Source organism: Mesocricetus auratus, unplaced genomic scaffold (assembly GCF_017639785.1).
Source record: "Mesocricetus auratus isolate SY011 unplaced genomic scaffold, BCM_Maur_2.0 Super-Scaffold_100003, whole genome shotgun sequence".
Taxonomy (NCBI): domain Eukaryota; kingdom Metazoa; phylum Chordata; class Mammalia; order Rodentia; family Cricetidae; genus Mesocricetus; species Mesocricetus auratus.
This window is the reverse complement of record NW_024429188.1, coordinates 120,085,551-120,154,622: the sequence shown is the minus strand read 5'-3', so window position 1 is coordinate 120,154,622 and position 69,072 is coordinate 120,085,551. Positions and strand designations below refer to the sequence as shown.

Here is a 69,072-nt window from a genome sequence, read left to right as displayed (position 1 = left end):
CTAACCCTAACCCTAACCCTAACCCCAACCCTAACCCTAACCCTAACCCTAACCCTAACCCTAACCCTAACCCTAACCCTAACCCTAACCCTAACCCTAACCCTAACCCTAACCCTAACCCTAACCCTAACCCTAACCCTAACCCTAACCCTAACCCCCTAACCCTAACCCTGACCCTGACCCTGACCCTGACCCTGACCCTGACCCTGACCCTGACCCTGACCCTGACCCTGACCCTGACCCTAACCCTAACCCCTGAACCCTAACCCCTATATGCTAAACCCTTACCCCTATACCCTAAACCCTATACCCTAACCCCCAACTCTCTAACTGTAACCCCAACCCTAACCAACTTTATGTTTATTTACCTACCTCTGGGATCATATCTCTTCTTCAATCCTGCGATCTTCAAAGAGGTCACTGTTGAGGAAGGTTTCAGGGCATTCTACTTTTCTTGAAACCTTTCTTCCTGGTTGTGTCTCCTTTTTACACACCTCAAATCTGATATTTTCCTCCTTCACTCTTGCATGTGTTCTATTAAGAAAAATATAATCAAATTACTAAACTCAATAAATATCAAATGCACATGCAGCAGCCCAAGCTCCTTTTTTTCTTGATTTTATTTGGGGTGTCCGGTGGAACAAGTTCTACAATGGCTGCTTTTACACTAGCATTGACAGTTTTGGGGAAGACATCACAGATGAACATAGGAACTCAGTGTTACTTCATCAAATGTACCTGAGCAGAGGACAGGGAAGGGAAGGGCATGAGGAGGAGGAGGAGAAGGCAGAGGTCAAGGGGCCAGATAGGGAGAGGACACAAGGAAACTTAGGAGGAAATGACAGAAGGAAGTAGCGGAAAGAGGAGGCAGGGGGAAAGGAGACGGGAGGAGTGAATAATTAATGCCAGTTACAGGTGCGGGGGGCAGCAGTAATTTGAGAATAGGATAAGGCAAATTATTCAAAAAACATACCAGCTTCAAATGCCAGTTAGCCAGCACATTAAGAGTTGCATGGCAAAGCCAACTTCATCTTCCAAATTAGTTTAATGCTACAAACTTACAAAAAAGAGTACTGCAGAACCCCTGAGGAACAAGAACAGCCTAGGTGTGGGTGAAGGACCTTAAGCCCCCTTTACCCCTGGTTGCCCCTGTGGTAAAGTACACATGGTCTTGGTTCAGCCCAGAGTGCTCACCATACCAGGAAGGGCAAGTTACAAAAAGCTGACTCCTTACCCATCTGACCACAGGGACCCTGCCGGGTCAGCCTACGAGCAAAAAAGTGTAGCCAAGGCCTTTCTCACATACCCAGATAGGTGGCAGGCATCAGCCCCTCTCCTCACTAACTGCTGAGGTCTTGTCTTCAGTGAAGACTCTCCCTGTCACTCCATCAGCATTCCAGTGTGGAAAGATAAAAAACCTGCCATGGAGCTCCTGTGACAAAAGACATCAGAGGTGCAGTGAAAGCTTGGTCCTTAAATATCCCCCTCTCCAACAACAGTGACCAAGAAAACAAGCAATGCTCTCAGACACCCCCTACCTACAATGGGAACAGCAGATGTGGTGGCTCATCACACCAGCCCTTGACTTGGCATTTCATCTCCCTGGCTCTTGCGGACATCAGGGCCACAAGAGTTTAGTACTCAGAATAAACTAACAAAGATGCAAAAAAGATGGCAGCATAAATATATACCATGTTGCTCTTTTCTTAAATGTCAATGACAATTTGAATAGAATACAATATTATACTGCCATGATGTTTCTAAGCTTATTTTAGCAATAGTGAGCTGCCTTAGAAGGAAAAAGTCTGTGGTGTATAATGCTGACAACGTGACCTTGAAAGGGCTAAAAGAAAACCCACAAACATATATGTTACACATTTTAAGCCATAATCACATTTTACACACACACACACACACTAGACATGTTTTTTACAAATAAATCTATGTTAACAATATATGGCATCTCAAGATAATTCCATTAGGAAGCAATACTTCAGGATGAGCGCCAAATGAATCAAAACTGTATCATGGCCGGGCAGTGGTGATGCACGCCTTTATTCCCAGCACTAGGGAGGCAGAGGCAGGTGGATCTATGTGAGTTCGAGACCACCATAGTATACAAGAACTAGATCCAGGACAGCATCCAAAGACACAGAGAAACCATGTCTCAAAAAGCAAAAAAAAAAAAAACAAAAAAACAAAAAAAAACAAAAAACTGCATCATGAAGAAGCAGGATATTGAAAACTATACATATCCATAGTACAACAAGCTATGTTTTTAAATATACAGTTGATTACTGATTATTCTATATTATTATATCTCTAACAGACACATGTAAAATGTAAACAATTCTTTGGATAGACGCATGAAGTATTTTCTTACTTTCTTAAGCATGTTAATATTAACATTGTTGAAACATGTCAACAAAGGAGCACACATCAGGGGCACATCATCTACCCTTGGTATTGAACTCATGAGGATGAAACATGAGACATAGGAGTTCAAAGGTAGCCATGACAAAGTACTGACATCCAAGCCAGGATGGATAACAAACAATGACGTCTGAAGGGAATTTGTGGAAACATAAAAAAAAACAGGAACAAGAAGCCATCAACCTTTCACAGACCTTTATATGAAAAGTATAACACTACCTAATAGTTAACAATGATCCACTTAGATAATAGTAAACACATTCTATACATTTCAGTAAAAAAATTGCCTATCACCAAGTGAAAGCACAACAGAAGATGAACAGAGTCAAAGCAGGAATATCTAAACCAGCAGATAAACTGAAGGAATACATGAACTAGCAAATAAACTTCAGTATGTGGATTTGCCACATATACAGGACATTTTAATACCTCATACAAAACTTTCAAAATCTGAAACTACAATGCTGTGATCTCTGCCATCATACTTGAATGAAATAGATGAAACAGATTCTTTTCATTGAAACCAAGGTCTAAAATATTGAGAGGGATAAAGACAGGGTCAAGCAGTTAAGACAAATCCCTTCCCAGAATCAAGGTGAGTTTTTTAACAACATTCTGTAATTTCTGTTAGAAATAAATACATGAAGACTAACGGATTTACCATTCTAAGAACATGCACATATCTAAAGACACACTGACATAACCAAATAAAAATTAACAAAAATCATTAAACATTTCCAATCCTATAACCCAGATGTTGAGGCTGATAAAAGCTTACCTACAGTTTTTCTGTATCATGATCTGCTTCATATAACAAAAAGCGAGCATGTAGGTCTGAAGTCAGAGAAATCAATACTTCCCAGTTGGTGGGATAATTTGAGATGATTAAGGAAATGATGCCCTGCTGGAGGTAATATGTCACTGGGGGTTTGGTTTTATAATTGACATCTGCATACCATTTCCAGTTCCCACTGTCTGGTTCATTCTGCAGGTTGAGGATGTGAGATCTTAGCATCCTGCTATATCTGCCATATCTGACACCTGTTGCCTTGCTGTTTTCATGGTGATCCTGTATGACTCTGGAACCAAGAGTCAGATTAAATTCTTTCATGAGGTGATGTAGACATTATGCTATATCACAACAGAAGAGGCACAAATAAACATCCATAAAGTTCTATATCTGAATTAGTGATTTCCTGTCATTGAAGAGGAAATCTAAAAGGGTTACTTGTTAAGAGAAGCTTTTTCTTTGAGAGAAGCCTTCCCGCCAGCCTGGTTCTAGAGCCGCATCAGTCCCAAATAAACACACAGGAGGCTATATTAATTATGAAGCTGTTGGCCTTGTTTGTTTCTTACTAGCCAACTCTGACTTAAGTAACTACCCCATAATTGTTAATCTAAGTATTTCTCTTACCGGAGAATAGTTCCGGGCTTCCTACCCCATGGCGGTACATCTTGACTCTCCGTGTTCCTCCTTCCCAGAGTCCTCCTGGACTCCTAGTCCCACCTATCTAGATTCCTATTGGCTCAACAGTGCTTTATTGACATAATCACAGGACTTCCTCCACAGTTACTTTATCATTTAAATTTGTAGGATTTTTTCCATATGAGTTTAAAGTGCAAACAAAATAAAGACAGGCATTAAACTGCTTAAACAGATAGTTGACACTGTGAAACTATTTTCTCTGGAATGCTCGTGTACCTAAAACGTGTTGGCTAAAGATCTTACAAAATCGTTTATAGCCAGACTTTCTTCTGTACAAGTTTTTTCGGATTCTCAAAGACTATTGTGATAAGAACAGGCTTTAACACAATGATTGAACACTAAAAGTTTTACTCTTGAATACCACCACAAAGTGTAAAACCTTACCACACTGACTACATTTATAGTTTCTCTGCAGTATGATTTTTTTCTCATAATTTCAAAGACTACAATGGTGTACAAAGGCTTTACCACATTACTTTCATAGAATTCCTCTCCATTACGTGTTCTTTTATACATTAAGAGAATACTGTGATGTGAAAGGCTTTACCACTTTGACTACATTAATAGGGTTTCTGTCCTGTATGTGTTACTTTATGTGTTTGGAGATTACTGTCCTGCGTAAAGCCTTTAGCACATTGATTACATTCATAGTGGTTTTCACCAGTAAGGGTAATGTTAAGAATTTGGATATAACTCTGTTGTAAAAAGGCTTTCCCACATTCATTCCATTCATAAGTTTTCTCTACATTATGGATTCTTTCATGCCTTTTAAGATGATTATGATAGCCGGGAGGTGGTGACGCACACCTTTAATCCCAGCACTCGGGAGGCAGAGGCAGGAGGATCTCTGTGAGTTCGAGGCCGGGCTGGACCGATAGCCTCCAAAACAATACAGAGAAACCCTGTCTGTAAAAACCAAAAGAAAAAAAAAGAATATTATGATATACATAGACTTTAACACCTCAAGAATATTCAGGTTTCTCTCCAGTATGACAATTTGGTCTAATTATAAAGAAGAATCAGATCTTAAGGTTTTATCACTGTTTACACTCATGCTGTTCCCCTTCATTAAGGTTGGTTTGGACCTTTGAATATACCTGTGATGGTTCACATTTATTGCATCTTTTTTTTAGGACTTAAATTTTATTAAAAAAAATCAATGGAATTTATCTTGTATTAAATAAAACATTTCAACAATTCCCAAAGTAGCCTTAAAAATTCTTCTGCCACTTTGTATTGCATGTTTATAACAAATGAAAATGAAGAGTTGATGATTAGAAAATCAAAACATTGACTAACTCTGAAAAATTCTAATAATAATCTTTGTTATAATATATCTAAGCTGGGCGGTGGTGGCGCACGCCTTTAATCCCAGCACTCGGGAGACAGAGGCAGGCGGATCTCTGTGAGTTCAAGGCTGGGCTGGACCAATACCCTCCAAAACAATACAGAGAAACCCTGTCTCATAAAAACCAAAAAAAAAATATATATATATATATATATATAATACTCATATAGCATCTTTTGTATATATGAGATTTTTTCACATGTTTGAAGAGAACAGAAAAAACTCATATATTTTACTATAGTGAGTCATACTACATTTGTAAAATGAACCAGGACAAAAGTATATACATATTCCTAGTACGATTGGATTTTTCTGAAATGTGAGTTTGTTGATATATTGCCAATGAAGCTGGAAAAGCAATTACTTATAACTTGCATCACATTCAACAAATCTATTCAAAGTGGGTGCTGCTACATATCTTCTAATTGTTCTGAGAGAGAGAGAGCAGGCTATGCTGCTTTTTTAGATATCCCTATGTTCTTATGGCTTGTATCAAGAGTGACATATGATATACTTAATAAAGGAAGAGTAACAAATAAAAGGTGTCCACATTACATTTACACCATTTAACTTTCTATTCCTCGTAGACATATGGTATAGATAATAAGGTTTCTCCACAACAGCCACCCTTGTCTCTTGACTCCTCCTCTCACTAAAATTAGCAAAGTCACAAGTATGTGAATAACACAAGCTTTACTATGAACTATTTGCTTATTAGAGGATTTTGGACATGTATTTTTGACTTATTCAATGAGCATACCTTATGTAACATGAGTGTTATGAAACTAAATGGATTGGCAGGTACACAACATAGCTATCATGAGGCTATGGTTAAAATGGTAGTATCTATTAAGGCATGGTTTCCTTGTCTGTTCTCTTAAATTTATGCCTTGTGAACACAATTCACCTACTTGACACTGAGGTATATAGTTTTTTGAGAATTTAATAATCATCAATGCACTTTAATTATACTTACTTTATTTAAAACTTCCAGACACCTTGAAATTTGTTCTGAGGCATATTTGTATTAGCTTGTACATTAAAATTACCTTCTGTGTAGCATAAAATATAGTACCAGAAAATATATGATATATTATTGGAAATTGTGCAACATTTAAGTTATTACTTTCAGTGAACCTTAGAAACATGCCTGATTCATTCACATCATCATTGCTCAGTTTCAACTGTAATTACAGAAGAGCATCAATAACCAAGAGACAGTTGCCCCCTTATTTTAAAATGTGAAGGAAAATTCATAGTCTTACCTATAGCAGTGAGGTTCCTATAGTCTCCACCATCACATCTTTATGGAGATTCTTCTGGGAAGGATCCAGCAAAGCCCACTCTTCCTGAATGAAGTCAAAATGAACATCAACACAGTTCACTGTGTTCTAAAATATACCATAAATGTATGAAAAGAAAGTTATACTGACAACACAGCTAATGTAACAATCACCAAGTCACTTAAAAAGAAAAATGAATAGGAGGGTCACCTCTGTTATTTCTGAATTCCTTGAATGGGATATCACCATGTTAAAGTAATGCCTGTTAGTAGACATACCTGTGTTACCGATGAATCAAGATTTGCAGTTGGCATCGTGGTTTTGGAAGCCTCATTCAACTTGTTCTGAGCATATGGTAATCAACTGGCTAAAGTGTAAACACTGAGAAAAGTAAAATGCCCTGACCATAGGGAAAGCACTGCAGTCCACTGAGGCTGGAGACCCCAGCAGCTATGAAAGGCTAAGTTCATTATTAAAAGTATATCAGAGTCTTCTTTCCACAGAACCAAATGAACTCACATCCCAGCCTCAACATCCTCAACAAACTACTATCACACCATATGGCATAAATCATGATTCCTGGTGCTTTATGTTTATCATTTGCTTGTTTATAATGGTAACAAAAATAAGAGGGCTTAGAAGAAACATTAGATGCTAATTATTAAGATCATTGGACTCTGAGTTCTTTTCATTAATAAAATAAGAAAAACCTCTACCATGGCCAAGAACCACATTCTCCTACGTGACACTGGCCAAGTTAGGATGATGCTATGCAATGATTGGCTTAGCTCAGTGCCCTACAGCTCCAATCCTACACCATTAACAACATTTTTGTTTGGGATTGATTGTATTTCCTTTTTTTTTTCTGAATGTGTTTTCAACTTGTTACATACAAAACATGGAGAAAATATAAATATCCTGTCATCTGTATTGTCACAATTATTTTGCTTAATAATTATATGTTTTAGTGCCTGAGATTTATTTTCCATCATTTATTTATTATTAATTTTAATATATAGTGTATGCTTTCTCCTTTTCTTGTTGGGGCCCAAAGTTGAAGATTGCTATGTAACTGTTAATAATTCTTATATGTGGTCCCCATTGGCACTGTGTATTGCCTCAAGGACTAGGGGGCCTTCCTGTCATAAAACTTCCTGTAAGCTCTGTCTTCAGGGAGTATTTGTCCCTTACCTGCTGTGGTTTGTACCCACCAGCCAAGGTACCTCTCGCACAGTATTATAACTTTGATACATTTTCATTCTGTTCATTAATTTTATTAAATTTTTTTCATTTTTTTATATACTGAACAGTTTCCCCTCACTCCTCTTCTCACACTCCCTCCCCTCACCTCCCATGTAGCCCCCATCCACTCCTCCACCCACTTAAAGAAAGGGACAGGCCTCTCATGGGAGTCAACAAACCATGGCATCAAGTTGAGGCAGGACCAAGTTCCTCCCCCTGCATCAAAGCTGGAGGAGGCAAACCATCATGGTTCGTGATCCCACTTCATGGAGCCCCACAAACAGACCAAGATACACAATTTTTACACACATGCAGAGGGCCTAGGTCAGTCCTATGCCTAGCTCTCAGTCCAGGGTCCATGAGTTCCCATGAGCTCAGGTGAGCTGTCTCCATGGGTTCCCCTGTTGTGACCTTGATTCTCCTGGGTACTCCTCCATGTCTTCAGCTGGACTCCCAGAGTTCAACCCAGTGCTTAGCTGTGGATCTCTGCATCTGCTTTCATCAGTTATTGGATGAAGGCTCTCTGATAACAACTAGTCACCGGTCTGATTATAGGAGATTTCAGGGTACATATCCACGATTATTAGGAATCTTAGCTAGGGTAATCCTTGTGGATTCCTGGGTGTTTCCCTAGTACCAGGTTCCTCCCTATCCCCAAAATGCACCCATCTAGATATACCTTTAATTACTTTGCCATTCCTTCCACCCCCAACCAAGCCAACAAGACACTACTTGTTGCCATCTTACCCACCTACCCAAACTGCCCCGAGTTTACCCAGAAATTCTCTTCTACTACACCCAACATAACTTTAGATGACCACAGAAAGAGAAAACAAGATATTTCATAACAAACCCAGATTTAAACAATACCTACCCACAAACCCAGCCATACAGGAAATGCTAAAAGGAGAACTCCAACCCAAGGAAGTCAGCTGTGCTTAACAAAAACACAGGCAATAGATACTATCACAACAGCAAAACAGAAAAAGGAAACACACACACACACACACACACACGATCACCACCATGACAAAAATCAAAAACCAACAAGAATTATCAATCACTGGGATTAATATCTCTTAATATCAATTCACTAATAAAAAGACACATACAAACAGAATGGATATGAAAACAGGATCCATTCTTCTGCTGCATACAGGAAACACACATGAACTTGAAAGACAGACATTACCTCTAAATAAAGAGTCAGAAAAATAATTTCCCATCAAATGGAACTAAGAAGCAAGCCAGTGTAGCTACCTTAATATCTAACAAAATAGGCTTCTAACTAAAACTAACTTAAAGAACTGAAGGACATTTCATATTCAAAGAAGAAATCCATCAAAATGAAGTCTCAATTGTTAACATTTATGCCCCCAAATACACGCATCAAACTCCATATATTAATAGTGGGAAACTTCAACATCCCACTGTCACCAGTGGACAGGTCTACTATACAGAAATTTCACAGAGAAATAAGGGAAATAATAGATGCTATGACCTAAAGATACTTAACAGATACTTACAGAAAAGTTCACCCAAAAACAAAAGAATATACCTTCTTCTCATCACATCATGGGATCTTCTATAAAATTGTCCACTTGGTGACAGAGCAAATCTCAAAAGACAGAAAAAATTTGGAATAACCCCACTAATCTTACCAGATCACAACACAAACTAAAGAAAGCATACAAACACATGGAAAATGAACAACTCTCAAATGAATTACCAATGGGTTAAGGAAGAAATGAAAATAGAAATTAAATACTTCCTAAAATTCAATGAAAATGAATCCATGGCATATCCAAACTTAGGGAACACTATGAAAGCAGTGCTAAGAAGAAAGTTCATAGCACTAGGTGCTTACATAAAGAATTTGGAGAAATCTCACACTAGTGACTTAACAGCACACCTAAAAGCTCTAGAAAAAAAAGAAACAAACTCATCCAGAAGGAGTAGACAGCAGGAAATAATCAAATTCCAGGCTGAAATCAGTAAAATAGAAATAAAGAACAATACCAAGAATCAGTGATATCAACAAGATATCCAAACCAACTAAAAGGCAGAGAGAAGATATAGAAATTAACAAAATTAGAAATAAGAAGGGGGATAAAACAACAGACACTGAAGAAATCCAGACAATATTTAGGCCATGTTTCAAAAACCTGTACTCCACAAAATTGGAAAATCTAAAAGAAATGGACAATTATCTTGATAAGTAGCACATACCAAAATTAAACCTATAATCCCTAAAGAAACAGAAGTCACTAAAAGTACCCAAAAAAAGCCCAGGGATGAATGGTTTCAATGCAGAATTATACCAGAATTTGTTCTACACAATAGAAACAGAAGGAACATTGCCAAATTCTTTTTATGAGGCTGCAGTTAACATGATACACAAACCACACAAAGACTCAACTGAGAAAGAGAATTACACACCTATCTTCCTCATGAGCATTGATGAAAAATATTCAATAAAATACTGGCAAAGCAAATCCAAGAGCACATGAAAAAAATCATCCACCCTGATAAAGTAGGTTTCATCGCAGAGATACATGGATGGTTCAACATAGGAAATTCTGTCATAGAAACAAACTGAAAGAAAAAATACATGATCATCTTATTAGATGTTAAAAAAGACCTTTTAGACATGTAAAAACAGCTTAATCATGAACCCCACTTCACCCAAGGCTGTATCTGATAACCAGACCTCAGTGGTATCACTCACTCTAGATACACAGACAAGGTCTTAGAACCACATGACATCCACTGGACAGTATATAAACAGAGACCAAAGCTCTGCTATAGACATGTGAAGAGACATCACCTTGATCAACCCTAGGGATAGAGCATCTCCCCCAGGATCATGACCCATGAATCAGAGACTTCTGTTAGAGACTGAACCTGAACATCAGCTAAAATACATTGCACAGATGAGCAGCCCTGGTGGGATAGGCTTAAGACTATAATTGGGAATTCAGAGTGTGAACCTTGTGTGATGACCTTTGTTATACTAACTAGGCATATCTACCTTCTTACTCACAAAAGTCAGGAACACTTTTCTATGAGTGATGATTGACTTAAGTATACATCAGGATGAGGAAAGGAAAACTTTTCCAAAACAAATGCAAGAGAACAGATTTCTAAAGAACCAATATATGATTTCTATTATACACCTAAAAAACTTGTTTTGCTCTAATTACTTTATGAGTAAAAAGAAATTTTGAAAACAAATTTGTCCATTTTTTATGTGTATGTTTGTATGTTAGAGAGAATGTCTTCCATTTGTGTACAGGTTACACACCAGAAAAGAATCTATCACATATCCTGAACCTATAGTAGCAGGTAGTTATGAGTCTCTTAATTTGGGTGCTGGGATCTGAACTGTGCTGAATCACCTTCCAAGCCCAACAATACTTTTTATCCACAACTCTAAAAGTCTTTCGCAGATTAACAACACGTAAATAAATGAAGTATATAAATGATCCTAGGGAACATGATGCATTAATATTAAGATGTTGTTTATGGTCACTTTGCACCATAAATTGAATACAATCCAAAGACAATGCCAAACAATTTATAAAAAGACAGCTGATACCAAAGCTGCATGCAAAGTAGAAACACTCAGAATACTCAATGCAAACACATATATATACACAACAGCACACACATTGATACAATGACTTATATATTTACCAGGGAAGATACAATACTCAAGAATGTGTACAATATTTGTACAATAATAGAGAATGGAGAGAAAAAGCCAAGAACAAAAGCAGGAAAATCACCTTTTAACCAAAATACCAAAGGAAACTCAGCCAAACACAGCTACCTGTGATTCTATGTGTACAGAAATTAAATAAACACAGATTTCACAACTCCAACAAAATTAATTAAAAGTGACCCTTAAACTGTTAATCTTCTGACCCACTAGCTACTGATACTTCTTACAGAGAGACTCCATGCTCTAGAGCCCTCCCAGCAAATATAGGCGATCTCTTCCAGAGCCTTCTATGGCTCTATAGCCTCTCGTGCCCCTTGTGGTTTCAGGCAAACCCAGCCTCAATGGTGTCCAATCAAAAAATAATGTGAAGAATAACTTAATGTCTGCTTCCTGACACATGGATGATGTTACAAGATGTGGCATCTTCCCTATTCACCTGCAAAATACTATACTAACCTGAAATACCTCTACAGCTCCGAAACTCCTTTTGTGCCCTGGAACTGAACTTCACTAAATCACATCATGGTGACTGTCAGTAGCAGAAAGTAGAAAGCATTCTAATCCTGTCTTTCTAAAGGATGATGCCCATCCATTCCTTTCTATCAGTTATTAAACTATCTGTAACATTTGTAAGACAAACCTAAAAGTGGAATGTAATATCCAGAACTTCTAGAAACCAGACCTTCTGTTTTCCAATCAGTCTTCCCACTGCACAACAAAAGCAATGCCCGTGTGTACACATGGACAGTTATATTACCAGCTCATAGTCTCCCATGCCAGGATGGCAGAACCTCCTTCTCCCCAGGGAATCCACACTCAACAAAGCTCAGAGGCCAAGGTCCACTGCCTAGGTCAACACAGGGACCAACAGAACCTCAATCTGGCTCATGGTCCATCCCAGTCCAAGCAGTCACGATTCTGATAGCTTAGCCAACCTGCTTTTCCTGGTCTGGATACAGTGGCCCAGACACTCACCATGGCATGGCTTGTGGTCTACTGTGGTTCCACAGCAGAAAAAGAGGAGAATCCTAGAAAGAACCTGTAAGCTACCTCTCACTGGTGCTCCTGTTGACTAAGCCTTCCAAAAGTTTCTCATTAGTTAGTACAACATTGCTGGGCTTCAGGACATTAGCAGTTACCCTACTGGGTGAGCAGAGATCAAGTGACTCAAACCACACAAGCCCTCCCAGCTTTGCCCTCCACACTACAGTCAGAGAGGTTCCTAATCTGGGAAATTCATAGTTCAGTAAAATCCTCCACTTTCCCAGAGCACTTCCTGTTCCTCTTATAAGGCACAGGGTCCTATGTGTGCACATTCAACTAGATACTCAATGTCCTGCATAGCCAACCCTTTGCTTCATAGCTGGGAGATTCTGCAACCAAACACATTCAAACAACCTCTGTTGTTAAACAAAAAGAGGTCATGGATGAGAACACAAGGAAGGGGCCATGGGAGGCCTTGGAGGCAGAAAAGAGACATTGGAATTAATGTAATCCAAAAAAAATTATGTTACAAAGTTGAAACAGGAGTTATGGTTATGTGCTCCAGAGACTAGGGATTTGTATTAGAGCAAAACAAGTACTATTCACACTATTTCTCTCAGGGTTATCATTTTAAACCTGGATAATACAGTTATGTTAGGCAGGGCAACACCATTTTATCCAGTTCTTCTATTTAGGTGTTATGAAAAGTTATGTTCTTTATCTAGATTCTTGATTGCCTGATCCAAGAAAATGAGAAATGGACAGTCATGACATTTATGGAACACCTAAATGATTACCTGACTCCACATTGCTAAAGACAACCACTGTCATGGCAGGAAATCTTTCTTCCTTCTTCTTGTCCCTCCCTTTTTGTGTTGTGACTACACCTACTTTACAGTTAGTGAGTGAATGAAATTCTTACACAGTTTATCACTTCATTAGTAAATTCACAATAAAATCTAGAAAACTTGGAGGATATTCATTTACTGGTTATTTTTCCTTCCCAGAAACTTGTCAAGGCCCAGCCTGGAAGGAGTTACATGACTGTCTTTCCAGCACTGGGCAGCAGAAGTAGGATTAGGTGTTCAAAGCAATTATCAATTACATCTTGTGAAGCAAGCCTGAGCTATAGGAGACATTGTTCAAAACCAGTGGTTCTCAACCTTTCTAATTCTGTTACCCTTTAATACATTTCCTCATGATGTGGTGACCCCCAACCATAAAATTATTTTCAGTGCTACTTAATAACTATTATTTTTCTGTTATTAATTATAATATAAATATCTGTGTTTTCCGGTGATCTTAGGTCACTCCTGTGGTAGGGCTATTTGATTCCCCCAAAGGGAGCTGTGACCTCACAGGTTGAGAAGCACTGCTCTAAACTGATACATATAAATAAATAGATAAAGAAATGAATAAGTTGCACTTAAGAAAAAAATGGAATGAAATTCTTAAAGCAGGAAACAATGAAAAAAATTTTAAAAGGGATTATGGCAGTAATGCATTTAAAGAAAATGAAATTTTAAAAATGTTATCAATAATTGACTTTTTTAAAGAGATAAAAAAATTGAAAGAACACTTACCTATATTGACTTTGAAACAGAGTAGGTATTTTCCTGGTAGGGATAATGACATTAATAAGACATTGTGTGACTTTGTCACATGTAACATGAGTGCTGTAAGCTGATGCATGGAGTTATAGGCAATAGCCTGTGTCTCAAAACTCTGTGTCTCAAAACTCTGAGTTGACTTAACTATGTCAACCAGAATTGTACATATCTGCTTAAGAGTTGGCTAATTGAAAATTGAATATTTAGTAGTTCAAGCTATCCTCACTAAACTGTACACCCACCAATTCTGCCTGTCTCCATTCACATAGAAGGAATTAGTACAAGCAGGGAAATTATACAGAAAGTCACTCACCCTGCCCCATCAGGCCCTTTTTTATGATGGAGACCACTGCAGCTCACTGCCTTAAACTCCACTCTCTGATATAGTTATTGTCTAGACTGTTTCTCCTGCAATGTACACAGTGCACTGTTCCTCCTTTTCTGTCTGAAGGGAGAAGTCATGTTCCACACACAATTCCTTTTCCTGGTACTGCAATGGACAGTCAACTATATTACTCAAACTGGTAATTTTAGAACTCTGTGATGCTATAGACTTGTAATCCAAGAATTTATGGTGTTTAGTCAGGAGGAAAACAAAAGCAATGCCCTGTGTGACCTCAGACAGGGTTCAAGTCCACCTCAATTAATATAGGAGACTTTGTCTCAAAACTAATTTTCAAAAAGACTGGAGAAGCCACTGTTCTAGAATTATTATAAGTTTATTGCACACTGGGACTTAATGTTGGTTGTGACCCTATAATGTCCTCTTGTGCAGCATGTTAGAGGCCTTTGATGGGGAGGTGGTCCTTTTGGCTGGTTGTAAGTCAGGGTTATGGGACTATAAAGGTTACTTAATCCTGGTGAACAAACATTACATCTAAAAAATACTAATCTCTAACAGGTGTGGTTAGCATACTTATCTTTGGGGTATTTGGGAAACAACCCTCCCTTACATAAATTCTGCTTTGTGTGACTTAACACCTTCTAAGAATTGGTAAATCCTTAAACCATCAAGTCTATTACCCTGAATTCTACTCTTCTGCATTACAGGTTAGCAATGGAGATTGTAGCACTAATTATAATTGGTCTTAATAATAAAAACCTAGAGTCAGATATAGGGGTTAATGGTGAAAGATCAGGGAAGCAGAGCAGTCAACCCCTAGTTCTTAACTCTACTGAATCCTCAGAACAAAAGAGCAATCCTGTCCCTATGAATCTTCAGACTGAACACAATGAGCTTCAGTCTCCTCCTGCATTATATTCCTCTCTCCACCCAGCCGTATTACTCCTGTCTCCATCTTCCAGGTACTGGGATTAAAGGTTTGAACCAACATCACCTGGTTCTGTTTCTCTTTTAGACTAGAAAATCTAGTGTAGCCCAGGGTAGCCTTGAACTCACAGAGATTCACCTGCCTCTGCATCCCAAGTGCTGGGATTAAAGGTATGTGCCACCATGGCCTGGCAGGCTTTATTTGTACAAACAAAATACTACCACACTTGGAGATACGGTTTACAAGCTCCAAAAAATTACCTTCATCTGGATCCTAAACCTAAATGTTAAAAGTGCAGAACTTCTGGAAGATACTAGAGAGATTAGTACTCTCCGACTTTAGCAAATGTGTGACGATATGAGCACCACAGAGATATCAATAACTAGGATATTTCTAAACACAGTTTCTCTCCCAATCCTCTGCCGGGGAGTGAAGTTATTCAGAGGCTGCCAGCCCGGCTCACGGAGTTGCACGGATCACACAGGACCACGCTGGACCAGGCAGGACCCGGCAAGAATATGGTGAACTCTGTGTCTGGCCTCTGGCTCCCACCCAGCGTAGAGAAAACCAACTACGCCGGCTTCCGAGCCTCAGTCGGACTCTCCACCTACTCTGAGGACAGTAGGCCCTGACTCATCATGGCCCGCTACTCTCCTCACATGGGGGAAGCAGTCCCTCACTCACTTTGGCCCACCGCTCCTCTCGGTTTGTGAAGAGCAGCACCTCACTCACCATAGTGCAGCTGCTGAGATGACCAACGTTCTCCCCAGAACCAAAGGCACAGGACAGAAGACAACTTCTAACTTCCTGAGGCAAAGAGCTGAGCAGAAAGCCTGACTCCAGGAAGAACCCGCCCATCTGACTGGCGGTTCCGCTAGAGGCTCTGATTGGCTAGTGCGACCTGAGTGACAGGACCAGGTGAGCGGAAGAGGCACAGCATAATGGTTTAACATGAACAAAGAATTCCTGGGTGGCCCCAGGGGAACAGAAAACCAGAAGCCAAGAAGTGAATCCAGGAGTGCGGATTTTAATGCCCTCCAGGGGTGAAGCCACAAAGGGCAGACTTTTTAAGGGTGGACTCTAGACAGAGATGACTCCAGGGGAGGGCCTACCCTTGTCACCTGGAGGGCAGTGTTTGGAACGGGTCTACCAAACATACCAACTTCTTTGTTTATAGAAACCTGCAGGGCTTCCACCTAAACAACACAGACTCCTCGAGTATAGAGGCGTCGGTTTAAGTCTGGCTTCCTCCTGCTGACAAGAGACGAATGTGTGCGTGTTGGGGGCGGGGGGAGTCAGGAGTTGGTGGGCTCACATTCAACAGGAGGTATGGGTGGAGAAGTAATCAGTTAACTGCCATTCTGTACACATTAGGTATCTTCCTTGAGGAGTCAGAGAAGGCAGATTGGGTTAAGCTTCCACCATAACATGGAGGTGCACGTAGAGAGAGGCTTGTATGAATCCAGATGGTGTTTGGTAGCACCTTTCCAAACCCAGTCCTCGGGGTGCCAAGGCGAGCACTCCACCTTTAGAAAACCCACCATTCAAGGCTCCACCCCTGGGGCCACCCCTGAGGGATGTTAAAAGCCCCTACCCTAACTGGGTGTTTGGCACCGCGTGGCTTGCAGGTATCTCGCACCGGCAGTGGCTGCACAGGCTCAGAAGATCCAGGCGCGCTACGCATGAATGCTAAGTGCGGCCGCCAATCCCCGGCCAGGGCCATACCACGGCCTGCCCAGGACAAACACGCAGAGAGGGTGGCTGCGAATTACAGGTTCCAGAAAGCATCTGGGCAGAGCCCGGGTGGCATTGCTAAGTGATGGTGCCTAAACCACACTCAGAATGGCTACAGGTGCTAGCGCCGGCCGGTGTTCACAAATGCAGCCAAAAATCTGACAATTTATCGTGTGCTGAGGATTCAGTTTAGAACATGTGAGCCCACCTAAATTTCCCATGCACAGCCGAAGAGCAGTACACATAGGCAGGAGAATCCAAGCGCCCCCAGGTGCACCTACCCCCAAACATTTTTCCCCTCACCCCCACCAAGAGCTACCTCTCCTGCTGGATTAAAATGAGACTAGAAAATGAGGGGGGCTTTGCTCCAGACCCAGCACAGAATTCCTGTTCCTCCCTGGACTCCTTGACCTTTCCATTTCATCCGATTCAATGGAGTCCAGCCCTCCAGCTCAGGGAGAGGTGTTTCCCCTGTGTTGTGGTTTCTGATCTATTTTCTTGCTTCCTTCTGCAAGCCACCCAGTCTCTCCTGCCCTAAAAGGCAAACTCTTCTGGAGGTGCCTCCATCTCCAATTCCTTTCCACCAGTTCTTTCTGGGATACACTTCCAGCCACTGCTATGAAGTCCTCCTTGATCGAGGAGCGAGCTGCTAACTCCAGTGATGGGTTTCAGCTCTCATCTTTCTCATTATTAGCAATAGGAGCCCCAACTGACGGCCTCTCGAGTGATACAATGTCTGCACCCTCTTCCACCACAGCAGCTACTGCTGTAAGTTTGGAAATAAAGTTCATACCTATTTTGCAAGCACTTTGGTGCTTGCTTTGGGATTATTTGCACCTTGGAAAGAGTAATTGCTAGTTTTCGTTATTCTAGATGCAATAGCTTATTAGCCTATAATTAACCAAGTAGACGTGACTGAATTTAAGCATTGGAAGCTAAACTAAAGTGGATTTATGAAGCTCACATGTATGTGATGCAACATATTTCTCTTATTTATTGTCAAAATGCAATTGAGAGTAAAGGGAGGATGTGGGGTTTCAACTCTTTGCCTCACTGACATCCAAATTACTGCTTACCCGATTTTTTAAATTTATTTAGTTCTTGTGATGATGCCATGGCTGGTCTGGAACTCCTGAGTATAAGGTAGCCTACTTTACTGTCTCAGCCTCTGGGGTAACTGGGATTGATGGATCACGGTGACAGGTCCCCCATTACCCAATTTTAAAGCAGTGGAGAAAGAATACTTGTTATATATGATGTTTAGGTAGTGATTGATTTTTCACAACATTTTAGAGATTTTCCCTATATATTGTTGTGTATGTATCTTACATCTGCTTTTCTTACTGTTCAAAGATGCCCTTGCAACTTTTTTTAGCAGCCCAAAAATATTCCCCAAAGTGAAATATTTTAAAAATCTTTTAGGTTATTGCTTGCTAAGCTTTAGAGACTGAGTGTAGATATAAAAAATGATAAGGTTTTAATTTGTTCTGTTTGGTATGTAGATTTTGTGAAAGTCTGTGGGCTCCTCCCTTCCTTACACAAGACTTCATGTAGTGCACACTCATCTTGAGCTCTCTATGCTGCACAAGAGGACCTCTCAGGCTTGATTATCCTGCTTCTACCTCCTAAGTGCTGGGTGACAAGTGTGCCTCTCATTTTGTTGGGTTTTTGAGAAATGTCTTACTGTGTTGCCCAGGCTGTCCTCAAACTCTGGCTACCTCCATTCTTTATCCTTCTGAGTCCTGAAGTTACAGGTCGTCCAATCTTGAGCTACTAGACCCTACTGATAGCCAAGTTTTTAATCAAGGGGATTTCTTGTTAATCAACAGTAAAGCAAATACACTTAAAAAAGAATTTAGCCAGACACTGTTGGTTCAAGCCTTTGATTTCAGCACTGTGGAGACAGATGCAGGTGGATCTCTGAGTTGGAGGACAGCAAGTGCTACAAAGAGAAACCCTGTCTCAAAAATTATATATATAATATTTATTTAAAATTATGTGTATATATGTACATGCATATACAAGTGCCCGTGGAAATCAGGAGAAATTATCATCTTTAGGAGCTGTATATACACATGGTTGAGAGCCATCAGGTTTAGGACGTAGAAATAGAACTCCAGTCCTCTGGGAGAACAAGAAGTGCTCTTAAATTGAGGTAGTGTTCTAGCCCAACAGATGCACTATTAACAGTTATTCTGCAGATGATGATGATGATGATTGTTATTGGTTTTCTTTGCTGCAGCTTTGGGCAGTGAAACACGATCCACCAAACTCAACAAACCCACATGGAGTTCATTGGGAAAGGGAACGAAGTGTGGTTGTTAACCAATCATGAGCAAAAATGGAAAGAGAGAGAACAGACAGAAGGTGCTTGCTCATAAATGGAAAAGGAAAAGGAGTGGTTTAGAACGATGCTCAGCAGTTTAGGATCTTGAAACTGGAGTCATGGAGCTGCCTTTGGCCCTTATCCAGCCACTTAAAGCATGTACAACGCAGCCATGCAAACTTTGACAGCCTTTGAGCTGTCAGCGAGGAGCAATCACCTGTCAAAGACAGATCCTGGGGTGAGGGAAGGTCACCTGGAGAAGATCAGATAAGATTTATCCCAGGACTGGGAGGGAACCCGAGGATTAGAGGCCCCTAGACCAGGAAAGACTCCCTAAGGAGAAGGCACAGGCCCTGGAGAGGACTGGCGTGGAGTGACAGGTGGGTGCTCAGGAGAAACCACGTGGGTGAGAGAAGGAGAGGAGTCAGGAGCAGGAACAAGGCCAGGTTGCCCAGGACCTGGATAGAGGGAGAAACCAGGAGATCAGTACTACCTTTTATTTCCTTTGCTACCTACAAAATATTTGCATTATAAAAAGTTATAAAGGACACTAATTGTGGGTGTGGTGGCACAGGCCTTTACTCCCAGCACTCGGGAGGCAGAGGTAGTTTTCAGACTTTGAGGCCAGCTTGGTCTAAAGAATAACTTCCAGGACAGCCTAGGATTCACAGAGAAACCTTGTCTTGAAAAGCATAAAAGGCCACTGTAACAAAAATGTTTTTAGTTATCACTCAAAATGATAAATAAAAGATCTTGTGTGTCCTTGTTGTCCTCCTACACGTCAAGCCTTAAGAATTTTCTTTTACATTTTTTTACAAGTGAAAAATATCTACTTTTCATCTGTCATGTACAATAATTTTGGGAAAGGCTTTTCTATTTCCTGTCTGGTTAGGCTTATCCCTGTCAAGAAGTATTTCTGGTACAAATCTGTGATTAAACTTTAATAAGAAACATATGAGGCTTTCTCAGGCTGTTGGGTATTAGATTAAACTTGTCTGGAATCTGTGTTTGGTGGCAAGGTCTCACTACATATCTTTCTGTCTAGCCTCAAAATCAATTGGCTGTGTAGGCTGGGTTTGAACTCTAATGCTGTCCTCCTGCCTCAGCCTCCTGAGTTACAGTGTACATGTGTGAGCCACCGTACCTGTTTTCAGTGTTGTGATTTCTGTTATCCAAGGAATCATTGCTAAAGTCAACATTGGCAGGCGTTTTATTCCTTGTTTTTCATGGTTTAACAGTGTTAGGTCTTAGGTACAAGTCTTTGGTCCACATTGAGTTTATTTTTTCTTAGGTGAACATTCAACTTCATTATTCAGTGTGTAAATACCCACTTTCCCTAGCACCATTTGTTAAAAAGACTGATCTTTTCATACTGTTTTGCACACTTACCTAAAAGCATATGCCAGATATGAGAGGGTTTGTTTGTGGCCATCTGTTCCACTGATCTATGTCTATCTGTCTGTCTATGTCAGTTCCATGTAGTCTTGATTACTTATACCTTTATAATAAGTTTTAAAGTCAAGAAGTGTGAGTCTTACAGGTTTGTTGGGTTTTTGTTTGTTTTTAGTATTTTGTTTTTGGTATCTTTGAAATGGACTCACAAAGCCTAGGCTACCATGCAGAGTGTTGATCTTCCTGCCTTAGCTTCCCTAGTGTTGAGATTTACCATAACTGGTTTCAATGATGTTTTATGACTTCCATTTTTAAAAATCTTTTAACTGCCTAAGTTAATTTATTCTTAATGTTATTTTAAATTGAATTAATTTTGCAATTTTTATTTATACTGTTTACTGCTAGTATATGTAAGTATAATTGATTTTTTACATGCTAATATTAAATTTCATTTTATGTGTGTATGACGTGTATGCCAGTACCAGTATTCTCATGCCAGTAACATCAAGTTATGATATGATATACACAGCTGATTGCTGATTATCCTACTTTATTACATCTCTACCAGATAAATGAAAATACTGTTTTGAATACATACATGAGGTAGTTAATGTTTCTTATATACTCTTAAGCATTTTAAGATTAACATTTTTAGATGGTGTTGACAAAACAGTACACATGGGGTATAGTATATGATCTACCCTTGGACATGTACTCAGGAGGCAGACACATGAGGATCACAGAGTTCAAATGTATCCCTCAATCATTAATAACAAACAACAAAATCTCAAGGAAATTTCTGAAAATATGAAAAACGAAACCAGGAACAACCCACCACCCTTTCTCAGACACACTTACTTTAATTTACTTCCTTCAAGGCTACCATGAAAAAGAAATGGAATGAGATTTCTTTCCTTGAACCTGAAGACAATTGTGATGTCTAAAGTCTTTACCAAGTCATTGCATGTATAGGGTTTTTCTCTTGTATGAGTTTGCCCCTATTTTCTGACTTCAAAATGGTATAAATAGGCTTTATTGGAGGGAAGGTATCCTGGATTTCTGAAAAAAATGTATCATGACTGTCAGAAATCAGTATATACCCACAGCTATTAAGGTAAGGTATTCTGGGTTTCGATCCACTCTGCAGTTTCCCAGACGTGTCCATTTCATCTCTGTTCTACTCCACTACAGAGTTTCCCAAGGAAGTTGTCCATTTCTTCTCAGCTACAGCCTAAATTGGTACTCCTCTGCTTCACTCAGCTAAGGGGGAAACCACTACACAAAGGTAGCAGTCTGTTCTGGCTCCAGCAAAAAGTTATTACCTCTGCTTCACTCCCTAGGGGAGTTTCCCAGCAGAGGTGTTTATTTCTCTGCTCCACTCCACTATGGAGTTTCTGCTCCAGTCTGGTGAAAGAAAGTCTTCACCCCAGAGACTCATTCAAGAGGTTAATTTGGAAGGGAGAAATCCAGGGGAGTGGCTGCCTCTGTCAAGGTGTAAAAGGACTTCTGTCACTGAACAGGCACAGGGCTTTTACATAAGGCTTCTTATGGGCAGGGTTTTTCCTTGGAGATATTCAAGGTGGGAATTGGTGGGATTTCAGTCACTGAACTTAAAGAAGCTGAGAAATTGACTGTATTTATTTATCAGGGAATGGTTGGTTTTGAGCTCAGGGATTCATTGGTTTTATGCTCAGTTTGTCAAGGGTAGAATGTGTTTCTTTGGTTCTGGTTTTAAGGCTAAAGTGTGTGTCTCTCAGTGGTCTTTTTTAACTGCTTGGATCTGGTTTCAGAGCCAGGGTGTTTCTTTCATTGGCTCTGGATTCAGGGACAAAGTGTGTTTCTTTGGCTCTAGTTTCAGGGTCAGGGTGTGTTTCTTTGGCTGTGGTTTCAGGGTCAAAGTGTGTGTCCTTCGCTTGCCTAGATTTCAGGGTCAGTGTGTTTCTTTGCCTGGCTCTTTTACCCTACACATAGGGATTCATAAATTCATGAGTTCTTTTTCCCTATGAGTTTGCTGGTGCAAATGGTGTAAAAACAGTCATCATAATGCTTGAATAGATTGCTGACACAGTCAAATTCCTTTCTATAGAATAAACACTCTTGTTTAACTGAATGTGTGTTGGAAAAAGATCTTACCAAATTCTTTATAATAAGGAGTACTCAAAGACTAATGTAATATGCAAAGGCATTAACAGATTGATTTCACACAAAAAGTTTTACTCATGTATAAAATGTGAAACTTTACCACACGGACTACATTTATATAGTTTCTCTGCAGGGTGATATTCTCTCAAGATTTTGGAGACTACTGACACATGCAAATGCTTTAACACAGTGATTACATACAGTGTTTCTCTATTTTATGTGTTCTTTTATGACATTGAAAAATATGTTGTAATATGCAAAGGCTTTACCACACTGATTACATTCTTAGGGTTTTTCTCCAGTATGCATGACTTTATGCCTTTGAAGAGTAATGTGACCTGCAAAGCCTTTACCACATTGATTGCATTCATAGGGTTTCTCTCCAGTGTGTGTTCTTTCACGTTTTGTAGGAGACTAAAATGTGCAAAGGCTTTATCACACTGATTACATCCATAGGGTTTCTCTCCAGTATGTGTCATTTCATGCATTTGCAGACTACTGCAATGTGCAAAGGCTTTACCACACTGATTACATTCATAGGGTTTCTCTCCAGTGTGTTCTTTCATGTATTTGCAGATGACTGAGGCGTGCAAAACCTTTACTACACTGATTGCATTCATAGGATTTCTCTCCAGTATGTGTCATTTCATGCATTTGCAGACTACTGCGATGTGCAAAGGCTTTACCACACTGATTACATTCATAGGGTTTCTCTCCAGTGTGAGTTCTTTCATGTATTTGCAGTTGACAGAGGCGTGCAAAGGCTTTACCACACTGACTGCATTTGTAGGGTTTCTCTCCAGTATGAGTTATTTTATGCCTTTGTAGACTAATGTGATGTGCAAAGGGTTTACCACACTGATTGCATTCATAGGGTTTCTCTCCAGTGTGTGTTCTTTCATGTTTGGGGTCCATGAGGTCCCCTTTGTTCAGGTCAGCTATTTCTGTGGGTTTCACCCGCCCAGTCTTGACCCCTTTTCTGATCACTCCTCCCTCTCTGCAACTGGTTTCCAGGAGTTCAGTTCATTGTTTAGTTGTGGGTGTTTGCCTCTGCTTCCTTCAGCCACTGGATGAAGGCTCTAGGATGGCATACTAGGAAGTCATCAATCACATTATCAGGAGAAGGCATTTAAGGTAGCCTCTCCACTATTGCTTAGATTGCCAGGTGATGTCATCCTTGTAGGTATCTGGGCATCTCACTAATGCCAGATCTCTTTTCAAACCTATAATGGCACCTTCTATTATGGTATCTCTCATCCTGCTCTCCTCTATTCTTCCCCAACTCAACCTTCCTGCTCCCCCATGTCCTACTCTCCCCTCCTCTTCACCCCCTCTTTTCCTCCCAGGTTCCTCTCCTCCCCACTCTCATGCTCCCAATCCCCTCAGATTATGGTTCCCCATCTCTGGGGAACCAAGCTATCTCTCTTTGGGTCCCCCCTGACTCTCTGGCTGTGGGATTGTAGGCTAGCGCTCCCCTGTTTCATGCCTAAAATCCATAAATGAGTGCGTACATACCATGTTTGTCTTTTTGTGACTCACTCAGGATGGTTTTTTTCTAGTGCCATTCATTTGCCTGCAAATTTCAAGATTCCATTGGTTTTTTTTTTCATGAGTAGTACTCCATTGTGTAAATGTACCATATTTTCTCTGTCCACTCTTCAGATGAGGGGCATCTAGATTGCTTCCAGGTTCCGGGTATTAAAAATAATGCTGTTATAAACATATTGTAACAGATGTCCTTGTTGTATGAATGTGCATCTTTTGGGTATATGCCTAAAAGTGGAATTGCTGGTTCTTCTGGTAGACTGATTCCCATTTTCCTGATGAATCTCAATACTGATTTCCAAAGTAGCTGTACGAGTTGGCACTCCCACCAGCAGTGGAGGAGTGTTCCCTTTTCTCCACATAAACTGTCATTGGTGTTTTTGATTTTAACCATTCTGACAGGAGTGAGATAATATCTCAGAGATGTTTTGATTTGCATTTCCATAATGGCTAAGTGTCTCTCCGCCATTTTAGGCTCCTCTATTGAGAATACTGTATTTAGTTCTGTACCCCACTTTTTAATTGGATCCTTTGGTGTTTTGGAGACTTTCTTCTCGAGTTGTTTGTAAATTTTGGAGATCAGCCCTCTGTCAGATATGGGGATAGTGAATATCTTTTCCCATTCTGTGGGCTGCTATTTTGTATTGTTGACTGTGTCCTTTGCCTTGCAGAAGCTTCTCAGTTTCAGGAGGTCCCATTTATTAATTGTTGATCTCAGTGTCTGTGCTAGTGGTGTTATGTTCAGGAAGCCATCTCCCGTACAAATTCATTCAAGGGTACTTCCCACTTTCTCTTCTAAGAGGTTCAGTGTGACTGGGTTTATGTTGAGATCTTTGATCCATTTGGACTTAATTTTTGTACATGGCAATAGACATGGATCTATCTGCAATCTTCTACATGCCAGCACCATTTGTTGAAGATGCTTTCTTTTTTCCACTGTATAATTTTAACTTCTTTGTCAAAAATCAAGTGTTCATAGGTGTGTGGGTTAAAATAAGGGTTTGCAATCCAATTCCATTGACCTACCTGTCTATTTTTGTGCCAATACCAAGCTGTTTTCAGGACCATAGCTCTATAATAGAGCGTGAAGTCAGGCATGGTGATGTCTCCAGAAGTTCCTTTACTCTACAGGGTTGTTCTGGCTATCCTGGGTCTTTTGTTTTTCCATATAAAGTTGATTGATCTTTCAAGGTCTGTGAAGAATTGTGCCGGTATTTTGATGGGGATTGCATTGAATCTGTAGACTGCTTTTGGCAAGTTTGCCATTTTTACTATGTTGATCCTATCTAGTCAAAACCATGGGAGATCTTTCCATTTTCTGGTATCCTCATTGATTTCTTTGTTTAGAGACTCAAAGTTCTTGATATACAGGTCTTTCACTGTTGGCTTCAATGGACACTGTAACTATACGTGACACACAATTACTGAAAATAAGGCTAAGTATTTAATATAGAAAATTACTCACAAGATACCAAACCCAGAGGATCTAGTTCTCAGCTAGCGGCCGGACTGGAAGCCGAACTCCAGGAAAAGAGAGCGAGACTTCCTGTGCGCTGTCTTTTATGCCTTCCCCCGTAACGCCCCTAGCCATGCCCAAAAGTGGGCCTGGCTAGTGACGTAATTCCGCCTACGTACGTATACGTCTTTACATCCAGCCGTATACGTCTTTAGTCCTGCCTAAAGTGGGTGTGGTTAGCGGTGTGGTAAACCACCCTTTTATTACCTCATCTGTATGCGCCTCTAGTAAGTCACATGTTTAATGGCGGCATAGACTTAGTAAGTCACATGTTTAATGGCGGCATCAGACTTCCTCCTACAATTCCCCTTTTAGTCTAAAAAAGGACAACTAACTTGTGTCCATGAACAAAATGTATCAAACATCTATTCTATCTAAACCTAAACTTATCTTAAAGAAACACCCAAATATGAACACCTCCTTCCAATTCCAACTCTAAAATAATTGAAAACTAACACTAACAGGTGTAAACTATCTTATAATATCAATAGTAGGGAAAGGGGGCGTGGAATTCTCAAAACTACTTCCTGCTGAGATGGGACGATGATAATCTCATGGGGACCTGTGAAAAGAAAATGTTAGTATAACAAAATCTGAGTAGATCAGACAGTCTCAGTATGGCAGGAGATGCTTGATTGAAGTTCCTGACTGGGGTTCTAGTGTTGATTGAAGCTCTGGTCAGATTGTAGAAGATGGGCTATTTCCGTTCCTTGGTCTGGAGTTGTGTTGAGTGATGTAGTTTCAAGCCAGTTTCAGGATAGTGCTTGTCAGGTGGAGTCAATGATGTGGGGCAATTCGGATGCCTCCAGTCGAATCAGGTGAAGTCAAGGAAGTGGATCCTCATTCTCTTTCGGAAGCAGTTGAAGATTGCTGTCAGGAAATCCCTTGTTCTCTGGAAAACTCAAACATTAATGTTAACAAAGAAATATTTTAACTTTCATATGTATGCATACAGAAGAGGTGACAATAGGGAAGATGGAAAACCTGGAGGAAATTAGACTGTTCAGAAAAAGAAATCCACAGATAATAGTCCCTCATTTTATTTCTTCTGTCTTATATCAATGGCTCTTTGATATAATACAGAAATTCTGAATTGTATTTAAATAACATGCTTGGGTTTAGAGTAGGAGAGCCAATCCAACTCCAAAGCCAGCTTCAGTTAAATGAATGGGAATTGAGGTATGTGAAGAAATAAAGATAAAAGTGATACTATGAAAAAGCAATATAGAGAGATTTAGACTTTGATACCACACAGTGTGTGTTTGATGGTCCTCAGGGTAGCTATTCATTCTTCTACAGGAATCCATATGTCCAGTATTCTTTGCTGAGTTTACCTGTGAAGACAAAAAACTAAACACTTCTCTTTCCTTTTAGGAGGTACTTTACCCATGGTGGACTATGAATTTGTAGATGTGCTGTTATCTTCCTCCTCCTGATATAATTGATTCATCCTCTGTAGCTAATGTATTATCCAGTGCCGTATTATTTACAATGGGCAGTGGATCTTCTAATTGTCCTGGGAGAGGCTGTCCTCCACTGTCACTGGGAATGACCGGATAATTTCTCTTTTCGGGGCTCGGTTGAGCCCCTGAACCCCGTTTCCCTGCTGTAAAGATCTACCTTGTCTGTCTATTGTGGAAAAGCATTCATCAGTCCAATGGCGCCCCTTCCCACACCTCCTGCATAGACCAGGAGGCTTAGGCCTTCTGTTTGATGCATTCCTGGTAAAAGCATTATTTCTAGGAATGCGTTGTCTACAGTTCCTACTAAGATGTCCTATTCTACCACAGTTAAAGCATTTTGCATCTTTACGCCTATTTAAATTCTTTGAGATTGCCTTCCCTACCCATGCCTCTATATCATCACAGGTAGGGTATTTGGCATCCTGGTGCCTCCTCAAGCCTGTAGAAATAGCTTCACCTACCCAAGCTCCTGTATCCTGACTTTTACATTCCAGGTTCGCTGTATGTAGGACCCATTCCTCCAATGGCGCTGATCTTATTTTTAATGGCCAAATTACCTGCCTGCATTGAGGATTCGCGTTCTCATACGCCAAAGATTCTATAAGAAGACGCCTGGATTCTGGGTTCGCTACCTGTACTTCTACTGCTCTGGATAATCTCTCTAAAAATTCAGTGAACCTTTCCCTTGGGCCCTGTAATACCTTGGTGTAGGGTTGCATTATCTCTCCTGTTTCACAAACCTTATCCAAGGCATTTAAAGCAGCTGTACGGCACAAAGACAACATGTGCTCGTCATATGCAGATTGAACCTGCGTGTCAGCGTAAGGACCCTCCCCAAGAATCTTGTCTTGGGGTACTTCCTGACCGTTCTGTAATTCCTGAATTTCTATTGCTTTTGCTTCTTGCCTCCATAAAGCTCTCCATTGAATTTGGCAAGAATTTTCGAGTACTGCAGAAGCTAATTGGGCCCAGTATTTTGGGGTTACTTTATTTACAGTAGCCCATGAGGTTAGGAGCTCTCTGACAAAGGGAGAATGAAGACCATACAGGACAATGGCCTCCTTAATATTTTTTAGATCCTTCATCTGTATAGGCTCCCAGTGATAAGCAATGGGACCATTTGATTGTTTTTTCGTTGCTGGTTTTTCTGATACAGATACTGGAAAAACCATAGGGGAACGCATAGCAACCTTAGGGAAATCATTCCGGCATTTGAGAAGCTTTGGGAAACTCCTGTCCTGACCTGTTGCCTGTATTTCTGATTCTGAAGTATCAGATTGAGCGTCTTCTAAATCCTGCAGTCTATTCATCATTGTTTCTCTGAGCTCTTGAAGTTCTTGGGACAAATGATTTTCTAAGGATGTCATGGAATCTTTCATTTTTTTACATTCATCATTTACATGTGATTCCAAATTTCTAATATTCTCATCCTTAGCAAGTACCTCAATAGCATGTAACTTGCCTTCTACAAGTGATATTCTATCAGTTAGTTTATCATTGCTCTCAGACATGGAACAATTCTTTTCTGCTAGCATTTCAATTTTATGTTCCAGTCTTTGTAATTTGCTAGTGAAATCATCAAACATGGAACCGTGTTTTTCGTTAAATGTTTCCACATTATGTTCCAATTTTTCAATTCTATCTGTGGAACACATTTTTCCTGATAGTAATTCAATTTTGTGTTCCGTCTCTTTAAACCTGTTCGTCAGACCTACATTATCATTTTTAATATCCTGAATATTATCTACCAACCCTTTCTTACTCTCCTGCAATGAATTTTGCAATTCCTGAATCCTTTGTATTAAGATTTCAAAACTATCCTGAGATGACTGTATGACCTGTATAAGTTTATTCCTATTTTTGAGCCATTTCATTAACAAAATTATATTGATTATGAAGCTAATAATCACCCTCGTGGGTAGGAAATACCTTTCAGGTAGGTCCTCAACCCTTTCAAAAATCCCATCCATACAAAAACCAAGAAAATTCTTAACATCCTGCATCATAGTGTTAGCTGTTGACATTGTATAAAGCAGTTACGTTTGTTACCAATGGAGTAATTCAGACCGAAATCAACAGGCTGCCAGCGAAAGAGCACGTGGCCGGAGTCAGCAGGCCGCCAGTAAAACAGCACGTGGCCGCAAGAGAAATCTTGGAATACCGCCTACCCTTACCGGCAGGTAGTAGGTGCTGGTTCCTGGCGGCAGGAATCGTGCCTTGCCGAGCGAAGTGGTGAGGAACTTAGTGAAAGGAGAGTCCACGTGTGCCTGGTCAGGCCAAGAGAAGCCGCTTTTTCCGGGGTGCCTGGATCCGGATTTCAATCCCGCTCCCTACACCAAATTGTTGGCTTTATGGATGCTGTAACTATACGCGACACACAATTACTGAAAATAAGGCTAAGTATTTAATATAGAAAATTACTCACAAGATACCAAACCCAGAGGATCTAGTTCTCAGCTAGCGGCCGGACTGGAAGCCGAACTCCAGGAAAAGAGAGCGAGACTTCCTGTGCGCTGTCTTTTATGCCTTCCCCCCCGTAACGCCCCTAGCCATGCCCAAAAGTGGGCCTGGCTAGTGACGTAGTTCCGCCTACGTACGTATACGTCTTTACATCCAGCCGTATACGTCTTTAGTCCTGCCTAAAGTGGGTGTGGTTAGCGGTGTGGTAAACCACCCTTTTATTACCTCATCTGTATGTGCCTCTAGTAAGTCACATGTTTAATGGCGGCATAGACTTAGTAAGTCACATGTTTAATGGCGGCATCAGACTTCCTCCTACATTTCACTTCTTTGGTTAACGTTATCTCCAGATATTTGATGCTGTTTATTGTGGGAACAAGAGACCTTGGCCGGAGGCCCACTTCCCCATCAGCCTGGGAACAGGCAGTTGTAACGGGGGAAAAACATGTTTACTAAAAACAATCCGGGATCTGTAACCACAAAGAAAAACATGTTTACCGGAGCAATAAGTTCCTGATGTTTTGGGAAGGGTTCGCCCACAGGAACACCCTGACCCTGATCTCTATGACTAAGAGCCTCTTCCTGACCCCACCCCCACCCCCGCCTATGGTGTCAGGGTATATAACCAGCCAGGGTAAGAATAAAGCGGGCCTTCTTTCATCACCGACTGGTCTCTGTGTCATCAATCCTGACACCCTCCACAGATTTTCTGCCCCAGGCTGCATGGGCACAGCAGTTTATGGCTATTGTAAAGGGTGATGTTTCTCTGATTTCTTTCTCATCCACTTTATCATCTATATATAATAGGGCTACTAATTTTTTTGAGTTAACCTTGTATCCTGCTACTTTGATGGTGTTTATCAGCTCTAGGAGTTCAGCCCTCAATTTGATTATTTCCTGGTGTCTGCTCCTCCTGGGTGAGTTTGCTTCTTTTTGCTCTAGAGCATTCAGCTGTGCTATTAATTCTCTAGTGTGACTGTTCTCGTTTCTTCATGTGGGCACTTAGTGCTATGAACTTTCTTCTCAGCAAATGCTTTCAGAGTGTCCCATAAGTTTGGGTATGTTGTGTGTTCATTCTCATTGAATTCCAGGAAGTCTTTAATTTCTTTTTTTATTTCTTCCTTTACCCAGGGATGGTGCAATTGTGCATTGTTCAATTTCCATGAGTTTGTAGGGTTTCTGTGATTTGTGTTGTTGTTGAATTCTAATTTTAATGCATGGTGGTCTGATAAGATACAGGGGGTTATTCCAGTTGTTTTTGTATCTGTGGAGGTTTGCTATGATTCCTATTTTGTGGTCGATTTTACAGAAGGTTTCATGTGGCGCCGAGAAGAAAGTATACCCCTTTGTTTTTGGGTGGAATGTTCTATAGATGTCTATTAAACCCAGTTAGGTCATAACTTCTATTAGTTCTTTTGTTTCTTTGTTAAGTTTCTGTCTGGAGGTCCTGCCTAGCGGTGAGAGCGGAGTGGTGAAGTCTCCTACTACTAGTGTGTGAGACTTTATGTGCAATTTGAGCTTTAGTAATGTCTTTTCACGAATGTGGGTGCCTTTGTATTTGGGGCATAGATGTTCAAAACTGAGACTTCATCTTGATGGACTTTTCCTTTGATAAATATGAAATGTCATTCTTCATCTCTTTTGATTAATTTTAATTTGAAGTCTAATTTGTTAGATATTAGGATTGCTACACCAGCTTGTTTCTTCGGCCCGTTTGATTGGAAAATCTTTTCCCAACCCTTTACTCCAAGGTAACGTCTGTCTTTGACGTTGAGATGTGTTTGTTGTATGCAGTAGAAGGATTGGTTCTGTCTTTGTATACATTCTGCTAGTCTGTCTTTTTATAGGCAAGTTGAGATTGTTGACATTGAGGGATATTAATGACCATTGATTGATGATTCTTGGTTTTTTATTTATTTATTGGTAGTGGTGTTACTATGTGTAGGTTCCCCTCCCTTTTTCTTTTGGTGTTTGGTAAAGTGGGATTATCTATTGCCTATGTCTTCGTGAGTGTAGTTATCTTCGTTGGGTCTAGGCTTTCCTTCCAGCACTTTCTGTAGGGCTGGATTCATGGACACATATTGTTTAAATCTGGCTTTGTCATGGAATATTTTGTTTTCTCCATTTATGGTAATTGAAAGCTTTGCTGGATATAGTAGTCTGGGCTGGCATCCTTGTTCCCTTAGCATTTGTAGGACATCTGTCCAGGATCTTCTGGCTTTCATAGTTTCCATTGAGAAGTCGGGTGTAATTTGGATAGGTCTGTCTTTATATGTTACTTGACCTTTTTCTTTAGCTGCTCTTAATATTTTCTCTTTATTCTGTAGGTTTGATGTTTTGATTATTATGTGGCGAGGTGACTTCTTTTTCTGGTCCAGCCTATTTGGTGTTCTGTAAGATTCTTGTATTTTCATAGGCATATCCTTCTTTAAGTTAGGGAAGTTTTCTTCTATGATTTTGTGGAATATGTTTTCTGTACCTTTGAGCTGTATTTCTTTGCCTTCTTCTATACCTATCATTCTCAGGTTTGGCTTCTTCATGGTGTCCCACATTTCCTAGGTATTTTGTGTTAGGAATTTGTTGGTTTTGAGATTTTCTTTGGTTGATGACTGTATATCCTCTAATGAGTCTTCAACACATGAGATTCTTTCTTCTATCTCTTGTATTTATGTGACAGACTTTGATGATCCTCCATGGAAGGTCTCAATCTTATTGAGGAGTGGATGGGTGGTGGGACGGGCTTTGGGTGGGGGACATGGGTGGATGGGAGGGAGAGGGAACTGGGATTGATATGTAAAAGAAGATTGTTTCTAATGTAAATTAAAAATAAAATAAAACAAAGTGCAGAATTTCTGGAAGACACTAGAGGGACCAGGGCTCTCCAAGTTAGACAAATCTGTCTTCCATAATGACACTACAAGCACTACAGGTATCATCATTTCACAAGGAATGTAAAAAATCACGGATATTCCTAAGCACAGTTCTGTTCTCAATGCTCTGCCCTGACAAAACCCACAGATTGAAGTTGTTCAGAGGCTGCTGTCCAGGCCCAAGGAATTGCAAGGACCATGCAGGACACAGAGGAGATGCAGGACACTGGCTCCCAACCAGTTGGATAAGAATATGCTCCCAAAACTCAGCATCAGCCACTGCAACTCTCAGTCTGGGGACAGGGGAACCTCACTCATCATGGCCAGCCACTCCTTCCCATCTGGGGACAGCAGTCCCCCACTTACCATGTGCAGCAGACAGGCTTGCACATGCTTTACCCACAGAAGGGTTCAAAGCCAAGTGTACAGAAGCCAACTTCTGACTTCCTCAGGATAGGAGCTGAGCCAGAACCCTGGCTCCAGAAAGAACCTGCCCATTGGATTGACAGATCCGATAGAGTCCCTGATTGGCTAATGTGTCCTGAGTGTCAGAACCTGGTGAGCTGAAAGGACAAGGCACAGTGGTTCAAAGTCCTGTCTTTCATATGAAGAACAGACTTATCTCAGATTGGTTGGAGATTTATGCCAAATTCAATAGCAAGTCCCTTTCTAATATAAATAGATTTGGTTTAAAAGCATGCAAATATAGAAGGAGGCTAATCAGAGAATGTTACACAAGAGGAATAATCAGAGAATGTTATACGAGAGGAACACAGGTTACATCAATAACATTATAAACAAAGTCCACAGTGGCCTTGGGATTGATAACCACAGGATTTACCAACTCTCCCAAGCATATTCCTGGATTTAGAGGAAGTCTGTTTTTTCTCAATACATCATGCCTTAGAGAAACTTCCTAAAGCCTAGGCACATTGCAAAATTCAAGAGAGGCCTAGTTCTCAAGTACCTTCTAAAAGTTCTGCACTTCACATTTGACATTTAGGTGTAAGATCCTTTTGGAGTTAATTTGTGGAGGTTGTAAATGGCATCTTTTTGTTGGTTAGCACTAAGCTGTGATGTAGAAGAATAGAATTGGTAATATAAAGGATTTACCAATGCTTAGGAGATAGTATGTCACTGAACAGTTAGCCAAAGAATAAGAGAATTGATCACACTCCACGGACATTAGACGTGAGTCTACATGAGATGTTATTTAGAAAACCAGTCTCAGCCAGGATTTGGAGACAAATGCCTTATAATCCCAGCAGTCAGGAGGCAGAGGCAAGTGGATCTCTGAGTTCAAAGCCAGCCTGGTCTACAGATGAGAGCAAGGACAGGCTCTAAAGCTACACAGAGAAATACTGTCTGAAAAAGCAGAGAGAGAGAGAGAATCAGTCTCACTGATATTTTCTTCATGAAATGATGTGCAGATGTGAGATGTCAGATCTTGGCTCCAAATGATGCTAAATACCTACTCTCTCCCTATCCATAAGAAACATAAGAAGGGCATAATGCTTACTTTTGGCTGATGAAACAGCTATGAAAGGGTGTGAAAGCTTATTGTGGGTTCATCATTCTGGAGACCAACCCTAGAGTTCAAAGGGAAACATCTAATAGATGGGGGCTACTGTGAGCCCATCAAGAATGTCTTAGGAACTTTGGACAGTTTAATTCTTTCCAGATACAGTAAAAAAATTCCTTTCCTGTCTATATTTGAGAGTTTGGTCTTTACAAGAGGCCCGCTAGAAGGGCATCCCAATACTACCACCTGATACCCAAAATTATGATGTAAGTCATTGCTCCAATCCCGAAATGGCAGTTAGGGTTACCTCTGCAGAGGGAGACAGGATAAGAACTGGAGACAAAAATTGACTAGGCAGTTTAAGGTAAAAAGAAACCAAAGAAAATTAACCAGTTGTTTTCTTGACTAAAAGCCAGAAGAGTTCCAGGGACTGTTAGCAGTTTTATCATTGTCAGAGGCTAAAATGTTTGTGGTGATAACTTGTTTGTACAAATAAAGCATGTGTGGAGAAACCCTATCTCAGTAAACAAAAAAACAAAAAAGCATAAGAGGGTGGAACTTGCCACTAATTAACCACAGAGGCCAGACAATGGTGGTACATGCCTTTAATCCCAGCAATAGGAAGGTGGAGACAGAAAGTAAGATGGCTGAGTAGAGAAAGGAATACAGGCTGGAGGAAACAGGAACTCATACTCTTTTCAGCTGGGAAGTTTGGGAGATAAGGTGTGGCTGTGACTTGCTCCTTCATCTTTCTGATCTTTCAGGTTTTACACCTATATCTGATTCTGGGCTTTTATTATTAAAACCTAATAGAACTTGCATTACAGATGTCAAAAGTATTTGGGGAGTTCTGGTCTCTGAAGCTAAGTGGTCATAGAGACTAAAGAGGAAAGTTAAATGTAGTAAAGAAGGCCTGTTAAGAAAAAAGTCCCTTGGTCAAGAGAATAGAATCTCTGTCTGATATGGGATAATCATCTTGTTCATTGTAAAGATTTGTCACTTGTACTGTTTTAATAAAACACTGGTCAGTAGCCAGGCAGGAAGTATAGACGGGGCTACCAGACTAGGTGAATTCTGGGAAGAGGAAAGGCAAAGAAGCAGTCTCCAACCAGATGCAGAGAAAGGAAGATGAGAATGTCTTACTGAGAAAAGGTACCAAGTCACGTGGCTAAATATAGGTAAGAATTATGGGTTAATTTAAGATGTAAGAGTTAGTAATAAGCCCAAGCTCCAGGCAAAACAGTTTATAATTAATATAAGCCTCTGTTTATTTGGGAATGAACAGTTGTGGGACTGGGCAGGACAGAAACCAGTCATCTGTCCTAGACACAGTCCTAACATTTCAATGGGGATATATCAATCTCCTAGTAAAGGAACCTGGTCTGTGGAGCCCAAGAAACAGGTACTTGGGACAGTTATAGATCACCTATAACTGACTGCACACTGGTAATATCAACTACAGACAAAACTGGAAAATTTTAAGGTTCCTTTCTGTACTGTGACCAGCTTGAATGTGTGGACAATTAATTCACATCCATACACAGGAGCTTCTGCATAGTCACTCCCCAATAAATTCCTGGGCTACATTAGGACACTCATTCTCCTGTCTCTTCTTCTTTCTCAATGACCAATTAAGGGCCAGTCTATAATGACTGGGATATTTGGACTTGGAGGAAGGAAAGAGAAGGTAGAACTATAATCCCCCCCAAAATTGCTAAAAGTTGAAATAGGCTTTATGGCTATGTGCTCCAAAGACTAGGGATTTGTATTACAGCACACTAAGACCATTTCTTTCATGCTGTACAAATCTTAAACCTGGACAATAATAGTCCTGTTAGGCAGGGACACATCATTTTATTCAGATCTTCTATTTTACCTGAACTAGAATAACTACAATAATTTGGTTTCACAAAAATCCAGTTCTTTATCAAGATTCTTGTTTGCCAGGTCTGTGGGCACTCAGGACACTTATTGATAATCTAAGATTGATTAATTAAGTACTCATTGCTAATGTCAACTACTGTCAAAGCAGGAAAACTTTCACCCTCTTTCTTGTCCACCACTTTCTCTGCTATGACTACACCTGCTTTAAAATTTGTCAGTGAACTCAATTATTGCACAGGTCCCTCTTCATTTATACATTCAAAATAAAAACCAGAGAGACTGAAGGACTCTCATTCACTGGCACAATTTTCCTTCTCACTGACCACTCAAGGCCCACAGTATGAGTGCCAAGAATTGTCTTCCCATCCCTGGTTTCAGGAATTAATCTCTATACTTTACATAGTCACAGAAAAGAATTAGGTTATACTCAGTATATCCTCAACATACATAAAATTATTTTGCTCTACACAACATGGTTAAATATCTTTAAATAAAACTATAATAAGAACTTCTAAGACAAAAACTCAAGGTATTATTCTTTTTTATTGCCCCCCCAAATTCATGATGATACTCTGTTTCTTTCTCTCCCTTCCCTCAATCCTTACCTTTCCCCCCTATATCTCTTTAGATTTATTTTTTTTAATATACACGTAGGAGTGTTTCACCTGCATATCTGTAAGTTCACTTCATGAGTGCCTAGTGTCCTTGGAGGTTAGAAGACAGCATCAGATTCCCTGGAATGTACTATACAAATGGTTATGAGCCACTGGGATCCTAGCCTTACTCTTCTGTAAGGGCAAAAGTGCTTTTAACTACTGAGGAATCTGCCTAGGCCCCTTATCTCAATCTTTTTTTCCTTCAATATATGTTTTTATTTAAATTAGAAACATGCATGCTTCACATGTCAGTCACAGATCCCTCTCCCACCCCTCCTCCCTTGTCCCTCCACCAGCTCCCCCCAGGCCCCCACCCAACCTCCCCAGGGAAGGTGAGGCCCTCCTTGGGGGGGATCCAATGTATTATTCTTAATTTTTATTAATGTCTTCAATCTGTGCATGATTTACAATGAGACATGTGCTATAAAAAGCATTCTTACACATAAATAGAGCAAGGAACATTTAAGTAAGTAAGTCCTAAAACATGCACATAAATTTTATTCAGGTGCATATAAGAAAATGATATAAATTTTAAGCCTTCAATTTATTACTTGGGTATGTTAATTTTTTTGAGAATTAACGTAATTCCTAATAGGAAATATATATAATGAATTAGTGCTCGTAGAAATGTCTGGAAATAACATTGTGCTATGATTGATGAACAAAAGATTTCCTATGAGCATTGGGTATATCCATTAAATGAAACAGGTAGCATGAATGTGGAAGAGGAGGTACCAAGACTCTGATAATAGGACATATACAGACATATTCAAGGCACATGACTAGGTTAAACAGTTGGCTGAATTCAAAACACTAATTTATTGTTTCATTGAGTAAAGAATATAATGTAATATTACTAACATTTAATCTCACCTATGGATAAATAAATGCAATTACATCTAGGGCAAAAATACTTTGATTTCAGATAGACACCAACTACTAAATAACTGAAGCCAGAGTACATTCAGATTTTCTTATTCTACAGTAAATGTATGTTAAGATATTTGTATGATTTCTATATCATTATACTGTCTATTCTCTTTCATGTTTTACAACTATTCAAAATTAGGCAGATAAAAGAATTTGCTAAACCATAAAGAAAGATCAAACTATTAGTCAACAGAAGTTAAATCCAAATCCTGGAGTTGACTTCTGACTGTATTCAGTTTGGCTTTTCCCAGAATGGAAAAAAAAAAAACCCAAACTACCCATATGACTGCATTTTGTGAGGCTAAAATGCTTACACTTTTACGGTGGCTCCCTTCTTTTTCTTTGACGAACCAGAGGTATTTGCCTCCCCTATCCTCTGTGACACATTTTATTAACATGTTTCTCAAAATTTTGCACAGAAAAAAATATGTAAAACCCATAATTTTCAACTTGCTGAATTCACCTTCTCAATTCAACTTTATAATGGAGGAAAAGAAGGCATTAAACTATCTGCAGTATGAATAAATAATTCACTGACCTTTAAGAAAGTAAATACTGGGAGAACAAGGATAATTCCTGTGCTTCTAATGAGCTAGCAAAACGTTTCCACCTTATTGAAATAAAAATGCTAAATACATTACCTGTATGGGCTCCTAGATATAAGCAGCACCAACAATGTATTACAATTCCCCAAATTACCTATATTATTTTGAAGCACCTAAAACTCTCCCATAACAAAAGAGACTAAAATGAGATGTTAGCAACACACTCTGTCTCCAAATAATTTTGTGTGAACATACAAAATTCCTAGACAGTTTTAGCAGACAGGCTGTAAGATTGGTGGTTTCCATCTTGGCAAAAGCTTTGTGTGTAAAAAGAAAGAAAGAATGACAGACAGACAGACAGACCACTTCAAAGATACTCCTGCAAATAATGGTTCAATGTGAAGTTCATTAAAATAAACTATATGGTAGGACAAAGATAAATCTAGAGGTATATAATAATATTAAAACAAGAAAAAGTGAAAAAAGATTAAAGAAACTGGCAGATACTTTCTGAAAGTAGTAAAAAGCATGAGTCACATGGATTGACTTTATCTCCTTTCACTTTCACACCCTTGGTTAATGGTAACTTTTTCTTTCTTATTTCTTCACACAGTTTGGCCATGTAAATCCACCACAGAGAAGTGACACAATGATATAGATGAACACCTGGAAGATGAAAGAAGGCAATTTTACTTATGTGACTCTATCACAAGGTACACAGAACACAATAATAAAGAAACATTACCAGTGCTGGGAGAGTAATAGCTCTTCACTAATATAACCAATAGTGAAACTTATTAATAATAAGGATTGTTTGTGAGGAAAGGTTTTATTATTTCCAGCAATAACAAATGTTAGCTTCTAAGATATGGTGGGATGTATAGTTTCAGAGTTCAATAATAACTGCTGCACAGGTATATGCATACACTGAGCTTCAATCATGAGTCCGGATCAATGCTAAAACATATAGCATATACATAGCTAACAAATGTTGAATAGATGAAAGCACATATTAATTACTATATAATTCTGTGTATAAACTAAACTAGTTGAAAGTTTTACATAATAAAAGTTTGTGTGCACCAGGCAGTGGTGGCGCATGCCTTTAATCCCAGCACTCAGGAGGCAGAGGCAGGCAGATCTCTGTGAGTTCAAAGCCAGCCTGGTATACAGAGCAAGTTCCAGGACAGGCTCCAGAACAATATAGAGAAACCTTGTCTTGAAAAACCAAAAAAAGAAAAAAAGTGAGTGTATGCATACCTGTGAATGTACATACAGAAGCCAGCGTACTTCTAGTGTCTTCCTCTACTGTTTTCCTATTTATTTTCTGAGACCAGGTCTCTCACTGAACATGGAGCTCACCTTTTTATCTAATCTGTCTAGCCAAAAAGCTACCAGGACCTACATGTCTACACCACACATGCTGGGGTTACAGGCACGCACAGACAGGTGTTGAAGATTTGGACCCAGATTCTCTTGCTTGCAGAACAAGTGATTTTAAACACTGAGCCATGTCCTCAACCTCAGTTTTATTTATCTCATTACTTACAAAAATTCTCAAAAGAAAAAAAGGAGTTTAAATGGAGATGGTACTTAATGCTGCTTTCACAAGGTATTTCATAATCATATGTTTTACAATTAGAAAGGTAAATGTAGCCCATTTCAGAATATCAATCAATAAGAATTCCATCACCCAATATCATAGAATGAAAAATAGGCTCATATACTAAAGAGACAAAAACTTACAATTGATACAATGATGATGATGATAGTAAGCTTGATATTCTTCATACACATGGCTCGAGCGAGATTTCTGCTGGTTGTTTTGAAAGTTACAGACTAGAAAACAATTATAAGTCACTTTATTCTTGGCACTGGCTATATGAATGATTCATAATAACAACCTGCAAGTTTTTATTTTAATCAATTATGGTTCTAGGATGGAACCCAGGGTCAAGAATGTGGTAGATAAATACTCTACTACTGAGCCATACGTATACTAACTCTTTTCAAATTCAAATGTTCCCATTTTCCTTCATTCTCTTTTCAAATAGACTGGTTATTCAAAAATCAGTAGTTAGCTAGGGCAGAGTTCTTTGAAACATATAATAAGCAATATGAACTTACTGGCAATGCTTCACTTATTTTCTTTCTCTATGTAGCAATGACATAGTGTTGAATGAACAAGTGATTCTTTAGGGGAAAACATTTTCCAATTTAAATTTTTAATAAGAAAGACTCACTCTGCAGGCATATTAGTTTATTCTATCCAATATGATCTTTGGGCTTTGAAACATACACATAAATCTGTTTGATTTTCCTAGGAACATATGTATTTACTTGTTAAGTGTCAAAACCCCACAGGATCACATTTCTTCAGTTATTTATTTTCTTTTGCATCATAATCTTTTCAGTATATATTAAAGCATTTCACCAGGATACAAGCAGTTTAAAACAAATAGGTAAATAAATAACAAAATGTACTAATTACCCAGAAATTCCACTCCTAAGTAATTATACAAAAGAGATATATGTGAAAGTTCAATAAAAATGTTAGAGATATTTTTCATACATAAAAATGGAAACTACTAAAATATCTATAAGCCACAATAAAATATTATATAGCAATTTAAAAATTTACTAATATATTTATGTAGTGTCATGAATTAATGTCAGAATTTTGAAAGAAAAAGAGTAAATGTTATAGCTTCTTTTTATACTTTTTGGAGACAGTCATATGTATCACTGGCTAGTCTTGAACCTGCTATGAAGCTAAGAACATTAAACTCCTGTCCTCAAGAGGGACATTAGAAGATAAACAAAAAAGGGGAGAAGGATTATACCCTTTTCAGGAACTGGAAGCTTGCACAAATGCAAGTCACACATACTACAGGCCTGCCCTACAATCCTCAGGGACAAGGCATCGTGGAGCGAGCACATCGCACACTTAAGTCTTACCTAATAAAACAAAAAGGGGGAATTATGAAGGAGTTGCCCCCAACACCAAGAGTGGCTATTGCCATGGCATTGTTTACTATGAATTTTTAAAATCTGGATGATAAGGGTCAAAATGCAGCAACAAGGCATTGCTCGGATCCGCAAAGACCCAAAGAATTTGTAAAATGGAAAGATGTGCTAACTAATGAATGGAAAGGCCTATTCTAATAAGATCCAGGGGAGCTGTTTGTGTTTTTCCACAGAATGAAGAAAATCCCTTTTGGGTCCCAGAACGACTCACCAGAACCGTTATGGAACAAAAGGATGGCGAGACATATTTCTGTGACAAAGAGGAACAACTTGACATTGATGGCACTAATCGCAATGAATTGGACCTATAATTGAGGGTCGCCATTGCTCAGATTAATTCTACCCGCCTTGACCTGTCCTTCATGGAGGGATTGTCTTCATGGATTTCTTCAGCTGTTTCATATTTCAAAGAATGGGTGGGGGTGGGATTGTTTGGAGCAGTCCTATGCTGCGGAATAGTGTTTATTCTCTGGCTGGTCTGCAAGCTCAGAACCCAAAACAAAAGAGATAAGGTGGTCATAGCACAAGCACTGGCTGCGCTCGAGCAAGGGGCGTCAACCGATATCTGGTTGACTATGCTTAAGCAATAGGCTGCCGACTGAACAGCTCCTGCACACCCGGAACTTAGGTTCATTGCACAGGGTAGAGTGTTTAGTCTGGCCTCCCAAGAGGGGTGTTGAGCAAAGGCATCGCACAGAGAGATATTTTCCTCTGAGAGACATGTTGTCCTGCATAAGGGTTACCTGCTGTATTTTTTCCCTTTTCCCAGAAAAAGGCAGAGGACAGGTCGGAAGCATCCCGGATTTTGATGAATCTAGGGATAGGTTTCGTACACGTCTCACTAATTTTGTTCTTTGGGAAGTTCAACCACTGTCTCTACCCTCTAATGTCCTGGGAGAGCCTGTTTGCTATTAAAACAAAAAGGGGGAGATGTAGGGAGCCGCCCCCACATTCTCCGTTACAAGATGGTGCTGACACCCGTTGTCAGTTGGAGTAAACAACCTTGGTGCGCATGTGCCTGCTACTTTTCTATCCCTTACTCTCTGCCTCTCCCGTGGCGTCATATGGGCTGACAAGCAGGAGCCAGTCAGGAGATGACACGTCCGAGGCGGGGACTGCTGAGCTATATAAGGGTTGGGCTTTTCGCTCCCCGGGTCTCCGCTCTGTAAGCTTATGCTCTCCCTCTCAAGACGCATTAAAGCTGTTCTGCAGAAGGATCCTAAGTGTGCCGCGTCGTTCTTGCTGGCGAGACGGTAGCGCGGGACAGATATACCATATTTGGTTCATATCCCAGGGAGGCATGCCCTTTTCTGAAGTGAAAAGATTGGGGTTTATAAGGGAGGTAGGAAGGAAGTGAATGGAAGGAGAGAATGGATGCAAAACTAAGGTCAGGATGTAATATATGAGAGAAGAATAAATAAAAATATGTTTCCTATCACTCTCATTATAGATAATGATACAGATGTGTATATGTGTGTGCATCCCCATGCAAACATACATATGTATGTGTACCTTGGAGAACACATAAATGTATAAAATTTTTAAATTAAATTTTGTAAAAAAAATTCTGATTTAAACAAGTAACATTCTTCACTGTTAAGAAGTTGTGGGGTACCAGGTTATTGAGTATGATTTTCTAAACTATTATTCAAATATTTACATGGAAAAATAATTTTGTAATGCTTAAAATGGTGGTCTATTCAGCTATACATACTAAGAATTCAAGTACAAGCATGCAAGTAAATCCACAGGTACAGAGGATCCATGTTAACAACAGGTAAGGTAGATGTATTGAAACACCAAGAATTTGAATGGTTCTGTCACACTCAAATAGTACCTTAAGTACTTGACAAAATCACAAAGGAACTCACTAGTCTTGCTACACTACTAAACACTAAAGTAACATGTTTTAGTTTATCTCAATTTTTAAACTATTAAGTATGGAGTATTTCAACTTTTAAAATAATACAGATGTTTAACTTAAAGAATAGATTTTTTTCCAGATTCCAGTGATATCTAATAGCACCTTTAGGCAAGTGTGCCAATTTAAAAAAAAACTATGTATAATCTTAAGAATAGCAGATGCTGATACTCCTCAAAAAGAAGCAAGTGTGGCTAGTAGCATCTGTCTGTCTTGGTTACTAAGAAGCAATTCCGTTGTGATCCTTACATAACATGGTTTTGAAGACAAGGCTTTTATTACTACATTCCTATCAAGTACCATATCACATAGGTTTTGGGGGGCATTTATTTATCTGTTTATCTCTATATATATTTGTGTGTGTGTGTGTGTGTGTGTGTGTGTGTGTGTGTGTTCTTCACTAGAAAATGGTGTCAGTGGCTCTGTCAGAACAGCTGCAGTCAGCAACAGAGCTTGCAGAATACAGCCCATCAGAGACCAAAGCTATGATGGGCCTCTGGAGGGGCAAAGCTCCAAGGAGATTGTCTCTAGAGAACGTTTTATTTCTACTGTGCTTTCTTCTGCTTGCTGCTGTCATGTTCCTGTTGTATTTGGCATGGTGTGATTGCTATGTGAAAGGATACTGCTGTATCTAGGATAGCGATGGGGAAATTCAATTGTAGATCATAATGAAGATGATTTTTATAAAGAAATGATGCTTAAGTTGTATCAATAATTTAAAGATATAGGTGATTAGGACAGTTAGTAAAGATGATTAGGGAAATGGTTTAGGGAATTCTGCCAATTGCTCCAATAAGAGATACAAACAAGGCAAAATTGAGCTAGAAGTCACCTTTCCCTTTGTTAGATGTAAGATTTGCAGAAGATGGAAAATAAGAAGAAGGAAGTTCCACACATTATAGACCCATGAATTGTGCCTGTGGGAAAACAGGCTGAAGATTAAATAAAACAATTATGCTCCTATATACATGATTAGGCCTGAGTTCCTTGGTCATGTAGCTTACAGAATTAATAACAGGCCCTGGTATGTACCTTGAAAAAACAAAGTTGTGAAAGGAAATTAGATGGCTTTGTTATATGTAAAGAAAAATAGACGGTTATCTAGACCACTTGTTTAAGGTTTTGTAGAGTAGAAATAGGATATGAATCTGCTACAAAAGGAACTGGCTGAAATATATGAGGCTTGCTTTGGGGGAAAGATGTCATGGTAGGAAAATTAATACAAAGAAAAAGATTTAACTACTTGTGGGCTTCTAAGAAAAATATGTAACTTATGATCTTCATGTGCGTTCTTCTTATGTAAAGATTTTAATTCGTTTTTGGAGACTATGTAACTTGTGACTGTGAGGTAATATTTCCTTGCATAGAAATTTTTTTCTTGAGTGACATAAAAGAGATAAGAGAAATACAGAGACAGAAGAGAGAAATAAATTGAAAAGCTTTGTGTACTTACTTTCTACTGACTCCACACCCCGGCTATAGTATCTCTGGCTTGCTGGAGCAGGTCTCTCAACAAAATCGTTTTCCAGCATATGCCCAAAGTTAAGCTATTTGTTTACATATTCCCTGATTTTGTTTGTACTGATTTGCTACTACTGCATCATGTGGATCATTTGGTTCTGTAGCTGCCAACACTGCTTGCAATGACAATAGCATGCAGAAAGTCATCACTTCCATCCATTGATATTTTTTAAAGATCAAACAGATACCCCTTCTGACAGAACTAACATCAGGATAACATATTTTAGTGATAAACCAGACTTTAAGGGGGATTAAATGAATGTGATGCTTTGAATGACAAATGTCCCCAATAGGCACTGACATTTGAACACTTGGTTCCCAATTGGTGATACTGCTTAGGGATGTTTAGGAGTTGCAGCATTGCTGGAGGAAGTATGTCACTGTAGGTAAACTTTGAGAGTATACAGCCTTGCCCTACACTTCCAGTTCTCTCTGCTCCTGTCACTATGAATATTGCTTGCAGCCATGCCTCTTGACCATAATGGACTCTTTATCCCTCTGGAACCATAAACCAAAATAAACTCTTCCATCCATACGTTGCTTCTGCTAAGGGTATTTTATCATAGCAACAGAAAAGTAACAAATAAAATGGATGTTTCCAGTATTTTAATCACTGTTTTGTATCTTTCTCATCATATGGTATGTGTATTACTTTTTTATTGCTGTAGAGGCACGATGACCAAGGCGCCATGACCTCCTCCACCATTTATTTCTATGACCACTGCCACCTCTGAATGAACACTACCACTGTCACCCCTGCCAAAACATTTCCCATCAATGTTGGAATACCCCCTCTATACCCAGCCAATCAAATTTCTACATGGATCTAAAGTCTGCTCCACAAGATGGAATTCATGCCTGGTATGGTTAAGTAGGCCCCAAATCCCATAGATGGTTAGGTCATAGGCCTTAGGGAGTAATCTAATATTATTATTCTGTAATATGAGAATAATAATAAACTGCACCCTAAGTTCTCAACTTTATAGCAGTACATCTCCCAAGCCATACCAGAGAAGCTATAAAACACAACACTGGTTATACAGCATCCTAATACCTGCTAGTAATATTTAAATTAAAATTGATATTAAAGTTAGCATAGTAAATTTAACAATATTAAAATTAAAAATATTAAATTTCAAAAATAATATAATTGGCAGGAAGGGAAGGTGGGGTAGAATTATAAGCATATATAAAATTTTCAAAAAATTAAAATTTCTACATCATTCTTTCAATTACCACATACTTTCATGAAAAAAAAACTATAAAATTCTACAAAAGACAACAGTGGTCATATAACATCCTAAAACCTGCCATTAATAGATAGCAATATTAAAATTAACAATAACATAACTTCAAATACCTGTTGGAATGTTCAGATACCATGTCAAAAATTTTACATGCATCATACAATTTAATTCTCAAACCTCAATGAAAAAAGTATATTGCCATTTTACAGATTATAACAATTTAGGGATAATGAAATTAAATAATGTGCTTAAGCTAACACTACTAGCAAGTGGTATTAAAATCCAGGTCATCTGATTCTAGAGTTAAGGCTCTTAATCACTACAGTCTTGTTGCTAATCACAATCAACATGATTATGATGTTTTATAATTCATTGCCATTTTTACAGAATCTATAATCACCTTGGAGACATGTATGCATGTCTGATAAACTATCTAAATTAGGTTAATTGAGGTAGGAAGATACACCTTAAATATGGGCAGCACCATTCCCTGACTTGGAGTTCTGGACAGAACAAAGAAGAGAAAGCTAGCTGGATGTCAGCATTCAGTGCTTTCTGTCTCCTGAATGCATATGCAATGTGACCTAAACATAACAAAGTCAATTTACAGCAAGCCTGCAACATCAAATTAAATGAAGTGAAACTCAAAGCAATTCCACTAAAATCATGAACAAGACAAGGCTGTCCACTCTCTCAATGCCAATTCAATATAGTACTTGAAGTTCTAGCTAGAGCAATAAGACAACTAAAAAAGATCAAGGGGATACAAGTTGGAAAGGAAGAAGTCAAAGTATTGCTATCTGCAGATGATATGATAGTTATTACATAAGTGACTTCAATCTTTTAACCAGAGAACTCCTACAGCTGATAAACACCTTCAGCAAAGTGGCTAGATACACGATTACCAAACAACAACAACAACAACAACAACAAAAACCCAGTAGCCTTCCTATACACAAATGGCAAACAGGCTGAGAAATAATTCAGGGAAATAGCATCCTTCACAATAGCCACAAATCATATAAAATATCTTGGGGTAACTCTAACTAAACAAATAAAAAAACCTGTATAATAAAAAGTTCAAGTCTTTGAAGAAGGAAATTGAAGATGATATCAGAAGATGGAAAGATCCTCTTGGATTGGTAGGGTTAACATAGTAAAAATAGCCAACCTACCAAAAGCAATCTACAGATTAAACACAATCTCCATCAAAATCCAAATATAATTCTTTATAGACCTTTAAAGAACAATACTCAACTTCATATGGAAAAAAAAGACCCAGGATAGCTAAAAACAATCCTATTAAATAAAAGAACTTCCAGAGGTATCACCATCCCTGATTTCAAGCTGTACTACAGAGATGTAGTAATAAAAACTGCCTGGTACTGGCATAAAAACAGAGAGGTTGATCAACGGGATTGAATCAAAGACCCAGACATAAAACCATATACCTATGGATACCTGATTTTGTAAAACAAACCAGAAATATACAATGAAAAAAGGAAAGCATCTTTGACATGGCACTCGTCCAACTGGATGTTGGTATGTAGAAGATAGTAAATAGATCCATACTTACCATCCTGCACAAAAATTAACTTCAAATGGATCAGACATCAACACAACACCAGATACACTGAACCTGATAGAAGAGAAAGTGGGGAATAGCCTTGAACCCATTTGCACAGGAGACAACTTCCTGAACAGAACACCAAGAGTGCAGGCACTAAGATCAACAATTAATAAATGGAACCTCATGAAACTTAAAGGTTTCTATATAGCAAAGGACAATGTCAACAGGACAAAACAGCAGCCCACAGAACAGGAAAAGATTTTCACCAACTCCACATCCGACAGAGGGTTAATATCCAAAATATATAAAGAACTCAAGAAACCAGACATCAACAAACCAAATACTGTAATTTAAAATATGAAGTATAGATCTAAACAGAGAATTCTCAACAGAGGAAACCAGAATGGCCAAGAAACAAATATGCAATATCCTTGCCATAAGAGAAATCCAAATCAGAATGACTAAGTTAAAAAACACAAGTGACAGTTCATGCTGGAGAGGATGTGGAGCAAGAAGAACATTCCTCCACTGCTAGTGGGAGTGAAAATTTGTACAGCCATTTTGGAAATCAACATTTTGGTTCCTCTGAAAATTGGGAATTGATCTACCTCAAGACCCAGCTACACCATTCTTGGGCATATACTCAAAGGATATTCAATCATACCACAAGGATACTTGATGGGGGATGTCCTTCTGTATATATGTTTCTCTTAGTGGTTGATGAATAAAACACTGATTGGCCAATAGCCAGGCAGGAAGATAGGCAGGGCTACCAGACCAGGAGAAGGCTGAGAAGGAGAGAGAAGCTGCGAAAGAGACGACATGCTGCTGAAGGAGCAACATGCCAGAGATGGGTTAATAATTAAGAGAGAGCTAGCCCTAGCCATCAGCCAAATAGTTTACAAATTAATATAAGTCTTTGTATATTTATTTGGGGCAAAGAGGTTGTGGGACAAGGCAGGACAGAAACCTCCATCTTCAGACACTTGCTCAACTATGTTCACAGAAGCTTTATTTTGTAATAGCCAGAACCTGGAAACAACCTAGATGGCCCTGAATCAAAGAATGGATAAAGAAAATGTGGCACATTTACACAGCAGAGTATTTATTACTTAGCTGTTAAAAGCAATGACCTCATGAAATTTGCAGGCATATGGATGAAACTTGAAAAAAAATCATCCTGTGTGAGGTAACCCAGACACTGAAAGACGCACATGGTATGTACGCACTCCAAAGTGGATATTAGCTGTAAAGTAAAGGATAATCATGCTAAGGTTCACAGACCCAGAGGGGCTAAGTAACAAGGAGGGCTTAAGGGGGAGAATTCAATGATCTCACTGGGAAGGGGTAATAGAATAGATTTTGAGGGTGGACTGGGGGTGACTGGGGTTGAGAACAGGAGAGATCAAATTGGGATGGGGGAAGAAAATACTGGGAGAAATGACTGGAACTGGGGGAGGGCATTTGGGGGTGAGGTAAAAACCTAATGCAATGGAAACTCCAAGGAATTTACAAGCATAATCCTAGCAAAGACTCCTAATAATGGGGGACACAGAGCCTCTGTGGAGGGATTGAGATATCAACCCAAACAGAAAACCTTCAATGTACAGTTAGTCCTGCCTGCAGAGTATTCTGGAACCAGAGCCTAACAGAATCCTCATTAAAGAGGCCAGAGAGATTACATTCAGCAATTGATGGGAGCAGATATAGAATGCCATAGCCAAACATTAGGCGGAACTCAAGGAATCCTGAGGAGGAAGGTAAGGAAGGATAGGAGGAAGCAGAGAAGACAGGGACACCACAAGAACACAGCCCATAAAATCAACTGATCAGGACTCATGGGGGCTCACAGAGATCATGGAGCATGTAGGGGTCTGACCTAGATCATCTACATATGTTATGCCTGAGTAGCCTGGTGTTCTTGTGGAATTCCTAACAGGGGGCCTTCTGACTCTTTTGCCTGCTTGTGGGACCTTTTTCTTACTACTGAGTCAGCCTTGATATGATGGTATGTACCTGGTATTATTATAGCATATTATGCCATGTTGGATTGATGGCCCTGGGAAGGCCTGTTCTTTTTTTAAGGGGAGACAGAAGGGAGCTGGATCTGGGGGAGAAGGGAGGTGGGGAGACTGGGGGATGGGAGGGAATTATGTAATATATGAGAGAATAAAAAAAGAAAATATAAAGAAATATATGAGAATAGAAGTTTCCTTTTCAACCTGGTGTTGCTGCCCTTCAGCTCTAAATAAATACATAGAGGCTTATATTAATTATAAGCTGTTTGGCCAATAGTTAAGGCTTCTTATTTTCTCTCTCTCTCTCTCTCTCTCTCTCTCTCTCTCTCTCTCTCTCTCTCTCTCTCTCTCTCTCTCTCTCTCTCATTAACCCATTTCTATTAATTGTGTATCTCCACATTGTCTTGGCTTACCAGTGATGCCCAGCCTTCTTGCTCCCTTGGCAGCTACATGATGACTCACTCTCTGTGTTCCTCTTCCAGAATTCTCCTAGTCTGGTAACCCTGCCTATACCCTGCCTGTCCATTGGCTGAAACAGGTTTATTCATTAACCAATAAGATAAACATATATTCACAGCATTCAGAAGGACAGGCACACTCTTCTCTTAGTTAAGGATTAATGGCACATTTCAACCTATACCTTTGGTTTGATATAAGGAAAAGGTCAAATTAACACTACAAACACCAAAAAAGCAATTGCATAGTTTCAGAATTCATAATGAATCAAACCAAGCTAAAACTTACAGCAAAGACACATAATGAATTATTTATCAATTGAAAAACTTTGCCTCAATCCAAAGGTTTAGAAAAAGATTTCTGTATATGGAGTATATTCTCTGAACAAAAGCTTCATTAAAGGATGCTGAAAGATTGTGGCTATTTTGTATGTCTCACTGCTACTCTTCTTAACACAAAATAAAGACATAATAGACATGAGAAAAGAAACAAACCACCTCAGCATAAAATGTAAGGCATTTCCATATTCTTAGATATCAGTACAGTTGTTCTAATGCCCTGGAAAAAATATCATATGCTATACTTACTGAATCCACAAGGTTTTCTGTTTTATCTATCAGTAATTCCAATCTTTCTCCACGTTGAGCAACCAAATCTAGAAATATTTTTACAAATAGAAATAATGTTTTATATTAGAAGTAAAGGAACCCACTCACCAAAGCCAAGGCACTAAAATTGTACTCAAAATTCCATGAAGTAACTATTTGACTGCAGAAGAAAAGCAGTTGACCCAAATTAAAGACAACTGGTAGTTGCAAAGAGACAACAGACTCTTCAGTTTGAAAAACAGCTTATATAAGGAAAACTGCTAACTTCCCTTTTCTGCCCCTAGCAAATGCCTTCCCCATTTCCCTATAATTACAAAACTCAGCAAGGGGAATGTCTGGTCATTGATTGACTGGTTCCTTTGTCCTGATCATGGTGAGGCCAGTACTCAAGATGGCACCTCTCGTATTTTCAGTTGTGAGCCTAGCCTTTACTGGCTGAGCCATCTCTCCAGCCCAAGATGGCATCTCTCTAGCATTAAACAAAACCCGCTATAGATATTTGAGGTCATCTAAATTATCATCTTTTATTTATTCCCATAAACTTAATTGTTATATATCCTTACAATAAATATGCAATTTTGAAATCAGCAAAATAACCCAGAAGTTAAAGGTATTTGTCATCAAGACTGACAACATGAGTTGAGTTCAATCTACAGAACCCATATAAATGTAGGAGAGAATGGGCTCCACAGAGTTGTCCTCTGACTTTCACACCCACACTGTGGTATGTACCAGGTACTATACATAAATAATTAAAAAATGAAAATCTAACTATAACAATAAAAGATTAAGTCAATAATTTCAAAACCCTGCACAAGAAAAAAGTCAATGCCTAGATAGATTCAAATATGAATTCTACATAAAATATTTCAAGAAAAATACATACCAATTTATTACAAACTTCTTAAAAAATAAAAAGAAAGGAGTATTTTTCAACGCATTTTACAGATCCATTATTATCACGGTATTAAAGTCAATGAAAGACATCACAAGAGGATCTGGGTATGTGGCTCACTTGGCAGAATTCTTTGCTAGCATGCAACACCCTGGATTTAATCATTAGCATGGCATCAACTGGTATACACCTATAATCACAATATTTTGGATGTCAAATCAGTCTGTGATGGTTAGCTTTAATTGACAACTTGACACAACTTAGAATCACTTGGGAAGACAATATGAATGAAATATAGTCTATATCAGGCTTGGTGGTGGTGGCACAAGTCTTTGATCCCAGCACTTAGAAGAGGTACCTCTCTGGGAGTTTGAGACCAGCTTGGTCTACAGAGCAAGTTCCAGAACTGCCAAGGCTACACAAAGAAACCTTGTCTCTGTAAACAAAAATAAAAAATAAAAAAGAAATATTGTCTAAATCAGATTGGTCTGTAGGCATATCTGTGAATATATGTCTTGTTTGTCTTAACTGATGTAAGAAGACCCAGCCAAAATGTGGGTAGCACTACTCCCTAGTTTTCTGCCCTTGAGACATTTAAGAGTAGAGAAAGGTAGATGACCACTAAGTATGCATGTATTTTTCTGTAAATGTGATATAACTGGCTGCCTTTGTAACCTCCCTGCTATGATGGACTTGTGAGCTTACATAAACTCTAAGTTGCTTTTCTCAGGATATTTTACCTAAATAACAGAAAGAAAACTAGAATACAGGAAAACCAGAAGTTCAAGGTCATCCTCAGCTATATAGTAAGTTTAAGAACAGTTTTACATGAGACTGTCTCACAAAAAGAAAAGGATACCATAAATTGAAAAAAATAGGCTAACAACCCCCCAACACACACACACACACACAGTGGGAGCAGCCACCCCTGGGCTGGTGGTTCTGGTTCTATAAGAAGGCAAGCTAAGCAAGCCATAGAGAGCAAGCCATAAGCAGTACCCCTCCATGACCTCTGCATCAGCTCCCACCTATAGGTAGGTCCCAGCCCTGCTTGAGGTCATGTCATGAAGTATAACACAAATAAACCTTTTCCTCCCCAAGTTTCTTTTCATCATGATGTTTCATCACAGCAGTAGTAACCACAACCAAGACACTGCCAGGCACACAGGCCAGGGAAGCAATGTAACTGCAGATCTTCAATGTTCCCTCCTTTCTTCCAAATCAAATCCCCTAGTCTCACCCCCCAGCTCTGTAACAGTCTACCTGCTTCAGCCTCCTATCTCTTTTAGCCACCATATCTAGAGAATCACACGGATCTCCTCCAACCTTCCGCCATACTCATACCATTGTCTCAGACCCCAACTCCAGTAGGCATTCCCTGGAAACCTACCAGCAAAGCCATCCAGAGAAGCAAGTAAGTAAGTGAAGCAGGTAGGTGAGCTTCATATCTTTTCAAACTTTCCTTTTCTCCAAAATCAATGCCTACGTGTCATTGACAGATCTGTAGCAGACCACCTGCTGTGGCCTCTCCTGATTCTCGGTTTCCATTCCTAGGGTACTAAACAGATCAAGGTAGAACACCCTCCTTTCCTTCCTCCTGTGGAGCCCCTCAGCCTCTCTGTTCTAGTTCATTCCAATTTCTAAGTATCAACTACCAATACTTAGAAATACACTGAACCAGGAATCCCTACTAGCCATACTTAGCAGGATCCAAGAGGCATTCCCTACCAAGCAATTTAGTCTCCACACCCTCCTAAGAAGCAGAGAGAGCAACAGAGACCAAGGAACAAAACACCCACCCAACACAGGCAAGACCAGATATTAGCACCTAGATATGTGGTTCTCAACCTCCACATGGGCAGCATATCAGATACCCTGCACATCAGAGTTGTACATTATGGTTCATAACAGTATCAAAATTATATTTATGAAGTAGCATAAAAAATAATTTTACAGTTGGGGCCACAACATGAGGAATTATATTAAAGGGTTACAGAATTAGGAAGGTTGAGAATCACTAACAAGCAAGTGCTGTTTCAGCCTCCCTATAATAATCTGACTCCAATCTAGTAATCAATAGTTATTTGTGTTCACATGAATAAAACTATGCCACTGAAACATACCTATGTTTCGGACCATGATTCCTTTCAGTTCATCCACTTGTGCTTGAGTCTCCATCACTCTGTCTTGCCCTTTATTTTCAGAGTGATGCTTCTACAAGATATTAAATTTTAACTTACAATATTAAGACACTAATTATAATAAGAAGTAAAAAATAACAATCTATATTGAGTAATGCTATATAATTATAGTTATATAAAAGGTACATATATCTGAACAAATAGTATTACATTTAGAAACATATTGGCAGTGTAAAAATTGCTTTCATATGTAATGCATTTTAGCATAAAATAACTTCTTTTAAGTAAAATTCAGTGAATATATTACAATATAGGGCAGAAGTGAGGGGATATGTAATCTCTGCTTATATAGCAAGGAAGGAGGAAATTAAAAATTACTATAGTTGGGATGGTGAGAGGCAGGATAGGAATTTCCTCACTTTAGGGGCACACTTACTTCTTTTAATATCTGCCCTTCTATCTGCTGGGATAACAACATGTCTCTTATTGTCATTTACTTCTCTCAAGATCTAGAATCTAAAAGACTGATGATAGCATATATTTTGAAATTATCATTCAAGACAAACAACTATAAATTGTTTAATGCATAATATTACAGATATTTCACTTTGTAAAGTAATTCAGAAGAGATATTATTTAATCTACTATAAACTCTATATAGATATTTTCATTATTTCTATTTGTTATAGGGAGGAAATTAGTAATTCAAAGGATCACACACAGATCAGGAGTTAATAACAAAAGTTATTAGTTTTGCTGCCACTTTGAATATTTTTAAAAATAGAAAAAGTGAAAACTGATTAAAATGTATAGTCTTCCATATTCACAATTAAATAATAGTTATAGGTTATGTCTTTGTGCTCAAATACTTTTACATATAAAGAGAAAGCATTGTGAAAGGTGCTCACCATCATTCATATCATGAAAATGTATATTAAAAACACAAGATTCCAGTACATATCCACTAGAATCGCTAAAATGAATGACAGACAATAAATGTTGAAAAGAACAAAAAACACTGGAATTGCCAATGAGAATTTAAAATGGTACAATCACTTTGGAAAAAGAGTGTGATACATTTTTAAATTATATATCACCATATGACCCAGAAATTCCATTCCTAGGTATTTATTTGCCAGAGAAATAAAAACATATGTCCACACAAAGACTCATATGTGGAAATTCACAGCAGCTTTACTCATGACAGTTAAAAACTAAAAGCAACCCAAACATCTACCAACAGATAAATGAGTAAAACAGTGTGTATACGGTATTGTTTAGCAGAAAACAAAAATATGCTGCTAATTTACTCAAAATAGGTGAGTACTTTAGAAGAATTATAATGAACAAAACAAGATAAATCAGAGTACTTTATGATTATATTTATAGAAAATTCAAGGAAAAATAATCTATAGATATAAAATATACATCAGCAATTTGCTGGGATAGAGCATTGGGTAGGTGACCTAGTAAGAAGGGGCATGGGGGAAAATTTATGGTTAACAGAAAACTTTTTTTCTTGACTGTGGTGGCATTTCAGAGTTACACACACATACACACCATCAATTCAGTTGGTGAAGAAGTTATGCAGATGAAAAGATTTTCATATGACTAATTTGAGCTATTCAAAAATCAAACTAAAGAAAAGGTGTATATATAAGTCAAAATGCCAGTTGAAATGTTTAGTGGATTTAAGCACTAAAAGGGAGTTAAACTAGTCTGTATTTATCATTCTTTCAAATTCTAAAATATGCTGACTATTAGTAATAGAGAATAATCACCAGTTAACTATCTACACAAAAATGACCCCTTTGTCTCTTTTAATAGGAAGCTTTATTATGTTGGCTTATAGAGACACAATCAGAAAAGTGTTCTAAAGGTCGAGGCATCTATATTCATGATGTTTGAAGGTAACCAAGAAGAAAATATAAATCAAAACACTATGTCCTGAGGAAAATCTTACCAGCTGTGCAGCCAAAACACTTGAGAATTCGCTATTCATGGCATATGGAAGTGCAGTCTGTGCTCTTGAACCGTAAGTAGTTTGGAACCTCTTTTTTACTTCATTCAGAAAACTGAAGGCTCGAGAACGCTCAAAATCCTGTAAAGTGACCAATATTGTGCTCATATTTACAAAGTAAACAAAGATATGTGGCAAATTAGTAACAACAACAATACTGTTTACTGACTCATGACTCCATGAGGAACAAGTAGAACTGATCCTGCTTCCTAAATAAGAAACAAAAGCTCCAATCAAACAGCTAATAAATTAAAAAGCTGAAAGTCAAATCCAAACTAAAAACAATGGTATATAGATTAATAACTCAGGGGTCAGGAATTGATTTTCAATCCTTCCAGTTCTTTCACATGATCACAAGGTCTAGCATAAAAGATGGTCAATAAACCAATAAAAATAGTATAGTTTGGAGGCTGGAGAGATGGCTCAGTAGTTAAGAATGCTTATTGCTCTTTGAGAGGACCCAAGTTTGGTTCTCAGCATCCAGGTTGGACAGCTTACAATTGCCTATAACTCCAGCTCCAAAGAATTTGACTTGCTCTTCTACCCTCTGTGGATATTTCCACACATACACCTAAGCAAAATAAAAAACAGATTTTTAAGAAGAGTACAATATTAAATAGATAAATATAATGCTATTGATATGGATTTGAACTAATACTTTCCAATAGCAGTGATACATCTGAAAAGGTCAAGTGATGTATTCTGTCTACTCACCAGCAGTCAAAATGTTGTGCATATGTGTGTGTGCACTCAGGCAACAAATCACAGCTTAAATATTTTGCTGCTCAAGTTAGACCATTTGAGATTCTATGACAGTTCTCATCTATTTTAAAGATTTCACATCAGCCCTTTCAGATACAGCTGGACTTTATTGGGAAACAAGAGGTAAAAATCATTTGATGATCAATGTAATTGAACATTGTTTTGACTTATTTAAACCAAGGATTTTTCATTATTTTATGTGAGGGAGTGTTTTTGTCTATGTACCAAATGTATGCACAGCCTCAGAGACCACAAGAGGGTGCCAGATCTCCTAAGTTACTGATGTTTGTGAGTCACCATGTGCGTGCTTGTGCTCTAACCTGGGTCCACTGGAAGAGAAGCCAGTGCTCTACCACTACAGCAAGGATTCTTGAACTGGGATCAATGATCAGAATTCTAGGGGCACTTGTATTAGGATACAAAGAAACATTACACTGTTATTTTCATCATTCCTTAGGTTAAATTTCAATTTTGGATGGAAGTAACAAAGCAAAGGAGTGTTAAACAGTACCTATAGCTTAGTCATCTCCAGAAATATTTATTAATATGCTATTATAGTTACGGGTATTTTGAAATATTTCACATGCATTAACATTTCAAAAGTATTATTATTAGGCTGATGATGAGGTGTTCAATAAGTCATAGAGAAGTATATTCATTAGTGTATCCTTTAAAATATATTGAGTGTTATATGTAAGTAAAATTGATTTTGTTTAGACTCCTGTGTGTTCTAGTTCATACATTTAACAACATTCTTGGTGTAAATACAAGTGACAAAGGAGTCTGTGACAATAAAGTTTAAGAACATTGATTTATAGAAATCACGTTAATTCCAAGATTCTGTCAGAGAACAACTTAGAAATAAACACATGGCCAGTATGGCATGAAAAAGAGTTAACTTCAAAAGAAAAGAGAGGGGCATATTTTCCTCATTCCTACAATAAGAGATCAAAGAACACAGTCTCTCTTATTTGTACATAAATAGCCATGTAGCTACATGCAACCATAAGGGAAACTAGTAAGAAATTAACAATGAGTAAGGAAAATGTTTCTTGATGACATTAAGTTACTGAACATTCTGGGCTTATAGCCAACATACTCAGAAAACAGCCTGACCAATGTAAACTACACATTTACATGGTTGATCATAATGTACTATGATACTGTTTTTCTAAAGTATAGATATAATTTATTAAATATTGACTGAAAGAACTAAATAATTAATTTAATATTCAATGCCAACATTTTGAGAAGCTTTAATAACAATCATAGTCATTAGGTGAAGAGAGGTCAAATTGGATCTCTCCATTGGGTCTCCCCCCTTGAAGCTTGGGTAACCCATGGAAAGAGGGGGAGGAAGAAATGTAGGAGCCAGAGGGGCCAAGGATACCAGGAGAACATGGCCCACTGACATTAACTAAGGAGGGCTCATTGGGGCTCAGAGGGACTGAAGCGGCAATTACAAAGTCTGCATGGGTTCACACTAGGTCCTCTACATATATGTTATCATTGTTAGCTTGGTGTTTTTGTGGGATTTCAAGCAGTGGGAGTGGGGGAGTCACTGACTCTTTCATCTGCTCTTGGGACCCTTTTCCTTGCCCAGCCTTGATATGAGGGTTAGTGGCTAGTCTTACTGCATCTTGTTATGCCATGTTCAGTGGCTATCCCTGGGAGGCCTGCTCTTTTCTGAAGGGAAACAGCAGGAGTGGACAGAGGAGGTGGAGTGGCTGGCAGGATTGGAGGGAGGAGAAACTACAGCCAGGGTGTATTGCAAACCAAAAATAAATCTTAAAAGATTAAAAATATGATTAAAAAAACAACAACCATAATAAATGCCAATTTCAAAATACTGTATGGAGTAATACATTTTCAGGGAGATTAAGCAGAAACTATCAAAACTGAGCTGAATAATACATATTCAAGTATCAAATTTTGTCATAATATCCTCTTTATAATAAATATAAAATGTAGAAAAAATTTCAAGCTACAAATTTTATCACCTTTAGCCACTATGGGTATAGATAATTAATGATTGTATTAGCATGCATAGTGAAATAGCAATATATCTTCAAGTTACTTACATCATCAGTGATACAAAGATACACAATCCTGTCTTGGCAGATGTAATGAAACAAATAACTGTAGAATAAAAGATATAAAACATACTGTGATTTTAAGCATCATCTATTTTACTTCTAAGTTCTAATCTATATATGAGCCAATTCAGTATGTCCAATTTCATTATGTTGATTACAAATACAATTCATTCTCATCCTCCCCTCCCTTATACATTTGTATCTCTGGATAAGCTGACAGGAATGAATGAAACATGAAAAGAAGTTCTATTTCCTAAATATAATAACATGTGCATTAACAATTAAAATGTTAACTACAAAAGCATAAACAGATTCTTAAGGCCCACAGAAGAGTTGGTGGTGCCTTAGAAGGGACACACAATTAAAATTTATCCCCAGTTGGCCACAGGTTTTTTTGTTTTTCTTTAGCTTTTTTCCTGGTATGGCAAATAAAAACACCTTTGCTACAAAACTCTCAACAATAACATTTGAATATCTGCTTTGATCAAGTTAATGTGCAAGGTAATAAGGATACAGAATGTAAAATCATCTATCCCTGCTTTTTTAGGGATTGTAGTATAAGGAATAACAATGCAGCATGGCAAACAAGATGATAAAAAACTTGAGTGTTGAATGAGTAAGCAGGCAACGAAGATTTGCCAGAGGGTAAATGTGATATATGGTCTGAACTCTAAAGAATAAGTAATAGATAGGAATGCAAAGAGTAGGCAAAGAATGTACAAAAGTGGAGAATTAGGCAGTGTAAGAATGTAGCAATAACTCGGGAGGCAGAGGCAGGCGGATCTCTGTGAGTTCGAGACCAGCCTGGACTACCAAGCAAGTTCCAGGACAGCCTCCAAAGCCACAGAGAAACCCTGTCTCGAAAAAACCAAAAAAAAAAAAAAACAAAAAAACAAAAAAAAGAATGTAGCATTAAAAAGAGCACATAATAGATATAGAAGAGTAAAATCTGTTCACATGATAAAAGTAGAGAACATGAAGGGAAAAGAGTAATCACCTGGACAGATGACAGTGGAAAAATAAGTACATAATAGATTATACAAGATTTTATATACTGCATTGTATACTGCCTTGAGAACAATGAAAAATTCAAAACATTTTTGCCTGGATAAGGTAATGTTATTACATTTGATGATATCAAAAGTCAGTATGTAACCCACCACCTGAGCTCCAGTCCTACATATGCTACTGACTATCATACCTAACATTCTCGTGTACTATGAAAAGATTTTTTTTGCACTTCTGATGCAGGCAGTGTTTCCTGCCTCGTGGATTCTACCAGTTGGTGGGAATGTTCCTCCAGGCCATCTTTACCATAAGAGATGTTCATATTTTTTTTCTGTTCTGAATACTCAAAGACACTATCAGCATTTCACTACCCCTGCCAAATATTCCTCCACAATCAACTGTTTCCATCTTTGAGTCAGAAGGCATATAGTACATCACCTCTATCATAATCATATAAATAAGAAAAGATAGATTTATGTAAAAACTGGAACAAAAGACAGAGAGTTGTCACTTTCTAAGTTCATGCCCAAGGAGCGTTACAGAGAAGAAATGAAGGACTATAACAACCTAAAGCAGAGCAAGGCCAGAAACAAGCATTGCTTCTGCTAAAAATCCAACAGTAATGCTGCCTAAGTTTTGTAGGAATGAAAACATGGCTCAGAAGTAAAGGCTGTGCAGGTGTGGTGAAGGAGGCAGTTTGAGATAGCAGCTCCCCACTGCTATAGCATAATCCTTTTGTATATTGTGACTATATATTACTCTCAATGGTTAATAAAGAGCTGACTGGCTAATGGCTAGGCAGGATTTTCAGGGCAGAGAGAATGCTGGGAAGAAGAAGGGTAGAGTCTTAGGAGTCATGAGAAGATGCAGATAAAGCAGGACATGAGATAAGGTACCGAGTCATGTGGTAGAACATAGATAAAAGCTAGGCAGGATTTTCAGGGCAGAGAGAATGCTGGGAAGAAGAAGGGTAGAGTCTTAGGAGTCATGAGAAGATGCAGATAAAGCAGGACATGAGATAAGGTACCGAGTCATGTGGTAGAACATAGATAAAATAAGGGTTAATTTAAGATGTAAAAGCTAGTTAGTAACAAGCCTAAGCTATTGGCTGAACATTTATAATTTTAAAAAATTCAAAATTTGCTTTTGGCTTCCTAAACAGAGTTTTACAAACAATAAGTACGATAAGCATATGCCAATAAAACGTGAGAACTATTACAAATGTTATGAAAAAACAAATAAATTAGCACTGACCAGTAAGTTGCTAAGTATGCGTGGGAAACAAAAATTAGGACTAAAGTAGTAGAAGACAAGGTCACTGAAGAAAAAATGGAGATAAAGAAGGAATGGGCTGACAAACTTGTAGAAGGTAAATATTTGGTGAAGTAAAATATGATTCTGAAGTTGTAGGCTTAGCTAGCTGAATATTTAGTGAAAGTATTCCATTTGTACAATGTGGATGTTCTTATTTTGGTATACAGAAGTAAAAGTTATCTTACTGAGATGACAAACATTATATGACTGAAACCAAAGCAGAAGTTAAAAAATCTCAATGGCTAAATCTCACCTAACAAACACAGGTAAGGACCAGGGTAGAGATCATAATATGTATAAAATAATTTCATTTACTAAAACTCATACTGTACTTATATTTCCTAGCCTCCCTTGTAGACAGATGTAGGTATGTTATTAAATTCTGGCTCCAATAATACTAGTGGGAGATATATTCCCTTCCTTCAACTAAAAGAATTTCATATTTTTTTCAGCAGTGATGGCAGGGCCACCCCACTAGCTCCAGATCACTTATCTCTGGACTATTTCATATACATCAATTTTGTATCACAGTGTCTTCTAACAATAGATTTAACTAACTTGTAAAGGGGCTTAACCCTAGAAATAAGGATTTCCTGACATAAAAACTAAAGAAATAAGGCTTAATTAATAAAATATTTAAGCATCAATGAGGAAAGCTAAGGTACTTTTTAACATGATTACCAGGACTTCCCATCTATGTCCTCTTCAATATGCCACCATAGTGATCTTTCTAGAGAAAATGCTGTCATACCTTAAAAACCTTCAGTAACTTTCCACTCCCTACAAGCAAGTCTACATTCTCAACATGCATAACTTTCTCCCACCCATCTCTTTAGTTTTATCATCGTCATGCTGAGTAGTAGTCACAGAGAATGACTTGCAATTCCATAAATATGACTGCATAACTCTGTTCCTTCTAACTAGAATACCACTATTTCCAAGTCTTTCCTATACTTATCTATAGATTTCATTATTAAACTATAATCTTTATGAAGGCAAATACCACATTTCTTGCTATATCACTTTCAAGAGGTAAAGTGCCTATCAATAGCTAAGTACTAAAAGTAATAAAAGGATGAAAAAAAGAATACTGTTTATATTATCTGTATCATTTCACATATCTTAGAACTCTATAGTGAAGCCATTTTATATGTAACATTTCCATATCTTTCTTTAATATTTCAATGATAGGATACAATAATCATAAGTTAATAAGTAACAAAACCAGATTTTTTTACTATTTTGAGATAGGGTTTCATTCTGTGGTTTAGACTGGCCTTGAACTCATAGTGGGATCTAGTAGTAGGATTAGAGGCATAAGATACCACCATGCCTAGCTTAGCACCAGAAATTTTCTAAGTTAGTCCAATTATTTTTATCAAATTAATCTGACTAAAAGCATGTTTTCTGCTGTTTTTACTACAATAAAATTCCTTCCTTCCCTCTACCACATGCCGATCAGAACTCACTTGCCATGTGAATAAGTTAGCTTATTATTTTCAGAAGGTATCTTAGCCAGAATCTGCTCTGTCACCTCCAGGAAATTTCCTCCACACCAAGCATGCTTGGCAAGGATAGTGGTTCCCCTGGCAACAACAGCAAAAAGAATGGCCATGACTTCAATCTATTAAAAGTAAAAAAAAAAAAAACACAGATTTAGAATATTATTTAGGCATGATCTTTCAAAAGTAAACTTATCATTTACCTACATCCATCTAAAAATAGTATTGAACAAGCCATTATAGTATAAAAATCAATGAAGACTTAATAGGAACTGGGAACACAGCTCAGTGGTCTAAAGGATGCTTAGTATGCCCCCTGGGTTTGATCCTCAGCAATAAGAAAAACTAAAAAGAGAACAACCTCAAGGTTTTCTACAAACTTATGACTTAAACTGCTTATCGTTATTTATCAATATATACACAGGCTGAATTTATAAATTATATAGCAAAAAACTGATACTCCTTTGAAAAGCAATGGTCATAGATAGCAAAGTGACAGATACAGTTTAATGAAACAATCTCATCCTGAAATTTATCTTAGAGAATAGTTTAGAAGAAACTAGACTCTAGATTCACAATTATAACAATAACAACAACCCATATTAAGTATTTACCTCGTAACAGACACCAATTCAAGTACTTTATAATTAACTCATTTAATCTTCAAAACTCAATGGGATTATATCCAAATAAGATGTTATTATAGATTAGGAAACTGAGGCATTGATCCTGTAACTATTTTTTCAAGATTACAAAGTTACAGTGATAGGGTGATTTAGACACAGACAGTGCGATTATAGAACACACATGGCTACATAGAACCAATAATATGCATATTATATAATTTATGTCTATATGATAATTATCTCTAATATAAAGGCATTAGACATAACAGCAACCAAATGAAATTAACATAAACCTTCCATAAAAGAAGAATGATTTTAACACTTATGGTAGGATCTTCATAAACAAAACATTACCAAAACAATACAGCATGAGTTAAAAATTACTTTTCTGACATTTGGATATGCGATATGAGTATGCATACTTTTTCCTCATATAACAGGCCAGATTCCCATTTCATGGTTTAAGATATAGAAATTAACAAATTAACTCTTCAAAGTAATATAATTTAACAGATTCATTTTCAACAAGTAAATCAGTGGTTCTCAAACTATGATGAGACTTTTAAATCATGTTGTGTAGCAGAATAAGTCACTTGATAAAAATCTCTTAAAATCAGATTTTTAAGCCCAAGGTCAAATTGTGAAAACTGTATTTAAATAATCTACCCTAGATAAGCCTAGAAGAAACTAATTCACATAACCTATAACCATATTTCATTAGATAAAGTAGAAAACTCTGAAATAGTTAGGGTGAGGAAATTTGCTGAGCCCTGACTGGAATATCAGCATTGAAGGACAGTACATAGAGCAAAAGACATTCATCTATCTTTTAAGCTGAACTTCTAGTATGATCTTGTCTTCATTCTTACTGTCTAAAAAAATTTGTTTCCTAGAGTTATATCTTCAGTAGTCTGCTTTCCAGACATCTCTGTAAAATATGTGTGAAGTTACACTTTCCAAACCAATGTCTCATACTTTTTATCTCTCTTGATCTAAAAGGCTCCCTTGACCATGTATCACTACTCTGCAGTTATAATTATATTTCTTAGACTTCTGTCTATATATTGTCTTTGCTTCTCTACCTCGTTTTAACTCTTTAACTTACTATATGCTGGATTTTGCCCTTAAAAATACAAAATATAATGCTTCCTAAAATCACCAGTCTTCCTCTATGCTATAAAATAGTAATCATTTTTCTATTATCACCTTACTTTATTTCTCAAGAGCCATCAACATGCTAACTGATTCTCATTCTTGAAACTTTCCTATGTATTTGGCTTCTCTGGCTTTCTTCTTGATGACTTTTTCTCCTCTAACTCATCACTAAATAGTAAATTCCCCCAAGGGATTGATTCTATTTCCTTTTATCAAAGACGAGCTCATGTGGAGCTGACATTTAAAATATAATTCATACAAGATACACTGTATATAAAAGAATATGGTCAATGATAAACCCAAGACATAATCAACTTAAGGGAAAAATAAGAGTGGAGACCCACAAAGAAAATCCAGGAATAACAACTGTGAAAATGTGGCCCAGAGGCCAAAATAGAAGAAAATTTAAAAGGAATAAGTCTTAGTGGTTGGATGTGTTGGCCCATACAAATAATGTGAGCTAGAAAATAATTACTTCAATTTTAAAAGGAAGGAAGCTAGGGTCAAACAGACATATAGTCAAGCAAATAAAAGCACAGACATGCAGAGATAAGAATTCATATGGTATCAAGACAGAGAAATAAGATAGTGGTTGCCTTGGTCACTCTGCAACTTCAAGAAGAAAAACCAAGGTTTGCATCAACATAAAAAAGATTGTTTTCATCAGCTGTAAACTCATTATGAACCAAGGGCATGAGTTAACTTTTTAAAATGCTTAAATAATCTTAAATTATGTTAAGAATTAGGGGAATTTGCTCTCTTTAAGTCCTATTACTATCCCATGCTGTGCTGGTTAGATAGTACAGAGAACATTGAATTTAGTTCTAGGTATCTCAAGACTGGACAGAAGTGATAGTCTACATTTGTGAAATCTGGAGATTATGTCATGTAAAGGATGGCTTGAGGAACTAAAGACAGCTAAGTGTAAAAGGGAATATAAAACATTTTTACATTTATAAAATATGTATATGTCCCAGAATAAAAAACACACTCTTAAGAGTAAAATCAGATATAAGTTACAGAGAAGTAGTGCAATAAATAGTATAAAAACAAATTTTCCACTCAATAGAAGTTACTAACATTTATACTGTTAAACATTTTATATTTAGCAACAAAAACCTGATTTTCCTTCCATATGCCACTAACAGTAATGTTTTTACAGTCATGTATTACTAAAAAACTCCACACACAGTCTTCCCACATTGTAATTCTTTTGCAGTTGAATGTTAACATGCTGATGAGTGTGGAGATAACAGAAACAACTGCAGCAGAAAGAGCACTCTTGAAATAAGGAAACTTAGGTCTACAAATTATTACCACTACATGATTGTCTAATAAACCACAAAATTCCGTATAAAGTACATTCAGAAAGAAAAAGCATGGAATAAATCAGACAAACAAGCAAAATAACAATGGAAATACCAGATTTTCCTCAAAGCTGTTTTTCCCAATTCTCTTAAACATTTCTTACTTAGACTGATAGCTATTATCCCAATTCTATTTAGATCTTACTAAGAATTCTAAATTTGTTTTCTGTGGCATTCATAAAAATTACCAAAAAAAAAAATAGGTGGATTACCACTGACAAAAGTTTATCGCCTCAAAGCTCAAAAGATCAGAGGGCAAAACTCAAGGTGTTGATAGGACCATGTTCCCTATGAAATCTGTAGGGAAAATCTTTAGATATCTTCTAGTTTCTGGTAATTTTTTTTAGCAATTCTTCTTTGGCTTGCAGTTGCAGCACTTTAATCTTTGCCACCCTGGACACATAGTGCTATCTTGTCTTCATATAACACTGTTCCTGTGTTTCTTCTATCCTTAAGAGACCAATCACATCAGCCAAGTGTCCACTGTACTCCAATATGACCACATCTTTATTCACAAAGCCCTATGTGCAATAAAATACCATGCACAGGTATCAAAAGTCAGGACTTCAACATAGCTTTATGGAGAACACAATTAACAGTACTCACTGTTCTCAAATCAATCTTGTTTTCCCCTTTCCATATAACTTACATTCCTCTAACCTGCCTCTCCTACTTCTAAAACCAACCACCTCATCTTTTTCCTCAGTGATTTTAGAGATCTTTCCTTATAGCTATGAGGAAATCTACTATAGGTTGGACTTAGAAAAGCCTGTGTACCTGGATGTGGTTGTGCACATATGCAATCCTAGCACTTGGGAAGTAGAGACAGGACTACCAAAAGTTCATGGTAAGTCTCAGCATGGATGACACAGTCTAAGCAGTAGACAATGTAGTTATGATACTGAGGAAAAAGGACTCTTATACTAAAGGGAATCATAATACAAAGGGATACAGACACAAATAAATACAATAAGCTGTAGAGAATGAATAAACTACAATTGTTTAAACTGTTCAAAATAAAATTATGTAATTTTATGTGATTGTAATCTTGAATAAAATCGAAGAATGACTATGTATCTATATACCAGCATTTTCCTCAGTATACTGTTAACACTTCTCCTTAAAAGATAAGTCAAATTGTTTGTTTTACCCTATCTACCCAATTCTCAGCACAATACCTAGCACAGAATATTTATCAAATAGTTAAGTGAACAATGGAAAAACTTAAAATATTATATCTAGTAGACAACTTTATATTCTATAGAAACTGGCAAGAAGAGTATTTTTTTTACTACCAAACTCTCTCCCCAGTTCAGATAAGACAATTGATTGATAGTAATCCAATCACCAACTGTTTAGTCTGAGACATTGGCAAGAAATAAATGAATGGCAGATAAACCATAATTTGTGGTTTATTACAATTTGTTGGATAACCTTGAAATGGCTAGTAAAGAAAGAACACTATCAGGGAAGACAACTAAAAAGAAGGGGTGTTGATGAAGGATCAGGTTACAGATCAAGATTACTCTTGTTGCTATTACAAGTATTGTTTCTCAAAAATGATCTGAAATCCAACTCAATCCCTCTCACTTTTCCAGGACAGGATTTTATTCTGTCAAGCAATGTTGCATTAACCAACATAAACCACCATATTGATTTATCATTTCAACTTATCCCTGTTCCCCAAACATGTAAGTTTTTTTATTAGCTACCTCCTATGTCTTGTTTACTATCAATGTATCCCATGCACTTAAAGGAGTATCTAGTGTGTATTCATTAATAACTATGTATTAATAAAGTACATTGCTTCCAGTCATAGCTATTCAGAGGGAAAGAATTTTCTAAAGAGAATGGTGATGCATGTCAGAGAGTGCGATTAATAAAATCCCAAGAAAAAGACTTGATAATTCATTGACTGTGAGAGTCAGAGCCATATTAAACAAAGAGTAAAGTATATGATCAATTTGGTAAATATTGGCTAGCAATAAATATAACAGTAGCACGCTCAACCAATAGGTCTGAGTGGAGATCTGCTGCATACCAGAACTGAGAAAGAAGAATGTCAATACTGCTAAGGGTGTGTGGAGGGTAGGAACTCACAATGAAGCATGAACAGAAGGAAAACATGAAGTAGAAAGTGATGTCGGTGAACATGGGTGAAAGGGTTTTTTGGCTATAGAAAAGTCTGCAGAACGCGAATGAGAGAAAATTAATATTTCCTGCCCTGTAATTACAACTTAAACGAAGCGTTCTAACGCTAACCGAGACCTCTTTAGCAGAGTAAAACATGCTTTGCCCAAACTGGACCTGCTCAACAATTAGAACTGTAGACAACATAAAATCCAAGTCACACTTGCTCTGCCTTTTACTCCACCCTGGCACCTTCGAGTTTACACTTCCGCTCTCTCTCCGAAGTGTCTCCTCACCTCCCGCAAAAACGCCCCACTTCCCTTTACCTGTCCGGGTACCCTCTAGCGGGCACTCCGGCTCCTGGCTAAAGGGCCCAGGTCTTCCCTGTGTCGACCACTGCCGGAAACCAGAGGAGGATGGGACTTGACGCCCTAAGCTTCCGTGTAAAACGCCCCGCCTATACGTGGCCTCCTGGGAACGTGAGTTCTCCTCCAATGGGAGCGCGCTAGAGGGCGGTATCTGAGACGTTCCCTACCCTCCGCACTTCCCAGGGCCCATACGGCACTCTGGGAGTAGTAGTTCCGACTATAATGTCACCATATCTGCCTTACTCCGGTCAACAGCTCATAAAACAACATCGAACGCTGTACTATATAATACCAGGAAACGAGAGGATGCAAGACAGCACAAATAGTCTACCAGTATAATCAGGAGGATAAATGAGGAGTTGAGCTTCCTCCGCCATTTCCCCGCTGAGTATCAGGAGATGGTGTCACCTGCTCATAGACAAAACAGAATTTCTCTGGCAGGAACTCCTTGTGCCTTCTCTATGAAAAAAATTTAACTTCCTTGCGTTCCTCAGCAATCATTTCCCCATGCTTTGACCGCAAAAATAATAGCAGCAGCAGCAGCAGCAGCAGCAGCAACAACAGTAATCATCAGCAGTTACTTTCCTGTGGTTTTAATCTGCTATGCTATATCCTTTTACTTCTTTGATAAACTCTTCTTTCTCATTACCACCACCACCTCCGCAGCTGTCCCCACAAGCTCTCAGTTTACCATCACTTAGAGACCCTGGAGTCAGCATATGATTAACTTCCAAGAAACTGTCATACCTTTCCCCAAAGTGGTTACAGCATGTAAAATTCTCACTAGTGGTGCACTCACTCTAAATCCTCACTAACACTTTAAATGGTCAATTGTTTTTAATTTTAGTCATACTAATAGACTAATTGCAAGGTTTTTTTTACATTTGTGTATATGTTTTTCTCTGTGTGTCTGTGTGCCACAGTTTATGCACAATCAAAGGACAACAATCAGGA

The 69,072-nt window shown here is 38.3% G+C and overlaps 1 protein-coding gene and 1 long non-coding RNA gene across 7 annotated transcripts; both read right to left on the bottom strand.

Annotated features, from left to right (window-relative positions):
* Nucleotides 1-272: 272 nt before the first annotated feature.
* LOC121140056 lies at nucleotides 273-16,229 on the bottom strand. 4 transcript variants are annotated; one of them, XR_005876896.1, is made up of 6 exons: nucleotides 16,114-16,229; nucleotides 14,084-14,116; nucleotides 6,533-6,616; nucleotides 3,212-3,512; nucleotides 1,307-1,432; nucleotides 273-534 (listed from the first exon to the last, which is right to left on the bottom strand). It is a non-coding gene; the product is annotated as an uncharacterized LOC121140056 (long non-coding RNA). The 4 variants fall into 4 exon arrangements; XR_005876893.1 differs by lacking the exon at nucleotides 14,084-14,116; XR_005876894.1 differs by lacking the exon at nucleotides 14,084-14,116 and having other exon boundaries at nucleotides 3,390-3,512.
* Nucleotides 16,230-37,691: 21,462 nt separating this feature from the next.
* Vamp7 (vesicle associated membrane protein 7) lies at nucleotides 37,692-68,210 on the bottom strand. Of its 3 annotated transcripts, none has more exons than XM_005087511.4 (8): nucleotides 68,077-68,210; nucleotides 62,440-62,594; nucleotides 58,634-58,691; nucleotides 55,734-55,871; nucleotides 53,753-53,843; nucleotides 50,714-50,781; nucleotides 40,113-40,205; nucleotides 37,692-39,032 (listed from the first exon to the last, which is right to left on the bottom strand). In XM_005087511.4, exons 2-8 carry the CDS (start codon nucleotides 62,583-62,585, stop codon nucleotides 38,964-38,966), a joined length of 663 nt encoding a protein of 220 aa, XP_005087568.1. In that variant the 5' UTR covers nucleotides 62,586-62,594; nucleotides 68,077-68,210; the 3' UTR covers nucleotides 37,692-38,963. The 3 variants fall into 3 exon arrangements, with proteins under 3 accessions (XP_005087568.1, XP_040600758.1, XP_040600757.1); XM_040744823.1 differs by lacking the exon at nucleotides 37,692-39,032 and adding an exon at nucleotides 47,659-47,721 and having other exon boundaries at nucleotides 40,111-40,205; XM_040744824.1 differs by lacking the exon at nucleotides 62,440-62,594 and having other exon boundaries at nucleotides 68,077-68,199.
* Nucleotides 68,211-69,072: the final 862 nt, after the last annotated feature.

Bases quoted from the DNA above. Each gene is read 5' to 3' on its own strand.
- Vamp7 (XM_005087511.4), bottom strand. From the start codon at position 62,585: ATGGCCATTCTTTTTGCTGTTGTTGCCAGGGGAACCACTATCCTTGCC. The intron at 53,844-55,733 runs GTAAGATTTTCC...AATATCTTGTAG, and splicing joins GTGTTTTGGCTGCACAGCTG to AAGCATCACTCTGAAAATAA. The intron at 50,782-53,752 runs GTATGTTTCAGT...AAATATTTCTAG, and splicing joins AATCATGGTCCGAAACATAG to ATTTGGTTGCTCAACGTGGA.